At 40.9% G+C, this 72,089-nt stretch overlaps 1 protein-coding gene across 1 annotated transcript; it reads left to right on the forward strand.

Moving 5' to 3' along the window:
* Positions 1 to 12,532: 12,532 nt before the first annotated feature.
* FOXO6 (forkhead box O6) lies at positions 12,533 to 54,720 on the forward strand. Its single transcript, XM_063444453.1, has 2 exons — positions 12,533 to 12,993; positions 52,142 to 54,720. The coding sequence occupies exons 1-2, from the start codon at positions 12,682 to 12,684 to the stop codon at positions 53,507 to 53,509; spliced, it is 1,680 nt and encodes a 559-aa protein (XP_063300523.1). The 5' UTR covers positions 12,533 to 12,681; the 3' UTR covers positions 53,510 to 54,720.
* The last annotated feature ends 17,369 nt before the right edge of the window (positions 54,721 to 72,089 follow it).

Raw genomic sequence — 72,089 nt, forward strand, 5'->3', positions numbered from 1 at the left:
ACACACACTCACTAACACACACACTCTAACACTAACACACACACTCACTAACACACACACTCACTAACACACACACTCACTAACACACACACTCACTAACACACACACACTCACTAACACACACACACTCACTAACACACACACTCACTAACACACACACACACACTCACTAACACACACACTCACTAACACACACACTAACACTAACACACTCACTAACACTAACACACTCACTAACACTAACACACTCACTAACACTAACACACTCACTAACACTAACACACTCACTAACACACACACTCACTAACACTAACACACACACTCACTAACACACACTCACTAACACTAACACACTCCCTAACACACACACTCCCTAACACACACACTCACACTAACACACACACTCACACTAACACACTCACTAACACACTCACTAACACACTCACTAACACACACACTCACTAACACACTCACTAACACTAACACACACACTCACTAACACACACACTCACTAACACACACACTCACTAACACTAACACACACACTCACTAACACACACTAACACTAACACACTCACTAACACTAACACACTCACTAACACACACACTCACTAACACTAACACACACTCACTAACACTAACACACTCCCTAACACACACACTCCCTAACACACACACTAACACACACACTCACACTAACGCACTCACTAACACACACACTCACTAACACTAACACACACACTCACTAACACTAACACACACACTAACATACTCAAACGTTTTTTTTTTTATTTAATCCCCCCAGCCTCCTTACCTGTGGGAGAGCTGAGGGGATTCCCTTGGGTCCAGTGGTGTTGCTGGCCAGGCTGTCACCCGGCTGGCTGGCGGGCGCGCGAGGGAGCACTGTCCCCTGGGTGCTCCCTCTTCAGCTCCCTCGCGCGCTGCGTACTGATGCCGGAGCCGGAAGATGACGTCATCTTCCGGCTCCGGTTTCAGTGCGGTGCGCGAGGGAGCTGAAGAGGGAGCACCCAGGGGACAGTGCTCCCTCGCGCGCCCGCCAGCTAGCCGGGTGACAGCAGGGCCAGCCTCGGGGGGCCCGGAGGTGGCCGGCTCCTGGGCCCCCCAGCAGAAGAGGCTGGCCCTGTGGGTACATACCTGGGTCGCAGGGCGGCCGGGCCCCCTGGTGGGCCGTGCCCGGTCGCAGCCGCGACCCCTGCGACCCTGGTATGTACGCCACTGAGGAGGGTGTACGCACGTGGGGGGTGGGTGGTTGGAGCAGTACCTGGTAAAGCCAACTCCCTGAAATGCATTTTTGCAAGTTGGGATGTCTGCATTTAATATCACTTGCATCATTTTTCACAGTCACCCTTGTGTTTTCTGACATCACAAAATGTAACCAAAGTATGCACCTTTTTATACTGTAAATGTTTATTTTTTTGATTCTGACTAGTTTCTCATAACTAGCTGTTTTATGTTGTTTCAGACGTATTGCTTTCTTGTATTAAGGTATCCTGTATTGACACATCTCTTTGTCACAAAACCCAAAAAGGTTACCTGCACACTATACAAAATCCATATGCATAATTAACAGAAGGTTTTTTAGTTAGTATCACTTCAATGGCCATTAATGTGTAAACTCACTTGCCCCATCTATTGATCCAAAATGCGGAAAAATAGTGTATATCAGGCTGCATGTCTGTAGGGGTCTGAAGAAGGGACGATCAAGATCAGGAAATGTGTGTTTAACTTGCTGAAATGAGCAGACAGATGTATTATGGTCATTCAAGAAATCGTGTGTATGAATGTATGTTGGCACGACCTGCGGCTTCCCAGGAACAGTATGGATATTGGGCTTCCCTGTCCTGAAAGTGTTGGTTATGAATAGTAGCGGGATAAATAGTAGAAGGTGTAGAAGCAGAAGGGGATAAATCTAGTGTGTTACCACCTGGAGCTCTAGGAGCTGTCTCACCAACTTCCACGCTTTAATGATGGATGCCAATATAATATTTTGACAGGCTTCCTCTGGAAGTAATTGACAAAGCGTTACCCAGGGCAAAACTGTGTCTCTATGGCTACTACTGGCTATTGTCTTGATCCTCTAATCCAGTGGTTCTCAACCTTCCTAATGCCGCGACCCTTTAATGCAGTTCCTCATATTGTGGTGACCCCCAACCATAATTTTTTCGTTGCTACTTCATAACTGTAATTTTGCTACTGTTATGAATCGTAATGTAAATATCTGATATGCAGGATGTATTTTCATTGTTTTGAACATAAAGTATAGTGATTAATCACAAAAACAATATGTATTTATACTATACTATACCACCATTTTACTGTGGTACTGCTCTCTTTCCCTTTTTTCTCTGCTCTCCTTCCTCTTTTTTTTTTCTCTCCTTACCATTTTTTTTGCTCTCTTTCCCCTTTTCTCTGCTATCCTTCCCTTTTCTCTGCTATCCTTCCCTTTTCTCTGCTATCCTTCCCCCTTTCTCTGCTATCCTTCCCCTTTTCTCTGCTATCCTTCCCCTTTTCTCTGCTATCCTTCCCCTTTCTCTGCTCTCCTTCCCTTTTCTCTGCTCTCCTTCCCATTTATTTGCTCTCCTTCCCTTTTCTTTGCTCTCCTTCCCTTCTCTTTGTTCTCCTTCCCCTTTTCTCTGCTTCTTTTCCCCTTTTTATTGCTCTCCTTCCCTTTTTCTTCCTCTTTTTTTGCTCTCCTTACCATTTTCTTTGCTTTCCTTCCCATTTTATCTGCTACCCTTCCCCTTTTCTTTGCTCTCCTTCCTCTTTTCTTTGCTATCCTTCCATTTTCTCTGCTCTCCTTCCCTTTTCTTTGCTCTTCTTCCCATTTTATCTGCTACTCTTCCCCTTTTTTTTGCTCTCCTTCCCCTTTTCCCTGCTATCCTTCCCCTTTTCCCTGCTATCCTTCCCCTTTTCCCTGCTATCCTTCCCATTTTCTTTGCTCTCCTTCCCATTTTATCTGCTACTCTTCCCCTTTTTTTGCTCGCCTTCCCCTTTTCTCTGCTATCCTTCCCTTTTCTTTGCTCTCCTTCCCTTTTCTTTGCTCTCCTTCACTTTTCTTTGCTCTCCTTCACTTTTCTTTGCTCTCCTTCACTTTTCTTTGCTCTCCTTCCCCTTTTCTCTGCTTCTTTTCCCCTTTTTATTGCTCTCCTTCCCTTTTTCTTCCTCTTTTTTGTTGCTCTCCTTCCCATTTTATCTGCTACTCTTCCCCTTTTTTTGCTCGCCTTCCCCTTTTCTTTGCTCTCCTTCACTTTTCTTTGCTCTCCTTCACTTTTCTTTGCTCTCCTTTACCTTTTCTCTGCTTCTTTTCCCCTTTTTATTGCTCTCCTTCACTTTTTCTTCCTCTTTTTTGTTGCTCTCCTTACCATTTTCTTTTGCTCTCCTTCCCATTTTCTTTGCTTTCCTTCCCTTTTTTTGCTCTCCTTCCCATTTTCTTTGCTTTCCTTCCCATTTTATCTGCTACTCTTCCCCTTTTTTTGCTCTCCTTCCCCTTTTCCCTGCTATCCTTCCCATTTTCTTTGCTGTCCTTCCCTTTTCTTTGCTGTCCTTCCCTTTTCTTTGCTCTCCTTCCCTTTTCTTTGCTCTCCTTCCATTTTATTTGCTCTCCTTCCCTTTTCTTTGCTCTCCTTCCTCTTTTCTCTGCTTCTTTTCCCCTTTTTATTGCTCTCCTTCCCTTTTTCTTCCTTGTTTTTTGCTCTCCTTCCCCTTTTCTCTGCTATCCTTACCTTTTCTTTGCTCTCCTTCCCATTTTATCTGCTACTCTTCCCCTTTTTTTTGCTATCCTTCCCTTTTCTTTGCTATCCTTCCTTTTTTTTGCTCTCCTTCCCCTTTTCTTTGCTCTCTTTCCCTTTTCTTTGCTCTCCTTCCCCTTTTCTCTGCTTCTTTTCCCCTTTTTATTGCTCTCCTTCCCTTTTCTTCCTCTTTTTTTTGCTCTCCTTACCATTTTCTTTGCTTTCCTTCCCTTTTTTTGCTCTCCTTCCCTTTTCTTTGCTCTCCTTCCCATTTTCTTTGCTTTCCTTCCCATTTTATCTGCTACTCTTTCCCTTTTCTTTGCTCTCCTTCCCATTTTATTTGCTCTCCTGCTGCTCTCTTTCCTCTTATCTGCTGCTCTAATATCCCTTTTCTATGCTCAACCTTCCCGTTTTTTGCTCTCCTTCCCCTTTTCTCTGCTATCCTTACCTTTTCTTTGCTCTCCTTCCCATTTTATCTGCTACTCTTCCCCTTTTTTTTGCTATCCTTCCCTTTTCTTTGCTATCCTTCCTTTTTTTTGCTCTCCTTCCCCTTTTCTTTGCTCTCTTTCCCTTTTCTTTGCTCTCCTTCCCCTTTTCTCTGCTTCTTTTCCCCTTTTTATTGCTCTCCTTCCCTTTTCTTCCTCTTTTTTTTGCTCTCCTTACCATTTTCTTTGCTTTCCTTCCCTTTTTTTGCTCTCCTTCCCTTTTCTTTGCTCTCCTTCCCATTTTCTTTGCTTTCCTTCCCATTTTATCTGCTACTCTTTCCCTTTTCTTTGCTCTCCTTCCCATTTTATTTGCTCTCCTGCTGCTCTCTTTCCTCTTATCTGCTGCTCTAATATCCCTTTTCTATGCTCAACCTTCCCGTTTCCTCTGCTCTTCTCCCCTTATCTCTGTTCTGCTTACCTTTTTCTCTCTTGTGCTCTGCTCGCTTTCCTGCAGCAGCAGCTAGTCTTCTTTCTTCCTCTTCTCTTCTTCTTCTTGGTACCGCGGGCGGGGGAATGCAGGGGGTTACGTTGCATCATGACGTAATCGGCATTGCGGAATGCGGATTGGTGTATTGCCAGGTCAGAAGGCGGAGCGGAGGGGACTCACTCCAGCATCATCATGAAACATCATGAAACATGATGAAACGAACAGTATACCGCGGATGCGATCGGGTGGCGAGAAAGGGGCTAAACAATTAAAAATGTTGACCGGGAAAGGCTGCTGACATATTTTTAATCACAGCAGCCTGCAGCTCTCTAATGATACGATTTAAGGCAGCCGCGAGGCCCCTTTTAGCGCGAGGACTTAGGCGGCCGCCTAAATCGCCTAATTAGAGAGCTGCCTCTGTCAAGCCCTGTTAGGCGACCCCTGTGAAAGGGTAATTCGACCCCCAAAAGGGTTGCGACCCCTAGGTTGAGAACCACTGCTCTAATCCAATCTGGAGTACGAAGATATTGTGCTGTAGAGTATAGCACTTTAGATTCTGGATATTTACACCCAGATTACATCTGGGTTGAGATAATTGGAGTCATGTTAATAGAATATAAGGTAGACATTTTTGTGGAAAAAAAGTACTATCAGATACAGTTGTGGGAAAAAGAAAGTAAACCCTCTTTGAATTCTATTGTTCTACATATCAGGACATAATAACAATTACCTGTTTCTTAGCAGGTCTTAAAATTAGGTAAATACAACCTCAGATAAACAACAACACTTGACATATTACACTGTGTCATAATTTATTTAACAAAAATAAAGCTAAAATGGAGAAGCCATGTGTGAAAAATGAATTACACCCAAACTGCTTCCATAGGATTTAAGAGGCTAAGTAGCAGACAAGTGCTGCTAATCAAATGCCCAGCAAGTGACCACCTCTGTAAAAGCCAAAGTTTTAGCAGTTTGCTGGTCTGGAGCATTCAGGTATGTGTTAACACAGTGCCAAGGAGGACATACATCAGCAATGATCAATGAGAAGCACTGTTGTTATACAGTGAGAAAGATTATTCAAAAGTGCAAAACGTTCAAGACAGTTGACGTCCCAGCAAATTCACCTCAGGGTTAGACCATACAATGCACAGTGGAATTGCAAAAAGCCCAATAGTTACATCTCAGACTCTACAGGCCTCAGTTAGCATGTTAAATGTTAAAGTTCATGACAGTACAATTAGAAAAAGACTGAACAAGTGTGGTTAATTTGTAAGGGTTGCCAGGAGAAAGCCTCTTTTCGCTAAAAAGAACATGGCAGCATGGCTTAATTTTTCAAAGTTGCATCAGAATAAACCACAAGACTTCTGGGGAAATGTCCTTTGGACAGACAATACTTAAAGTGAAAGTATTGTGAAAACACGGCATATCAGCACAAACATCTCATACCAACTGTCAAGCTGCACGTTGGTGGAGAGTTGATAGTTTGGGATTGTTTTGTAGACATAGGACCTGGGTACCGTGCAGTTATTGAGTCGACCATGAACTCCTATGTGTACCAAAGCATTGTAGATTCAAATGTGAGACCATCTGTCAGATATCTAAAGCCTTGTCTTAATTTAGTCCGGCACTGGTACAATGATCTTAAGCACACCAGCAAATCTATCATAGAATGGCTGAAAAAGAAAGTAATCAAGGTGTTGCAGTGGCCCAATCAAAGTCCAAACCTCAACCTGACTGAAATGCTCTAGAGGACTTTAAGAGAGCTTTGCATGAACAAAGGCCAGCAAACCTCAATGAACTGAAGCAATATTGTAAAGAAGAGTGAACCCAAAATTCTTCCACAACAATGTGAGAGACTGATAGTCATTAAACGATTACGTCACGTTATTGCTGCTAAAGATGGTTCTACAAACTTTTAAATCATAAGATGTACTTAGATTTTCACACAAACTTTCTCCATTTTGGCTTTATTTTAGTTAAATAAATGACATGGTGTAATATGTCATGTGTTGCTGTTTATCTGAGGTTGTATTTACCTAATTTTAAAGGGACAATATAGGCACCCAGACAGTGGCGGGATTCAAACGGTTCACGCAAACCTGTTGCTAAAATTTCACAAGTTCGCCGACATGGCACATGCCGAAACTGTACCACTTTAAATGCAGCATTCCGGAGTGCTCGCAGGACTGCGCCTCATCCTGCACAGACCTGCTGCCGCTCCTGCACGCTGTTCCTGTGCGAGTGGGAATATCTCCAGCTCTGCGTATTTGTTGGTGAGGAGGCAGAGGACATGCCACCCCAGTAAGCCTATATAACTAATCTGATCTGGAGTGGTGTGTTGATCTAATGGGTGCTGTGAGCTTTGGTGTTAAAAGGGTGAGGGGAGGGTGCGAGTTGGGGCTTCCCATGTGTGTAAATTTTGGAGTCTCAGTCTCATTACTCTCAGGCAGGGCATTAATCTGCCTGAGAGTAATGAGACTGAGACTCCAGAAATTTACAGGTGTATCTCTGTGCCCCAGCAGTTTACCCTGCTGCTGCCCTTGGTCTCTGCCATCAGACTTTCCCCTCCCTCAGTGGCCCTTGGCATTACTGTGTTGGCAGCAGGATGCAGACTCCAGCGATATTGGAAAAATAAAAAATATCAAACACTGCCACAGATCAGGGTATGTCTACCCCCCACATCCTGTGTGTCTAGGGATTCCAAATCCCCTAGCCACCTCCCCATAAAAAAATAAATTATCCTACCTACCCTAATAATAATGAGGGAGGGGCAATAAATCCAATACCTGTAAAAATACAAATATTTAACCATCTGAATTGTTCTTGCTTTTAATTCTTTTGTTTTACAGCCGCAAAAAAGGCCAAATAAAAACACATAATTCCTTGACATTAGTATTGAAAATGTAAAAAAAAAAAAAAAGTTTTGTAAAACAAACAAACAAAAAAATTAAAACCCTAAACACACAATAACATTAATCCATCTTTACCCATTGAGGGCTCTGCAAAGACTGAGCTTTGATAGGGGGAAGGCCTTTATAAAGACTTTCCCACTCTTTGTCAGCTATTGCATCACGTGGGAACATTTCTCACACTATGCAATATAAGTACGAGCGCTCAGATTGATTGGCTAGTAAGCCAACTCATCAGAGCTCTCTGACTGCCAAGTCTTGAGAGAAGTGATTTTTTCCTACTTTGCCGGTGGGAACATAAGGAGGTGAAATAACTACATTACAGTAGTATAGGCTTTTTATTTATGAATTATTTTTTTAAACTTTTTTAATGTGGTGCTTGGCTAGCAGAGTTTTTAACTATTTGCCCGCTGGCTGCTTGTGCTGCCTATAGGCAAATAGTTTTAATTTTTTTTTTTTTTTAAATCCAGACTGGGATTTGTAGCATTCCGTCCAGATTTCATTCATTAAGTGAATAACCCTCAACAGCCTCTATAGTCCTCCATGCTTCTGTGCAGTGAGTGAAGCAGAAAAAAATCATAAAGAGTTATTCACCAGATTTTGTCTGGTAAAAATGACCAAATTCCAAGCACAAGTCTCAGATTTACTAGCCAAATATGGTCAGGATTCGGTCATTCCGACCTATTCTATAACATTTCAGATATTAGTGATTTTCCAAACTCATCCGAACCAATCTACAGCACCGGTATCGGAAATCTATCAACGACTGCATGGTGCCGAAAGATAAACTGAATGCATCTAGTAGGATGGACATTCACAAATTATCATAAATTGATTTTTGCAAGTGAATTGATCATTTGAAGAACTATTCGCCCACTGACTGCTAGCAGCCAGCTGGGAAATAGTTAAAAACCTTTAATACTTCCAGGGTTGCGTGGTGCCTGGCCAGTTCTTGCTAACCAGCTGCCACATTAAAAAAAAGTAAAACATAAAATAAATGGAAATCCTATGGTGGTCAGTAAGTATTGCTATAATGGAGGTCTTGTACCCACCTGCCGGGGGCATGTTTATTAAACATTTAAGACTCTCTCCCTCCCTCCCCCATAGTTTTAATAATTAACCCTGGCTGTGAGGGCTGCCAGTGTACAAACAGTTCTAGTCTTTTTAAATCGAGCCTTGATTTGTCGCATTTATCCTGGATTCGGTTCGGGGCCATTCTGACAGTGAATAACACTAATAGAGATATATTAAAATATGGGAGTTGAAACATTTATTTTAACCCCAGAAAAGTAAACCTAATAACAGCACCCAGAATACAGGACCATTGTTTGGGTTTCACATCTGATAAAGATGGCATAATGAAGTTGAGGAATTGGTGTGATTATGTAGGTCCCTAAATATTACTCCGTGAAATGGGTTTATGTTGTACAAAACGCTGCTGCATGTGCCTTCCAGCCAGGTTTAGGATGCCCAGTCACAGACTCCCTCCTATGCAAATGCCAGGCCTCGGAGAAGCACGCAAGGCCTCCGTCTCTCTCCGTTGCTCTTAGCAACCATTTACAACAGTCTGGTGACGTCACACCAAGGGATTTTCCTGGGTCCGCCCACTCTCAAACCGGTTCCTAACCAATATACCAATCCAAGCAGGTGGAATGCTTCGACGTCACGCCCAATCAGCAGGCGGCTGGGCGTGGCTCCCAACCGGAGCCCATCAATTGCATTCTACATAAGACGCGGTCGAATCGGTGTGGGGGTAAGGGGCGTGGCCGAGAGGCAATTTCTTCACACCCACGTGGCTGTTGGGGAGGATGGTGGGGGGTAAAGGTGCGCGGCTTAGGGTAACTGGGAGACAGGCTCCTCCCACTGACACGCCCTAAACACGGGCTGCTGTGACAGCGGGGTTATAGCGTTGTGAACCATCCAACTATTCTATATATACCGTATATATATATAATATGGGAGCATGCTCTATACAGTCACTATATATGGTATATACTATGGGAGCATGCTCTATACAGTCACTATATATGGTATAATATGGGAGCATGCTCTATACAGTCACTATATATGGTATATACTATGGGAGCATGCTCTACTCTATACAGTCACTATATATGGTATATAGTATAGGAGCATGCTCTATACAGTCACTATATATGGTATATACTATGGGAGCATGCTCTACTCTATACAGTCACTATATATGGTATATAGTATAGGAGCATGCTCTATACAGTCACTATATATGGTATATAGTATAGGAGCATGCTCTATACAGTCACTATATATGGTATATACTATGGGAGCATGCTCTAGTCTATACAGTCACTCTATATATGGTATATAGTATAGGAGCATGCTCTATACAGTCAATCTTCATATGGTATATACTATGGGAACATGCTCTATATTCACATATATGGTATATAGTATGGGAACATGATCTATATATAACATTTTGTCATTTGTATCATTCAATAGTAAATTCCCCCTTTCATAATTTTGTAAAGCGCTGCAAAATAATACCAATAATAATAATGTAGAATGCATGCAAACTATATTCCAGAAATATTCTGTCTGTCTCAGAATACATGCATGGAACATGTTTATGGGGACATCAAATATGCAATTTACTATTGCCGTATATGTATATGGGAAGCACACTCTGACAAATTTTCATATTTCACCAGGTTGAAATACCTGTGTATAAAGCAATGTATATTAGCTGTACATAATGTTTCCATGGTTACAGTGCCAATTTAAATATGTGGATCATGTTAGACTGCATATGCCAATTGACATTATTTTATTTGTAAGTATAAGACATCTTGCAGCTGTGACTTATTCACTGAACTAATTATTATTATTATTATTATTTTATTATTTATATAGTGGCATCAGACTCCGTAGCGCTGTACAATGGGTTGACTAACAGACATGTAATTGTAACCAGACAACTGGATGTACAGGAACAGAGAGGTGGAGGGCCCTGATTATTCTTTTTATAATTTTATATGTACCGGTACATAGTGAACATTGTGCCATGTAACGTTGTTAAAATTTGACATTAAGAGGACTAGATATATATATATGCCAGTGAATATTTCATTATAGTGAATGTGTGGAATATATATTTTACAAGCTTCCGGGAGATTCTTTTATATCATGTCTAAATGTTTTAGACCCCAGAAAGGGATGATCTCCCCAAAAAAGGTTTTTATTTTGTTCCAAAATTGTGTTAGTCCAATGAAAAAGGTATTACAAGATAGTAATTGAATTTGTTATTTTACATCAGCATCATTGGATGAATACAGCTACAATTTATATACATATATATTAGACACATTCACTCTAACACACACATATAATATCTCACAGTGATCACACTCCTCAGCCTAGTACAAAATCCCAGTCAGTCTCTCATGTAAGTGGAGGGGGGTGGAGGAGGAGACGAGCGAGGAGGAGCAAAAGCTGCATCTTATTTATTTATTTCTCTCTGTCTCGCTTGCTCTCTCTCTCTCTCTCTAAATGCTTAAGGTGAAGAGTGCAGAGCTAGCCGATCTCAACACATGGTTCAACCCATCTCTGTCCCAGGAGGAGAAAGACACAGAGAGCGAGTAAGCAAGAGAGAGACTCCCAGACAGAGATAGAAGAAGCAGAGAGGAGCATCTTGATACTAAACCGTCCAAAGCAGGTGTGAAACACATCTCACACCCAGCCTACCACTCTACTATTGAGGGTTCCTGACTGATCCCTTCTCTGTGCTTTCTGTCCAGACCTTTGGATTTGGGGGGGGAGGACGCACCCCGTTATTACAAACTGTTCACCACCAAAATGACAATGAGCTTATCAGCATCTCACTTTGTACCTGCAGCATCTCCCCACGTGTGGCTCCTGGTTGTAGTAGGGGAGCACGCATGAGGAATTAGAGAAGGGGGTTGCGCATTCTGAACTGACCAAGGCAAATAAAAACCCAATATTATAAAGGTGTAATCTGGAACCATCAAGAATTCCCAAGACAAGGAGAGAGGAGCAATGAATTTATTTCTTATTAAAGACTGATCTGTAAATTAAAAGGGGGGCTGGAATTTTTACATCCTCCCCCCTACACACACACACACACACAGCTTACAGCCTGCAAAATTTGGGGTTGGAAGAATGATTTGCCTCTGAATTTTAATAGGATTCCCCTTCATATATCTAACATCTGTTGCTGCAAACGACTGAGAATAGACACCTTTTTGGACAGATTTCAAACACACCTCCCTTTCTTTTAAACGTACAGAAATCTCTTTATAGATCGTATCTGGAATTTACATTTTTGGCAAATGTACCGGCTTCTATTTAACTGTTGCTGTCCTCAACAGAAGAAAAAATGTCAGAAATATTTCAAGATTTGTGCTCTTAAGACAACATTCTCAAAGCTATACAACAGCATCCTACTGCAATGAATTGACATAAATATAGTGATTATTTTTTAAATCATTAAATATTTTATTGAAAAGACACACATATATATACATATAAATATATATATGTAACAGTCTGATAACTGCATATGCAGGCTGCAATTTCTTAGCAAATACATTTGCAATATTTATTACGATTAAGAAGGCAATTACAATTTGTCGTTCAAGTACTTACTGATATTTGAGTAGGATTTATCATTTGCCCTGCTATTATTTTTTGCCCTTTAAAACAAGCTAATTTATTAAATGTATTTGGAGAAATAGCCCACTTATGCAAAGTCTAAGTTATACATTTCAAATAAGTACTATTTTTTTTTTTTTTTTTTTTTTTAAAGATATCTTTTAAATTAAGTATATTCTGTAAACAGAATATTATTTCACTCCCAAAGGATTGCTTATATAAAGTGGGTCTTCTTATCCTTTACATGCAAATATATTTGCCATTTTCTTCCATATAGGTTATTTTATTCAACCACAGAAATCTTTATTTTTTTTTTTTAAATACATTAATTATTTCCCCCATCAAATTTTACATTCAGCCTCAAGTTTTGCCATTTTTATTTCTGGAACTGAAATGAGGATTTCATTTTGCACCATTTTTCATTGAATGAGAAGAGAAGGTTATTTTTGGGAGCCATTGCAATGGAGAAGTTGGAAGCCGAGTCAGATGTTGAGCCACAGGGTCGCCCTCGCTCCTGCACCTGGCCTCCTTTGCCGGACCCTTCCTCTGATATTCCTTTGCCCCCTCCTGGTCTTGATCCAGGGCAGATGCGTAAAGCGAAAAGTTCACGCAGGAATGCTTGGGGCAATTTGTCCTATGCAGATCTCATCACCAAGGCCATAGAGAGTTCCCCGGAGAGGCGCTTGACCCTATCTCAAATTTATGACTGGATGGTTCGTTTTGTCCCTTACTTCAAAGATAAGGGTGACAGCAACAGCTCTGCTGGGTGGAAGGTGAGAACCTAGCAGGACAGCATGAGGGAATGAGGGGTCCTGCCAATAAATAAGGGTGGGAAGTTATGGGTGTACATTAATGTTCATTACTGGCAAGGGCATGTGTTTATAAAATAGTTACTGTGTAAGGACACATGCATGTATGGCATGTACTGGCTAGGGCAGATGATGATAAGTAGGGGAATGCTGGTTCTTTTAATAGATGTTTTAGATGTAGATGTTTTAATAGATGTGTGAAAGTTGTTTGAGAATTGTGGGTAGGTTTTGGAGGCTTGTTTATTGACTGTATTGTCCAATGTAGGCAGTTGGTGGTCACTGCTGGGGAAACGGAAAGGTGTGTGTATTAGAATGTTCATTGGGGTTAGGGCACTTGTTGCTTTGGTATAAGATAAGGGACAATGAGAATGCAGGGTGCATTATGATTTGGATTTCCCTTTAGTGTAATTCATGGAAATGGGGAATAATGTGTATATGTATGTATGTGGGATACATAGAGTTGATAACTCTGTTTGAGAAAATATAATAAGAATGGAGGTATTGACTCTACTATTTTTTTTTGTCAGTATTTCAGAAAATAGTAAGATACATCAGTTATTGTTAGAAGGGAAAGCCTTGGAAGTAGCAGTATTATTGTCTGCCCTTACAGGTTGACAGATACTGGCAGTCCTAAATTCATGGTGGCTTCCTGAAATTCTTTGCATAGATTTCCATGTAACAGTATTTTTAGTGGGTTTGGCTACTCTCTAGACTAGATCTTTGTGGCAAACTGGAGGTAAATAATTATTCACATATTTTATAAGACATATTGCTCACTCTTACATTTGCACTATTCTAGCAACACGTAACTGGATAAAATTCAAACCCTCTACTTTTTCTTAGTTAAATATATCAATATAATATTATGCATGTTTGTGTGTAAAGGCTAGCCTTGTTATAACCATATTAGTAACTCATTCCTGGTCTTCATCAGCATAGAGGAGCCTATAAATACATCACTGTTCTATTGACATTTTCATATTCCAACACCCATTAACCCCTTTAGTACCAATGATATATAAAGATCGTTACAATTTGCTCTATCCTAATCTGAAAGGGATTAATTACCCTGTTACCAAGGCCTACTTTTATTAACTTGTTACCTTCCTCAAAGAAAGTAACTAAAAGCAACTAAACTATCATAGGTTTATGTCTCCATCCATTTCTTCAGCGTTTATTCACTAAATAGTGAAATGGTGAATTGAAAACAGAATTGCTAAATTTAGGCTAATATAGTTAAGCTGTTGGAGAATTTTTCTAAATCAGCTCTTTTTGCCTACATTTTGGAATTTCGTTTTTAGTTTGCTATTTTTATTATTATTATGGTTGGCATTTAAATAGCACCAACTTTTTCCACAGTGCTTTACAATAAAATAAAAGGGGGTATTTAATAACAAGTGAGAAAAACTATTAAAGAGTTTGACGGGAACAGTAGGTTGAGGACCCTGCTCAAACATGCTTACAATGCAGAGGATGTGGGTATAAAAAGACAAAAGGAATGGTAGCATGGGGGATAACAAGCAAGTGGGAAAGTGGAACCCCCTAATTAAATTGAGAGAGAGTTTGAGAAGTGACAGTTAGTCTGGGAGGTCATACACTTGATATGGGTTTTTAATAGACTTCTCATAGGATTAAAGGCTTGGGTAGAGTCTGATGGTAAGGCATGGCTGGTCCATAGGAATGGAAACATCAAAGAGAATATTTAGTGAATAAACCACTTGTCTACCTGCATTTTTCTAGAAATGTTAACGTGGGGTTGAAATATGACATGGGTCCATTTATATAGGTTAAAGTATTTATAAAGTCAGGTGCTATAACATGCTTCCTATCACCTTTTTTACCCCCACAAACTACTTTGTGCTTGGAAATTCTTCTAGACTTTACATAATATGTTTTATTTATAGATTTGTAGATTGCATGTTTAATAATGTACACATAATTAAATGAATTCTATCAGTTATGCTGAGGTTTTCCAGGATAATAAAGGTGAAAGGAAAAATAAAACAATGATTACTGCTCATGTTACAGGCAAGCCATTTTTACACGATACCCGTTCACACTTGCTACAATTTCTTTATCAGTTTGTAATAATTCAGGATTATGTTACATATTTAGATATACTGTCTGACCACTAAACTGTAGTTTCATACAGGCTGAAGATCTGTGTCTACTTTGTGTGTTCAAAGTGGTAAAGCATATAGTAGCTTTCCCCCAAATCTTTTAGTCACACATATCAATTAGCACCAACTTTTTCTTTGGAAAATGTAAATGTATTTGCATTATAAAAAAATACTCCGCTCTTTCTTTTTCATGATTTTTATCCCTATGTAATAGTCTTTACCTCTCTCTATCCTTTAGGCTTCACTTCTCTCTTCCTCTCCCCCTTCTCTCTCATTTATGCTGCATTACCTACTGAAGTGTCTTAGCTATTAAATGATGCAGTTTTATAGTGGCAAAAAAAAAAAAGGAGAGAGAAATACAGGCAGTATAACCCATGAGAATCTGTGATTTCACTACAGCTCGACATGGATGCTGTGCCTACCATGGCAGTGTGATATAGTAAAACATGGGCTATTGGATGTGGAGGCCATGCTACCTAGTTCAGTGTGACAAAGGGGCACGTGAAAATGCGCTTTAGAAGTAGATATTGTTTCATCCACTGCTGGCTGGCACAGAGACTAAGAAAGAAGGGAGCAATGAGACTTTCTGTTATTGCCATAAGTGTGTGATACTGACACAAATCATTTATAGAACACATTGATTCTGCATCTCCAACTTCATTGAAACCGTTATATCAGAGTTATTGAACATAAAGGTTCTATCCTCTTTTGCTGGTTTACAAAACATGTAGCTATGGTACGTGGATTCTGCCTTAGTATTTGCAAGGTCACAAAGCTGTCTTCATGGAGTCATGGATTGTGTAGTTTATTCATCTTAAACTGACACAGGCTGTCCCTCACACACAAGATGGAAGATACATAGAAAGATGCTACAATAATGTCTGCCACAGACATTATTGTAAAACAGTTACACGTGTAAGATGACAGTGTTGACAAAGGTGTCAGAGATACACAAGAAATAAAGGTAAAATCATTAAGCATGTCTTCTTTCCATCAAAAAGTGACATAGACTCTGATTATGTGGACATTGACTGGGGAAATCATAGGTCCCACTTTTACATGGCAGAATAACAGTTAGAGGGCAATCTTCACACTGCACAATGGGAAATATGTGAAACAAAGGTCACATATATGTAAAAGTGGATTACAGATCCATACCATTCGTTTGAGTCATATATATGTGGACTAGATGCATTGCATTCCTTCTAGCACAAGGCAGTACAGACACTAATTAAAAGGCGCTTGGTATTTGGGTAGTTTATCCATATGCACTGGAAGGTGACAGAGTTACATTTGTAGATTTAGATGTATTAGCAGATTGTCCCTTGTTTTTCAAAGTGACAGAGAAATATACAAGCAGTGTGTAAGCCTGTCCTCTGACTCACACTGCCAGGTGAGAGTGCACACCAGTCTCTCACTCCTAAGTAGATCAGTCTTGTAGGGATTAATGTTGGTACATTTTCTCTAACCAGTTTATTACAGATAGATTACAGCACAGAGAATTAGTGACAACCAGATAATTGTGTGTTAATATTTATAAAATGTTGTGTTTGTTAGTAACTATTCTCATCATCGTTATGCTAACTCTTGGATTTTAATATCAATATCTTCATTATCAGTTAACCAAAAGTCCTAAGTTATCCTACTAAGTTTCTTTTTTATTTTCTGCCTCTACTTTATTATTATATATAAAACAACAACACACTCCACGGTGCTGTACAATGGGTACGTCATGAAAACACATTTAGACTGTAAATATACCAAACTCAGAAAGAGAAAAAGTGCCTGAGAGCTCCTGCCTATTGCAAATCCCATTATTAACAAGCTGAGAGTGATAGGATTTGTAGAGCAACATTCTCTGGGTGCATATAAACAGCCTATACCTATTTTGTATCATGTAGTTAGCCATTTTTATTATCTAGTTACTTGGCATCACTCTGCACTTTTGCACATTCAGGGTCCATGGGTCCCTCAATGATAACTTATCACCACTTTTACCATTTCAAATAATGTTGCTTTTTAAAAGTGATACTTATTATACACTACTGCTTATCCTTTAACAGGCTATGCATCTAGCATACTTTTATAGTGCAGCATTCACTATAAGAGGTCACAGGAGGACAGTGTGAGGATATTTTTGGGTTTATATCGGGACATCTCTGTCTTTTATTATGTTCCCTGTTCAGAGCAGCTCTTGACTTTTAACACATTGTGAAATAAATAGTTTCACGTAATTGTGATGCGGGAATGATTTCCTATTGCATAGTTCCCATCTGTATTTCTTCTGATAGCAACTGCAACAGATTCATGCTATGTTGATCATATGTTTTACTATCACTTTCAAGGAAAAACAAAGTCATATAGTTCTATGTGTAACAAGAACAAAAAAGGATATATTTTATATACCCTTCAGTTTCACTCCAGGAGGAAGTTCTGTGCTTGCTCCTACTGATGATTTATACATTTTACATTTCCACATTTCCATTCGTTATATTTGATTAGGCAGGAATATTTTGTCTGCCATAGAATTATAATATTATACTGTCACCCCATTAAAAAACAAAAACGAGTATTTCGTAAAGATAAGGATAAAAACTATATGAAGTAGTCAGATTGAGTATGTTTGCACTGAAATTTCAGAGCAATACCAACACAGTAAAATAAATTTCATAAGAGAAAGTAGGGACTACTTTTCTTATGTATATTTACAATGCCTGACAAAACCTGACAAAAGGTAGAGCTAGTGACGGCTGAGAGAAGAAAGGCATTATCTTGCGCGATCTGCATAGACATCATTGTTGTTCTCTGATCCATGCGCAAGAGTACAACACTGACATGGGCTCCTGGCAGATGAATCGTCAGGAGCTAGTGAGGATCTACTGAAAAAAGATGGTGCCGTGAAGGACAATTCCAGGTAAGTAAAATTTACCTTTCTCTGCACCCCCAGGCCACTGTGCGCAAGCGGTGAAGTCAACATTGCGGGTTTTTGCATATTGACCCCACCATGTGACAGCTACTTTAACCAAAAAAGGTACATTTTATATTTCTGCTAGAGTCAAAGTACATCCTAAGGTCTATATGTAATTATTACATAACTTGATGGATGACCACAGAAGGATGAAAAGCCAAGCTGACCTTGCAGAGATTCAAACATGTGACTACTCTATACACTATATATTTTTATTCATTAGGTAGAAATATTCCATTCTCCTTCTTTGTCCTATGTATTATTTCATTAAACAGAAATAATTACACCTCCATATCTATATACATGAAATACAATGTACAAAAATACAAAAAAAGAACCACAAATAGTGTAATACTATTAAACACCATAAAAAAGGTTTGGAGATATATTGCACTCACAAACTGGAATTTGATAGCGTGCATATAGCAGATAAAATACTGCTGCACCTTCTTTCCTTTACTCCATCTCTGAATATATAAAGGGAAAGAAAGGAGAGACAAATACATAGTATACAACTGTATATGAATAAAATCAAAATGGATTACAGGTTGCGCTCACAAGATAAAATCAATAGATAAGCTCATCAGAATTAACACTTCACCCAGTCCTCGTTTCGTCCAACTAGGGGCATCATTAGGGACTCTACAGCATCTCTTGATTTTATCTTGTGAGTACAACCTGTAATAAATTTAGATTGTATTCATATACAGTTGTACACTATGTATTTGTCTCTCCTTTCTTTCCCTCTATATTCGGAGATGGAATCACAGTACACTGCACCTTGAAGGTAGGTATTCCCAACAGTCCCACTGAAACTTAAAGGACTGTTGCTGTAATAGTTATGATGCTTGACGATGTAATGTTTTCCAGGAGAGTCCTGCCCTCCCATTGTAAATAGTTAAACCATTTTGAAATGTTTTAACTTCTTACCTGTGGTCTGCTGGGTGCCCCTCTGTGCCTCCATTGCTAACGAGACAGAAGCTCTCTGAGCTATGCCTGGAATTTTACCTAATTGACTGGCAATATTTAGCTGATGCCCTCAGCCAATGAGCTAGCCCTGCTAACAGAAGTGCCAGCTTGGTAAACAAGATGTAGTAGTTATGGTGCATGGATCACTTAAAGGATCACTATATTCTTAAAGGATCACTATATTCACCATAACCACTACTGCTTAATGCGGTGGTATTGTGTCTATAGCCTGTCCCTGCAGACTTTTCAATGTAAAAAAAAATCTCCTTTTCAGAGAAAAGGCAGTGTTTACATTGCTGCCTAGTAACACCTCTAGAGGCTGTCACTCAGATGGCCACTAAAGTGTCGCCTATCTCAGTGCTGCACAATGTGCAGCACCTGCATTCAGCATCTCCATGCTCTGCATGGAGGCGCTGCACGTTCCTCATAGAGATGCTTTTAATTGATTTAATGCATCTCTGAGGAAATGCTGACTGACAATTGATGATCAGTTATGGAGGTGGGCCAGCTCTGGCGAGACCGGCACGGCGCTGGTAAAAAGAGGAGTAAAAGCATCATTCCCATGCGATCGTAGGGGGCTGGTGACCTAAAAACACACAGTCAGACACACACGCTGACAGACAGTCAGACACACACGCTGACAGACAGTCAGACACACACGCTGACAGACAGTCAGACACACACGCTGACAGACAGTCAGACACACACGCTGACAGACAGTCAGACACACGCTGACAGACAGTCAGACACACACGCTAACAGACAGTCAGACACACACACATACTGACAGAGACAATCAGACACACACTGACAGAGATAGTCAGACACACACACTGACATAGACAGTCAGACATACGCACATATTGACAGAGACAGTCAGACACACACTGACAGAGACATTCAGACACACTCGCAAAGTACTGTTAATACACTCAAATATATACACACACAAACATTCATACATACACACAGACAAATACACACGACAGATTCACAGATATAAAAGAACAAAAATACATGTTGTTTTAGTCACCCTCCTGTTTCCTAACTTTTGGGCTCAGGAGGGTGGCTTCCCTGGTGTCTAGTGGGATTAGGCAGCAGTAAGTGACAGGTTAGTGGGGCTGGCTGCAGCTGATGGGAGTAGGCAGCCGCTGTTTTTAGACTACCTCCTTTTTCCTCCCCCCTGTCTCAGCAGTTCTCTCTGTGCGCCAGGAGGAAGTGAAGGGAACTGTAATAACTTCCTCCCAGCGCTGAGGTGACGCGGGGGAAAGGACTGGTTACCGGTGTTCCATCGGCTTTGGGGCATGGGGGCGGGAGGTGGGCGGGGAGCAGGGGTGGGTATGCGGCATGTGGGCGGGGAGCAGAGCAGTGTTTATCTTGTATCCTGCAAGGTTAGCTTGCAATTCCCCTGCACGGGGATTGAGACAGAAGGAGGAGGGAGCGGGCTGACCAATCCCATATGCCAGGACAAAATATTTAGTCGCCATTGCGTCCTGGCGCCTAGTATTTGTCGAGCTCTGCACTATTGGACATTGTTCTTAACCTTCTCCCCCCCCCCAATTGCTACTAAATAGCAATATCATTAGTTTTTACTCGCTTACAATCCAATGCTGGGCAAAGTACACCCTTCCTAACGTCATGACTGCTATTACATGGTCCAATTGACTGACCATTTAGATCATTCAGAGGTGCATGCACACGCTCTGAACCGGCAGTGGCAGAAGGGAGCGGAATAGGGAAGGAGAGACTATGAGGCGGGAGGGCTTCTGTGAGGATGGGAGACATAAGACTCCCTTGGCAAGCAGATTACGTCCTTGTCAGCATTCAGCGCGTCCTGATGCAGACATTCTTTATGCACTGAATTGACATTAGGCAGCCTTTAGCTTCAGAGTTCTGGGCTGCCAAAAGTCACATAGAACAGGGGGTGCAACTAGCCCCTGGCACACAAGTGCAAATAACTATGGTTCTGCAGCTAAAACACAATCTGCACAGCCAGATTCCTAACACAATGACCACTTCAAAAAGGAGAGGTGGTCATGGACGTTGAAGTAACTTTTTAAGCCCTCTAATACAAATTCCACCTTTTGTTAGTCCATATAATGGCAACTTTTTTCACTTGTTCATGTGGACATGTTTAAAGTTAGTCAAGTATGCGCAGAAATCTTTTAGAAGTCAAAATTGACTACACTTTGCACCTCAAAAAGCAACACAATTTTACATAGTCCATTTCGTCTCATAGTGTCTTACTGAATCTCTAACTCTGTCTAGGCAGTGAGCGCTCTATGTTCCCCTGACTTTTGTATGGATGTTTAATATTGTGGCAATTGGGCAGGTTCTATGACTCTGACATTTTTTAATACTCAAGGATGAAGAAAAAAAAAAAGCCTCAATGTGCTGTAAGTCCCTCTTTTCTGTGATTCAACAAATGCTAGAAAACAATGGTCCATTATGGAACCCCTGCATTGTAAGCCCACTCTTAAGTTTTAGTAAATTATCGTCTTCCCTTCCCCCCAACACTCTACATTCGTCCTTTGCAGCATGATATAATAATTGGTGTCAGGACCTGGCAGCGAGGTGATGTGCCATTCTGAAGAGGCTAGCTGGGTAATTGAAGCAAAATTAGGCACCTGTGGTGAGATCCCAGAATGCTTTATGCCACTGCTAAAACAAAATATTCATAGAGAAGAAAAGATCAGAGGGAAAAGAAAGAAATTTGGTAGTGAGACAGAGTGAAAATGTATACACATTTACATAGTGCTTGGCCAATATACTCGGCCTGGAATCTTTTTTAATCTGCCCATTTTGGCATCCTACACTTCTTCCGTATTTGATCTTCAATACAGCAAACACAGCCAGCAATCATGTTTCTTTATCACCTTGGGCAAGATGCATGATACTGCTAACTCTTTAAAGAGTGGTGCATTTAAAATGTAGAAATCAAAATATTATTAAAGGCCTGATTAAGAAAGACTAGATGATGAGAAAAACACATATTAACGGCTGTGACAGACATGTGATGTCAATAGAGTGGAAATTATTAAACGTGTAAACATTTTATCTCTACCATGCATTTATATTATATTTATATTACTTCTTCTTGCTTGTGTAAATTTGATGTTCTCCTGTATGGTATCATTAATTGGTTTAATTTGGTTACTTATACGTATTCTTTGAAACACATAAGTGGTTATTCAAGTAAAAAGTTCTGGGAATTCAAAGTGAATACAATGTGAATTTCAAAATTTGGACCATTATAGCAGAATTAGCAAAAGTCTTCAACTTAGTCTTGTTTTTTGTTTGGCTATTTAGACCTTAAATGTGAAAGTCATTTTGAATTCACTTTGAACTTGAATTGCCGGCAATAATAACTTTAGTGAATAATCATGTAATTGGTTATCCACATTAAAAAGTTGGAAAATACTGTTCTAGTATCTAATGTTAATTTTTTTGACATTAAATTAATAGACAGAGGAAGTATATTACTCCTGGAACGGATCACTCCTGCAGAGGTCGTGCATATGTATTCTACATGCACTACTATTTAGTAGATATACCCCAATGAAAACACGTGTGCATTTAATTATGCATTTTTTCCATTGGGAATATATCTAAAAACAGCACAATCACATCACTGGCAGGCCCTCCTTTATCCATCTCGCACTGGCATCTGGCTTCTCGGGACACCAATGTGGGGGTTATGCATATTCAGATTCTATTTGTTTGCTCTGATGTTAGTAAGTATGGTGATCCAGAACTATATATTTTTTTTTTTATATTTGACAATGATTATTGGTTTTGGGATACAGAAAAAAAAAAGGGAGGTTAGGGGGGGAAATAATAATGGTGTCCTGCATGGGTATCACTCTTTTCTCTCAACGTGTGCTGTCTCTTTATTACTAGACCAATGAGTGGTGCCTAAGTTGCTCTACATGATAGGGCAGCATATCCTTGACATGGACTGTAGTTGTGTGTATGTTCCGCTACTTATTGTGTATCATTAGTTTTAATTGCGTGTTTTTGTGCAAAATCATCCCATTTGGCTTTTGCTTCCAGGGTACATGGTGCGACGGCAAGATGTTTATGCGCCATGGACTCATACACCCAGTTTGTAGTGGACCCAGTACTATTTAGAATTATTTAATTAAAGAGACACTCTTGGTACCAATAAATGTCTTGCACAATGCTGCACCATAAGCCTGCCTCCTTAGCTACACTCCCATATGCCAGAACAAACTTCCTTATCAAAACATATGCACATAGTCTCAGCCCCAACAGCAGTGAATGGCTTCAATGTGTGTGCTCTCCTCTCCTGATGCAGGTTGTTTTGTGGTTCAGATCATTCAATACTTTCAGTGGATGAGCTGCGTGCATACATTTTTGATAACAAAGTATATTTCTGGACCGAGGAGGTGTGACTAAAGAGGCAGGCTTATTGTGCATTTATTGGAGCCCATAGTGGCCCTTTAACCCCTTAAGGACACATGACATGTCATGATTCCCTTTTATTCCAGAAGTTTGGTCCTTAAGGGGTTAAAGTTCTTTGCTCTATTAAAATGTGTTATATTGCCTACATTTAATAAATACATTAAATGCAGAATAATCAAGTTAGAGGGCCACACCATCAGGTGAGCTTAAATTAAACTCTGCTTCCTAGTGTTCCCTTATTAATAATGCTTCCATACTGTGTGGGCACTTAATAAACATGCTTGCATAGATTTCTGTTCTAAGGCACCTGAATAAAGATTATGAATGATAAGAAACTATATTTTTTATATTGTACAATATTAATGTCTATACAGTATCTCGTAAGCATGCTCATTGATGTAGAGGTAAAATCCCTAATTAAGAATGAATGCTGAATGAATGAAGAATGCTGCAATAGTTCACAGCTCTGCAGAGGCACTTACTCCTGCTAGTTTTGGTGTTAGAGCCAGACTTGGAAATCTGCATTCCGAAAGGTATATTCACATTCTTTTAAAAAACAATGAAGACATTTGAAATTTTTTATTGATTTCACTGTCATATTTTTTATGTCTCAAAAATAATTTCATTTGGCCCATAAATATTCAGTCTTTCCAAAGAGTTACGAGACAAGATATATTTTATCTCTATTTTTATTATTATTATTCTAATTATTATTATCATTATTAACATTCATATAGCAACATTTAATGCAGCGCTTTACAATCACACAATAGGGTTGTTTAACCAGTAATTTACAGACAAATATAATGTTACAAGACAAGAGGTAAAGAAGACAATGCTCAACCAAGTGTACAATCTAGGTATCTATATATACCTCTGTTTTTTTTATAAAATCATTTAAAATACATTTGTCTGTTCATGTACCTCTTTTTAATTTGTTAGATGTCCTGGAACAGTAGATTATATTACCATTTGCAGTTTTGTCCTTACTTTATGTGTGCTACTGCTTACTATGGTGTTGTTTTGTATTTTTTGTTTAGTACGGAATAGGGCATGGGGGCTTAAAAACACATCATTTGGCAAGTGTAAGAGAAATAGCCGCTCAAAATAACCCCACAAAATGCATTAGTTTTACCCTCTAAGTGGTTATGAGCAGAAGCAAGATTTATTGTCTGTCATTAAAATTGGCCACTGGTAATTGCTTTTTTAAAATATATATTTATTTATCTGAGTATTTGCGGATATTGGGCCTGCAAATGCGTAGTAGAAATAATTGCGGTGCAATAGCAAGAATTTTCTAAATGTACCTGCTGCATGCTAATTAGCATAAAGCATACCAATACCAGGGAAATAAGCTTTGGATGATACAATTTCTTTTTGACGTACTTCAGGACCTCTATATTAAGAAGTGAATCTGTGGATAGTCTCTTAAAAATAAAAATGAATTTAAGTCCCCAGGACCTGTTAATAAGTGGGGAGTTTAACAAGGCGAATAACAATAATTATCAGTATTGTCCACCACACAATAGTAAGCATGAATGAGTTGACCTTCCCGATGCTGGCAAAGAGGTTGATAAGAGAACAATGAATACTCTAGCCTCATCCCTTGTGGTGCTATGGGATGAAGAGTCAATAATAACACTGTAATTTTACAATCAGATAGTCAGAGTTTGGGGATAGTGGATTATGTGACTGTGGGAAAATTAGGACAGAGGTACTAAATATCCCTTGATACATCTTGTAAATGGTTGGGAGGGGGAAACAATATTTGTTCTAGATTGTTTGGACAACTACCTTTCCCTAGAATGCATGAGAGCTTATTCTGACATAGGATCAGGAGGCTTGACATCCCTTTGCATTTTAATATAAGGAGTTGGACTTAAAAAGCCAGTGGCTCACCACTGCATTACTATATACACTGATCAGCCACAACATTAAAACCACCTGCTTAATATCATATAGGTGCCTCTCATGCTGCCAGAACAGTTTGAGACCTCTGAACTGTCCTGTGGTATCAGGCACCAAGCCATTCGCAACAGATGCTTTAAGTCCTGCAATTTACAAGGTGGGACCTCCAAGGATTACATTTGCTGTTCCAGCTCATCCGCCAAATGGTTCTTGGCATTGAGATCTTGGGAATCTGGAGGTCAAGGCAACACCTTGAACTCTTTGTCATGTTCCTCAAACAATAACTTTATAATTTATGCAGTGTGGCAGGGTGTGTTATCCCACTGAATGAGTCCACTGTCATCAGGGAACACTATTGCCATGAAGGGGTGTATGTAGTCTACAGCTATCTCTAGTTAGGTGGTACATGTCAAAGTAACATCGACATGAATGCCAGGACCAAAGGTTTCCCAGCAGAAAATTGCCAAGAGTATAACATTGCCTCTGCGACCTGCATGTAAAGTGAGGATTTGTGTTCTCTTAAATTGCAAGGAAAGGTGTAGAGAAGGGTAGCATGGACATTAGGTAATTTTTAAGAATATATACATACAATGGGTGGAATGGTTCTGTTCAGGGTAAAAGATGATGGTATGGAGGCAAATGGAATAACTGTGAAGATAAAATGGTATGCAAGCACCTAGTGCAATATCATACAGTATAATAATGTACAAACATAAGATGTATGATTCAGTACTCACAAGGAGGGAGCCAATAGATAATTGCCAAGAGTATAACATTGCCTCTGCGACCTGCATGTAAAGTGAGGATTTGTGGTCTCTTAAATTGCAAGGAAAGGTGTAGAGAAGGGTAGCATGGACATTAGGTAATTTTTAAGAATAATTTGTATGCATTTTCATCCTTTACTATGGTCAATGCAGAGGATGTTTTTCACTATGTTTCTCTATTGGGGTAGAACTTGCAGGTGGACATGTTTTTATTGCATACTTTCCCTGGTAGCTATGCTATCTCTGTGGATGGTGCTGACCAAAATTCCCATGGATGTCATTGTTGCTAGTGTATTATCCTGATAACAGCAAAGTCCTTTAAATGTCTGTAATAATATATGGGGATTACAATATTTGTATGACTTTGTATCCATTAGTCTCTATATATTTTATTTTTTATTTTTTTCCCATTATAGGACCTAAAGTTACTTTTAGGGTATACTTGAAATTTGAGGCAACGGTCTTTCTTTAGTTGCATACGATGATGACATTTCCTTTCCTAGTACAGCTACAGAATCCATATATTATTTACACCACAAGAGAGATTCTAGATTTGTTACTTACTTCTCCTGTAGTGGGAAAACTATGTTTCAGCCTAGCAGTGTAAATCTGCCACAAACTGTGAGTGGAATTTAACCTATATTTGCATGATGAGCAGGTTGTCACTGTATTCTATGTCTGCCATTAGTGCATACTTCTTTCCCAAGTTTTAAAGAAAAGTTGATTTTTTTTTGTTTAAAGTTTATTTGATTTTAATCAAACTAAATTAGAAGTAACGGATACAGTGTTATACATGAACTGAAAGCAACAATGCATCTTCTCCAATAGCAGAGTAAAACAACAAAATAAATCATACAAAAGGAAAAAAAAATAGTTTTTTAGAAACTGCAGTGTTTACATTGTAGGGTTAACTGCACCTGAAGTGGCTGTCTTCCTGCCACTAGACGCACTTGCCGGTCCCTAACCGTTTTACTCGATGAAACAATGTTGGACATCCTTGCACTTTGCTTGGTTCAATTTCCAATGGGGTCGTTTTAATGCTTGCATGGTGAGTGCTGTGCATTCACATTATGTTCTACCGTTGCCATGCTGTAGCAGGAGGAGGAGACCTAGCTAGTGCTGAGTAAAAACTCATTCATCACCAAATAGTGGAGGGGGAACTATTCAGTTACAAACAGGGATATTATAGTTAGGAATACAGATTTGAATCTTTAACCGATTGGAAAACAAGAACTATTCCAAAGTGTCTAACACATTTTTCAGTCATCTTATGACCATACTTCCCAACATTTCAAATGGACAAAGTGGGACACTTACATTTGAGGGGTGTGAGTAAGGTTGTGGCAAGGGAGACATTTTAGGTATCTCGCTGTAAACAATTTATACAATTAAAATGTATAAATGTATCGTATTCATAAAGACTTATTTCTAAACACATTTATTGTAGTTTAACCCCTTAAGGACCAAGCTTCTGGAATAAAAGGGAATCATGACGTGTCACACACGTCATGTGTCCTTAAGGGGTTAAAGACACATTACTGTGAGTAGTATTGCTCTGTTATAGACTCAGAAAAACTAACAATATAGAACTCCTAGAAAAGAGTGACATTAAGATAGAAAAGATGGACAGAGGGATTTGGTCCCAAAGCATGGACTGTCCCTCCTAAATCGGGACACTTGCGAGGCAAGTCTTATGTGTATAATTCCATATATGCATTGGGACGGGATGTCTTTGTGTGAGTTAATTTAAAAAAAAATAAAAATTGGTGTGTGTACTTTTATGTAATTTCTGTTTGCAAACACTCCTGTTAATACTTGATTTACATTTCTAATGTAACACTCTTGGCTAGGGTTCATAATCAATTATACAAGTTCAGTAACAAATCTAATATGGAACTGAATCATGTGGAATATTGGTATATAAATGCTAATGAACCACCACTATGACTGTTGTAATATATGTTCAAGAGCAACTGCCAGATGTGTCTTTTACACATTAGTACAATGCGTGAAAAATATAGGAGGGGGCCGAGGGACAGTGAGTAACCTAATACTTCGACATGGCCCTGAGTGTAAAGAGGGACTGACAGACAGTGCCTTGTCCACCATATATTTGTGGCAACTGCTGACTTTTGCATTTGCAATGAGTTGTATCACACCCTCAAAGCAAGATTCTGTGTAAGATTACGCAATATGGCTGACATGAACATTATCCTTAAGGCTCTCTGAGGCAATCAGTTGGGTTATGTGAGGGAAGAGCCAAGCTTTATCATTCCTCATGTTTTTCACAGTGATAAAAAATCCCTGCTTTGTATTGCATATTTTTTTATCAAAACACAAAGCTACAGGGCTACTGGATTTCAAGCTTTATTAAGTGTGTCTGCAATACGTGGTAGGAGTAAGTGAAGGCAAATTTGAGGGGCAAAACCCTTAGACAAGGCCTTCAATGGAGGACAGTCCTTGGTCCACCATATTATTTTGGTAACTGCTGGCATCCTTACTAAAATCCAGTGGCCAAGTAAAATAAATACTTAGCAAAACCCTAGTTTCTGCTGCATTTTAAACTTGACTAAGCATGTTCAACAATTAAAGGGACACTCCGTACCATAACAAAAATGTCCCTCTCCTCCTTTACTCAGTCAACGATAGTCACAGAGATTTACACAAGTTGCAGCTATAAGCCATTCTCAGCTCACTGTAAAATTAGAGAGATTCACATGTAAGCATCTCTTTTGCTTTATTATTCTGCATATTTTCCTACGTAATGCTTTAAAAATGAGAAAAGGTTAATGCCAGTATCGCATATCCATTTAATACCATATTTATTGGCGTATAACACGCACCTCGTTTTAAGAAGGAAATGTCCCACTCTCCCATAGTATTCCCCCCCTCATCCCATAGTGTAACCCCCCCTTTCCATAGTATTCTCCCCCCCTCCCATAGTATTCTCCACCCCCTCCCATAGTATTCTCCACCCCCTCCCATAGTGTTCCCCCCCTCCCATAGTGCCCCCCCCTCATCACATAGTGTTCCCCCCCTTCCATAGTATTCTCCCCCCCTCCCATAGTATTCTCCCCCCTCCCATAGTGTTCTCCCCCCTCCCATAGTATTCTCCACCCCCTCCCATAGTGTTCCCCCCTCCCATAGTGTCCCCCCCATATCACATAGTGTCCCCCCCTTTCCATAGTATTCTCCCCCCCTCCCATAGTGTTCTCCCCCCCTCCCATAGTGTCCCCCCCTTTCCATAGTATTCTCCCCCCTCCCATAGTGCCCCCCCCCTCATCCCATAGTGTTCTCCCCCCCTCCCATAGTGTCCCCCCCCCCCTTGTCCCATATTTACTTACCTGTCTTGAAGCGTGGGCCGGCTTCACAGCGCGCACCGCAGTACAGGAACTTCAATTTCAGGTTCCGGTTTCCGGCGGGACTGAAAGGAAGTGTGCACACTTCCTTTCAGTCCCGCCGGAAACCGGAACCTGAAATTGAAGTTCCAGTACTTTTCAGGGAGAAAAAGTGCGTGTTATACGCTGATAAATACGGTATATAACAAAGGGCTATGTTAGTACAAAAAAAGCACTTACAAGCATTATAATTCTTCTGGCTAGTTGAGTAAACCGAAGAAGAGGCTTAAGAAGAATTAGTCTGTTAAGTATGTGTTAGAATTTAAGTGCAACTCTATGTTTCACATAACTAATTGAATTCTTCCTGTTTTGGTGTATATGATACCTCCTCTATGTTCTCTACTTCCATGTGTTCACAGTACCTCTGCCCTTTTCTGCCTACAACTTTCCTTCTGTTTCCTCCGTATCACTCCTCTCTCCCAATCTTTGTTGGGGTAGTCACAGGGTTTGGTTTTGGCTTGAGACTTGATAATTGAAATCCTGTTTCTCTGGTTACACCTGTAAAACTGGCATGTCGCGGTATCTCTCTCAGAAAGATACGGGATAATGAGCAGGGTTAGAGTCAACCAACTAATGCAATTCTGGGGCACAACCTATTTCTAGAACTACCCACTTGATCTATGAAAATGTACAACTGTTGCAACCAACCCCTGCTACATATGCCACCAATGTCGTTTTGTGATACCTATCCTTTACACTTCTTACGTTATTGGACTGCAAATCCCATAAACCCCAAAATGCATGCTCTGTTTTTGTCTGTCAATGTTTTGTGTGATTTGTCTGCTGCAAACGTGAATGTGTAGGTTGATTTCCCTATGTCGTTATAGACAGTTTATTACGGTACTTCTTTTGGAAGTGTAACTTCTTGACTAGAAAGGTGATTCTAAAACCTTATTACTTTTTTGTTTCTGGGCAGTAATATATATTGATCTGTTGAGATGTCTGTTCACAAACACAGCTAAAAGTTAACTCACTACCTACAAGATATACTTTGGATAATATGCAGAGTATCCACAAGCATTATTTTATTGCAAAGTTAGTTAAGCATTTCAACTTGGGAGTATCTCAGTGCACACACCTTCTCTTCGCCAAGGTTCAAGTTTATGGAAGGAGATAGCAATTTTTTTTATGACCGCAGATAGACACCATCCCAGGCCCTATGCGAATATACTGTACATTTTTGATCGTTACATTAAGCAGTATTGTCTGGGCTTTCACCGGGGTAGTTTACATCAGGGTGATGATTCTAAATCTTTCTGATGACCAGATGTCTAGGCTACAAATTAGATGTAGATTTACAAGCATTCACTAGTTAAACTTTTGTGTCACCATAAAACATATTTCAAACCTTTAAAGTGTTAGATATGCCAAAATAGGATGTTAAAGGAACACTATAAGCACCATAACCACTAACCACTACAATCTGCTGTAGTGGTTAGGGTGCCAGCAATGCCTCCTAAAGTATGTAGTCAAAACATTGAGAACGGTTTGTACCTGGGGTCCTCGTTGCACCCGCCGTCAACTCAGTGCACAGCTTCCTGACTGCAGAGCAATGTCCGACTGTGCAGAGAGGCATCAAGATTGCTCACTTGATAGGATATTCTTCTGTTTTTGTAACTCAACATTTTTATTGTATTTTAGAAGTTTAGTAGTTTTGCATTCTGAAAATATCATAGTAGCATCTGTAAATTTAAAGTGGGCATAACACACAAAAACAAATATCCTGACAGGGCTTGATTACAAAGCATCGAACTGTTGCACACACCCAGCCTTAGACCGTGTCTCAAGAGTTTGGAAGTTAGTAGAGACATGAGCCTGTCAGATGTTGAATTCTTCTGAAAGGGAAAATACTACTGGAAAAGATGAAATTGGTGTATAGACCTGATTGGATCTGATAGTGGGTATTAAACTTGTGGGAAAATGTGTTCCACACTGGTTTGCTCAAATCACATTCCACTTAATCCAGAACGAATCTAATCACCAAGGATTTACCTGTGGAGCATTATTAATTAAATAAGACATCAGAGGGAGTTAATCTTCAATTGTCGATTAGGAGTAATAGAAGGATTTTTTTTCTTGTTTGTGACGCAATAGGAAATTGGTTCAAATTATATTCAACATTAAAAAAAGATAAGTGTAAAAGACTGATTTGATGGAAAATTTTCAAACGATATTACCCTGTAACAATGTATGTGACATTCCTAAGAATGCTGGGGTCCAGAATCATTGCTTGTTACAGGTATGTCATCTGTCTATGGCATTTGCACTTGTAACTCAATAATAATCTATGAGAGACTGCCAGATAGCCAGTCTGCCAGCAGACAGCTTCATACCTTTTGGCTTTTTCCTGTTCCTCATCCTTGTATACACCCCAAATGACCTACGTACGTGCTGAAATAAAGGGATAGTTCCAGGATCTGCAACATTATCCATGCATTAGCACATATATGCTCTAGGTCACAAGAATCCAACTTGTTTTTTTAAAACAGGGATCCTGTAAATATTTGGCATCAGTATGTGTAAGACGTGTAATGCGTATGGACACAAGTAGTAACGTTAACAGTGGCGTACATACCAGGGTCGCAGGGGTCGCGGCTGCGACCGGGCCCGGCCCACCAGGGGGCCCGGCCGCCCCTGCGACCCGGTATGTAGCCACTGGGCCAGCCTCTTCTCCTGGGGGGCCCAGGAGCCGGCCACCTCCGGGCCCCCCGAGCCTGGCCCTGCTTACACCCGGCGGCCGGTCAGGCTGGCCGGTGCGCGAGGGAGAACTCTCCCCTGAGTGCTTCCTCTTCAGCTCCCTCGCGCACCGCACTGATACCGGACCGGAAGATGACGTCATCTTCCGGCGCCGGCATCCCTACGCGGCGTGCGAGGGAGCTGAAGAGGAAGCACTCAGGGGAGAGTGCTCCCTCGCGCACCGGCCAGCCTGACCGGCCGCCTAGGAGCCCAGCAGCACCACTGGACCCCAGGGAATCCCTTCAGCACTCCAAAAGGTAGGGAGGCTGGGGGGATTAAATAAAAAAAAAACTTGTGTGAGTGTTAGTGTGTGTGAGTGAGAGTGTTAGTGTAAGTGTGTGTGCGTGTGAGTGTAAGTGTTTGTGAGTGTAAGTGTTTGTGAGTGTAAGTGTTTGTGAGTGTAAGTGTTTGTGAGTGTAAGTGTTTGTGAGTGTGTTTGTGAGTGTGTTTGTGAGTGTGTTTGTGAGTGTGTTTGTGAGTGTAAGTGTTTGTGAGTGTGTGTTTGTGAGTGTTTGTGAGTGTGTGTGTGAGTGTGTGTGTGAGTGTGTGTGTTAGTGTGTGTGAGTGTGTGTGTGTGTGAGTGTTAGTGTGTGTGTTGGTGTTTGTGTTAGAGTGTGTGTGTCTGCTAGTGAGTGACGGTGAGTGTGTTACTGTGTGTCTCTGTTACTGAGTGTGTTTGTGTGTCTTAGTGAGTCTGTTTGATGTCTGTTAGTGAGTGTGTGTTTGTCAGTGAGAGTGTATGTTTTGTAAGTGAGTGTATATGTATGTCTGCCGCTGAGTGTGTCTCTGTCAGTAAATGTGTGTGTCTGTTAGCTAGTGTGTATGCATATGTTCGTGAGAGTGTGTCTGTGTGTCTTCAGCACTTACCTTTCTCCAGCGCCGGACTCCCATGGCGCTGGGGATCCCTCCGCCTCTCAGCTCCGAATGAGCATGCACGGCAAGAGCCGCGCACGCATTCAAACCGCCCATAGGAAAGCATTACTCAATGCTTTCCTATGGACGTTCAGTGTCTTAAAATGGCGGAAGCGCCTCTAGCGGCTGTCAGTGAGCCAGCCACTAGAGGCTGGATTAACCCTCAGTGAAACATAACAGTTTCTCTGAAACTGCTATGCTTTCAGCTGCAGGGTTAAAACTAGAGGGACCTGACACCCAGACCACTTCATTGAGCTGATGTGATCTGGGTGTCTGTAGTGGTCCTTTAAGTGTGTGTGCATCTGCATGCACTGGCGTACATACCGCGGTCGCAGCCCTGCAACCCCTGCGACCAGGTGCCCGCCATGTGTTGCTGCCCCGGCCCGCGCAGAGTAAGCGCGAGGGGGGGGAGGGGCCCACGGATCAATTTTTGCACCGGGGCCCCATGGGTCATGTGTACGCCACTGAACGTTAACAATGGAACTTTGGCTTTCTAGCTAAACAAAAGCTGAAAGGCTGCACTGGAACTGCTGTTCTTCAAAACAAGTCATGGTTTATTAGTGTTAGATATCCCATAGTGTTCCTCTGGTGGCAGTCAGCCTTAAAGTGTCTCTCTCACCTCAAACTCCTTCGCTTGCTCTTTACTTCATTTCAGATCTATTTGTCTTTAAAACAGAACACAAAGTCTTATGTATTTTTCTTACGCCTGACAATTGTGTAGATAAGGTGGAGCTTAAAGGACCACTCTAGGCACCCAGACCACTTCAGCTTAATTAAGTGGTCTGGGTGCCAGGTCCAGCTAGGGTTAACCCATTTTTTTTTTTATAAACATAGCAGTTTCAGAGAAACTATGTTTGTTAATGGGTTAAGCCTTCCCCCAAATCCTCTAGTGGCTGTCTCATTGACAGCTGCTAGAGGCGCTTGCGTGATTCTCACTGTGAAAATCACAGTGAGAGCACGCAGGCGTCCATAGGAAAGCATTGTAAATGCTTTCCTATGTGACCGGCTGAATGCGCGCGCAGCTCTTGCCGCGCGTGCGCATTCAGCCGACGGGGCGGAACGGAGGAGGATCGGAGGCAGAGATCTCCCCGCCCAGCGCTGGAAAAAGGTAAGTTTTACCCCTTTTCCCCTTTCCAGAGCCGGGCGGGAGGGGGACCCTGAGGGTGGGGGCGCACCCTCAGGGCACTATAGTGCCAGGAAAACGAGTATGTTTTCCTGGCACTAGAGTGGTCCTTTAACTAAGTTCCACTTCCTCTGTTAAGGAAAATTCTCCCACAATACTCACTTCTCTGTTATATACTTTCTCAGTTGCCTCACAAGATCATCTTGCATCATTTTAGAATGCTGGGCAAAGAGCATGCGTGGGATTTAGATCCCATTGCATACTCGAGGCTGAAGAAGGTAGTGAGTGAGGTTATGTGACTGCCAGGACTTACAAGATGGTGGCACCGTGAAAAACTATCCAACAGAACAGAGACTATACAAGTGTGAGGAACTGACTCTGCTGGGTCTTGAACCCTGGTTTACATGCTGCTAATCATCTTCCTTACCAGTACACCAGCCTGCCTTTTGCAAATTTACCTGGAATCTGATAACCTTGACTCTACTAGCAATGGTATCAGTGACAACTCTCTTCAGCTGTGTCTGGTTCTTGGCCTATATAAGCCACTTCCTGTCTCTGTACCTTTGCCAGCTTATTGTGGTTCCTATACTCTCTAATCAAGCTTGTTCCTGTATCTCCTACCTGTTGCTGAATTTGGACCGTTTTGACTTTGCTGCTTCTCCTTCCCACTGACCTCGGCTTGCCTCACTACGATTATCATCTTTCTGTTCCAGTCTCTCATCTCTGCTTAAGATAAGACGGCCACTCAAGGCTCAGGGGCTCAACCACCTGGGTAACGAGTGGCTACCTCTGGCAGAAAACATTGCTGATCTGGCTACTGGACTCCAAAACTTTGTAACATCAATATCATTACAACAAGCTTGGAGAAAAGAATGACAATAAGGGGGAAGTTAGGGGCTAAAGAATAAGGAAGAAAAGTAGAAAAGAAAAAGCATTTCTGTGAGAGAGCCGCTTTAACATGGCTACTTTTGTACAGGCCCAGACTATATGAAAGGCAGATTCTTTGTGCTGTATTTCATCATTATTTAACCCCTTAAGGACACATGACATGTGTGACTTGTCATGTTTCCCTTTTATTCCAGAAGTTTGGTCCTTAAGGGGTTTTAATAGCACCCCTGGCCATGCTTTATAATAATATATGCCCCTGAACATTAAATTGTGGACAATTCACATTAGCATGTCGTTAGGTTCTTTTAACAGAAGGCTGGTAAATCATGAAACCCCCTATAGTTACCCACTGGGACCAAGTGTCCCTGCAGAGTTGAGGTGTGGATGCCGGTCTCTCTCATGATAGCTATGCTGTAACATTGCATCAGTAGTAGAGGAGGGGTGTGTCCATGGAAACCGGTCTCTGAATAGCAGACTCTCTGATTAACCCTGTATATACTGTGACAGCACACGTCGGTCATATTTATTTTTATAACCTGTTCACTTGTCTTTGACAACAGTAACAATCTAATGTCCATTATCTTTTTAAAGCACTTTAAGGGTCAGTCCCTGGTAGGTGTGAAATGATCTTGTAATAGCGATTTCTAATAGATAAAATAAGTGCATGTACTGACCTACATTAAATTAGTGTTACATGAATTCTTGGGCATTTCGGAACTTATCAATTGTTAAAAATAAAGTCATGCAAGTAACCAGAATCCAACACACATGGTTAACCTTTTTGAATTCTTTACTGTCTGTAATGCTACACAAAATATTGGGATAAGAAAATTGTTGGATGCAGTTAGATTTGTTTGCAAATGTAATTTGTTTGGGTTGGAGGAATCAAGTAAAGATTTGTTTCATATTATCGGTATGGTTTTAAGATATTGTAGATGTACACATTCTAATGTGTTTGAATTAAATGAAAGACAAGTTTACTCTTTTGTCTAGGGAGAAATGCAGGGATATTCTGGAGTCCAAAAAATATTTTACCCCTTACTGATGCAAAACTAGCACTGCCTGAAGAAGGGCTTGTGTTCCAGTTTTACATTTGTGAATTCTCTGAATGGACTTCTGAAAGATAAAATATATTATATATATTTGTTCTTTTTTTCCAATTGACTAGCATGACGATATTAATTTGTACAGTTTAATACTGCTAAAATAGATATCTAGGAAAGTAATCAGAACTAACTGCAGGAGGAAGGAAAGGGTAGAAGAAGAGAGGTCAGAGAGACTCTGAAAGGGTTGTTATTGTAATTGGTCCCTTAGTGTAGATGCTGTAATACACAGGCAGAGTTACACACTGTATCACTCTCCTATCCCCACCTTCCCTTTACCTCTCACTCCCACACCATCCTGCCTCTTGTACACTCTCCAACTATCTTGTGCTTAATATCTCTCCTTTTTTAATCCTTCCTTTCATTCCAGTAACACATCCCATTCCTCATTCTCCTATTCTTTCATCAGCCAAATTCTTTTCCTGTCCCCCGGTTACTTTTATTTATTTCCTTCTCGGGTCATCCAAATGCTTTCTTTTCGAAATGTGACTTTCTATCATAACTCCTTATGCCTTGCTCTGTTCTATGTTTAGTCCCAGTCTGACCCCTAGTTCCTTTAAAGTTGTAATAGAACTACAGGGAGTTCACTACCCCTCACTACACACCCCCTGCATCAGGAAGTCAGGTTCTGTCCTCAGATGAACCTATGAAAACACTCCTACTCATCCCGAAACAATAACGTAACTCTGACTGCTTGAGAAACTATACAAATAGGATATACAGATCAGTTTTACAGAGATGAATGACTGCCATGCAGAAAAATAGGTATAAGAATAGGGACATAAATACACTGAGGACTCAGAGTATAGCGAGAAATAGGAGAGGTTATATGAGGCAATATTAGTAGTTATATGGAGAGATTACATAGACAGATATGAGGGTTAAAGACAGATGGATAGCACTCAATATGAGGAGTTTTAGAGGGAGTTATATAAAGAAATAAGACTCAATATAGGGAACTGTTATAAAGATGTGGGTGGGTGAAAGGATATTTCTCTGCAGATATAGAAGTGTTATATATAGGAGTTATAGTGAGATGTTCTATAGAGAGATAGGAAAAGTTATATAGAGAGATAGGAGGAGTTATAAAGAGGTTATATAGAGAGATGGGAGGAGTTATAGAGAGCGTTTATATAGAGTGATAGGTGGCGGTTTAGAGAGAGATAGGAGGAAGTATAGGGAGAGGTTATATGGAGTAATAGGATGAGTTATAGTCGGAGGTTATATGGAGAGATAGGAGGAGTTAAAGGGAGAGGTTATATGGAGAGATAGGAGGAGTTGTAGGGAGAGGTTATATGGAGAGATAGGAGGAGTTATAGGGAGAGGTTAAATGGAGAGATAGGAGGAGTTATAGGGAGAGGTTATATGGAGAGATAGGAGGAGTTATTGGGATTAGGTTATATGGAGAGATAGGAGGAGTTATAGGGAGAGGTTATATGAAGAGATAGTAGGGGTTATAGGGATAGGTTATATGGAGAGATAGGAGGAGTTATAGGGAGAGGGTATATAGAGAGATAGGAGGAGTTATAGGGAGAGGGCATATAGAGAGATAGGAGGAGTTACAGGGAGAGGTTATATGGAGAGATAGGAGCAGTTATAGGGAGAGGTTATATGTAGAGATAGGAGCAGTTATAGGGAGAGGTTATGTGGAGAGATAGGAGGAGTTATAGGGAGAGGTTATGTGGAGAGATAGGAGGAGTTATAGGGAGAGGTTATGTGGAGAGATAGGAGGAGTTATAGGGAGAGGTTATGTGCAGAGATAGGAGGAGTTATAGGGAGAGGTTATATGGAGTGAAAGGAGGAGTTCTAGGGAGAGGTTATATGGAGAGATAGGAGGAGTTATAGGGAGATGTTATATAAAGAGACAGGAGGAGTTATAGGGAGAGGTATATGGAGTAATAGGATGAGTTATAGTGAGAGGTTATATGGAGAGATAGGAGGAGTTAAAGGGAGAGGTTATATGGAGAGATAGGAGGAGTTAAAGGGAGAGGTTATATGGAGAGATAGGAGGAGTTTTAGGGATAGGTTATATAGAGAGATAGGAGGAGTTGTAGGGAGAGGTTATATGGAGAGATAGGAGGAGTTATAGGGAGAGGTTAAATGGAGAGATAGGAGGAGTTATAGGGAGAGGTTATATGGAGACATAGGAGGAGTTATAGGGAGAGGTTATATGGAGAGATCGGAGGAGTTATAGGGAGATGTTATATAAAGAGATAGGAGGAGTTATAGGGAGAGGTATATGGAGTAATATGAGGAGTTATAGTGAGAGGTTATATAGAAAGATAGGTGTTATAGAGAGTTTATATGGAGAAATAGGATGAGTTATCAAAAGAAGTTATATAGAGTTAGAAGTTATACAGAGAGTTTATGTGGAGAGATAGGAGGAGTTACCATATTTGTGCTATTTAAGAGATATGTGTATAAAGATGTGCACTCTCATTCTGTCTGCTTTGTATTGATCCAGTCTCCAGTGACTTCAAGAACTTGAGGTCACATGAGGAGAGCAGACGCTCCCAGCACATATTTGTCTTTGCTGCCGACATAATTTTTACTGCCACACCATAAAAGGATTGTGAACTTGAGATCTCAGTGATAGTATAGTTATACATAATGAGCTGCATAATATTGCTCAGTATTAATGTACACAGCATAAATACACAGTTTTCTATGAAAGATATTGGTAATCTATAAACTAGAAATTAACACGTTGCACTCTATAACAGTGCTGAGTCTCTAGTGACTGATTATTAGAACATTAAGCAGGTCAGTGAGACTCAGGCTTTAAGATTTGTCAGTAACACACTATATAGTCGTAGATAGTATCTAGAACAGGAGGACACAATAGGTGAATCAATGGCAGGGTTATTATAGTGAACTGAAACTGCAATGACAAAATTCAGGTGAAAGTAGCCAAGCCTTGTCTAAAGCTGCTTTGAAAAGTTTTACCTAAATCTTGTCATTCAGATTTCAATTCACTGCATGAGTTTATTGAATAAATCCATAGATAATATTGAACTATAACTCCTATAATCCATATTCAGCAATTTGTTAGGCAGATCTCGACTGCAGATCAACCATAGCAGGAGAATTGCTTATTACACTGCAATGAAAATGAACACTCAGTGCTTAAAATTACTGGGGTTTATTTGTCAAACACTGAATTATAGGTACCGGTAATAGAAAACCAATCTGCAAAAAGACTAGAATAGACAAAGCGTGATTTTCGTAGATTTGGAGGATTTCAATTCTTTTTTTTGTTTTAAATTCACTACCATTTGTTGTTTTTAGTGAGTTAATTCTACTGAGTGTCAATTCACTTATAATCAACCTGCTGGCCTGTGGATTGCAGATAGTCTGATGAATTCTTGCAATGCCAGCTGAGAGTGTTTTACATGCTGTACATTTTTCATTAGAAGCTCTCACTCAGCTATGTACTATTGCAAGGCTGTCCAAGAGCAGCCCTTAAGACTTATGAATAAAGCGTACATTTTTCATAGTGACGCGCAAAATTCCTTCACTAACAATTAGCTAATTCTAGAATGCAGTCAGAAAATGTCCTTCAAGTACTGAATTTGGCAGCCATGTCCCTTTGATTAATGTATGGTTCAACAGATCTTTAGTGAACATTTTCTATGCAGAGGTCTGGTAATATAATTTGTGCCCAGACCTTCTAAATACCATTTTATTTTTGAAACAGTATACAGTTTTGAAAATACTATCTATTGTTCTTCTCAATTGGAACGAACACTAACACCTAACTAAAAGGCCATGGAAACCATTAAAACGTCTCAGAGAACATTTAGAACGTCGCAAAGAATTGCCTGTTTAGCTGCGATAAATCTGACCTGTTGAATTATTATCCAACAATCAGTGAGTTCTCTTGTCAACCAACAAGATGTGAACCAATATACCAGTGTTGGAAATATGTTTAGTGTACATTTTCCTTTTTAGTGAATATATCCTACAGCAAATATTTAGCACTTCATTTAATCTCTATACTTCACATGGGAGGGTGTATACTCATGGTGCCTAGCCTTACTTTGCTTGATCACCGTAATTAGCTGCCTCAGGCAATTAAAACTCTGAAGGGTCACATTCCCTTTTGGCTCTGAGGTTTCCATTTGTCCTCCCTGGTCTATAATTTATTACTCAAATTACAAACATATTCTGACAATTTTTCTAATTACTGTTGCTCAAACCCTCATTGAAGCAAGTTATTATCAGGGACTACAAAGGCATCATCATTATTCATATATTGCAAATTCAGTATTCATACTCAAAGTCCAGGGTACCGGTTACTACAGGAATAATCAGAAGGATACATTGCATCAAGTTTATCTTACCAGTATTTGGAATAATATTGTCATATACACCATACTTTCACATGGACATATCTAATTTGTATGTATTCACGAGTAGCACTTGAAAAACACTGCTCTGTGATATATAGAACTCTTATGCTGCAGGTAGGGCATATAGTCAACACTCATTATGGATTACTGAATCATATAAATCCTACATACTACAGGGCAGTGTTTTTTTTTACTACTACTACAGGGTTGCTGTTTGATGACCCCTAGATCTGGAGCAATTTAGTAATATATTGTATTGAGATGCAAGCTCCATTGCCGGGAATCCAAAGCGATTTCTAAAATTTAGGCTAGGATAGCTGAATCTTTTCAGTTCAGGTATTTTTGCCTGAAATATGAAATTCACTTTTCATTCAGCTAACACTTTAGTGAATAGCCCTACATGATGTTTAGTAATCATCTTAAACGGAACATTAGATGTTAATCTCCGTACTAATTAATCGATTAATTCTGATTTATCTGGCGAACCGATTTGTTAGTTTATAGGCTGACAAGCATTTGATTTGTTCAATGCAACTGAAAGGAATTTGTGCATAGGTTTATTGCACATATTATTAACAAATTGTGTGGATGGCAGGTTCACCTTTAGGTAGGTACAAAGTCAATCTATATATTGTGCTGGGGAAATTACCATTATATGTATGGGTTAGGGTATTTAATCACCTGAACATTAATCAATACATATTCTAGTGATTTGGCTCAATTTTCTGTAAAGTGACATCAAGTCCTCTTGGTCGTGACTGATGCACTTTAAGGATAAGGAGTGCCCGTGGCTTTCTTAGCATCACTGAACTTCTCGTTCCTCAATAGCTTCGGATCTATCTTTGGACATTCCCTGATCCATAGAACAGTCAATTAATCACGGCTTATAGCCCTAATATTTCTCATTCCCATGTGAAATCTATTCTATTTGTGGGCATTTAGCTTCTCGTACCAGCTTTACCAGTGAACAGATATTTATTATTCATATACATATTATACATACATCTTGCCCATCTGGAATAGCCAGCTGTTAATAAGCTGGAAGTGCCAAAAGCTGGCAGATGATTATGAGAATTATAGTTGTGAGCTAGCGGCAAATCTACCCCTTTGACGTTCTTCACGTATGGACACGCGACATATGATACCCAGTTCTGCATTTTTTAATTCAAGTGTAACATACATACACTTGCATGAGTTTTGTTAATTATGAATATACATAGTGTCATCATTCATCATCACTCAACACAAAGGGGCTATGTGAAAATTTTGGAGCAATTTCTAACCCGACAAATTATTTTATTTTTAGCATTTCACATTCATAGCATTCGTAAAAAATATCTAGAGAGACTATATGTATAACAAAAAAAAGTGGGCATATAATGTTAACTTAGTATTGCTGTGTGATACCAGGGTCTAAATAGTGCAATTTACACCTAGTTTTATATATTGTCTGCACACAAATTCCAATAATTAGATATTTTTTCCTGTTTTGACAAAGCTGGCTCATTGATATTTTATTCTGTCTGGAGTCATTTTTTCTCATAAGCACATATCATTGTATCACAATTTCAGCACTTTTCTTCTTGAAAATGTTTTTTCAATATCACTATATTACACACACACATATATATATGTATATATGTATATTCAGAATCATTATGCAGTGCAGGACATTTATTATCAGTAGGCAGATACTCAGTGTTATTTTGCAATGAAAGACCTCCATCTGAAATATACAGATACACAGCATTACTATACTGTGCAGCATGTACATTATCAGCACCGTTATACAGTGCGATGTGTTCATGATATTTCTGCGATATCAGGTGATACTCAGTATAAGTATGTATCCTGGTTTCAATCTCTCTGTCCCTACAAACACCCTGTCAGGTTTCCATAGTAACCCTCCCGTCGCCGGGCGTCATGGTAACCGTCTGGGGCTCCCGTAACCAGGACGACGCGTGCGCTTCCCCCCACACTTGCACACACACACATTTACAGAGGGAATTCCCTACTCCCCCTTTTCCTTAAAGGAGCAGTGCGTTAATTCCCTAGGTTAGCTCTTGGGGGTCTTTGCGCACTTATCATCTACAGTTTCTTTATTACAGTCTTGTATGTGTCTAACTACATTAGCTAAAATAAGAAATTGTATCTCATAACCATTACCTGTTAACATACACTGGTAGAATGCATGTATAAACCGTTTAGGTTTAGAGCCATTTATAATTTAAGTAGGCTTTTAATTCTCATTAGTCTTATTTATTTTATAGTGTTTTATTTTAAATCTTTTTAATCCAAACCACTCTTCCCATCTCATTATTCCCACTACAGTTTTCATCTCTTTCCCTTCACATCCGTCTTATATCTGTCTATTGCTTTTCTTTATTCAAGGGCAAATCTCCCCCTCCCTTCCCTTCCCTTCTAGTTAGTCCCCATTGACAGCTAGAGACATCACAGTGTTAAATTGTCATTGCTGCCATGGTGGTGTGGCCGAGTGCCTTCAGCAGTGCCCACAAGTGGGTGTGAAAATGTCTGGTCCTGCCAAAGTGGACATAGCTTGTCCCTGTCTAATATATGGATCTCTGCATCTCTTTACAGTGAGTTTTGGTGTCTAAGTAGCACTGCCCTTTCCATTTAATAAAGGTACATAGGACCTTAACATCCGTCATCAGCATGCAGCACAGCGTGCTCATGTCTTTTTACACAAGTAATATGCTAATAGCTTTTTTCCCTATGCTTCATAGTATTCTAAACCTAAATCGTTTAGCTTGAGGCAGCAGTATTGTCAAAATTTGTGCATTTCAGAGGAAGAGATTTAACCCCACATGATGCACCTCTCACACTCTAAATAAGGCTTTCCAGTGAATGACTTTCCACACTACTTGTAGGCTCTGATGGCAGCATGAAGTCTTTGGTGCTGTTACTAGCAGCCGTGTGTTTCAGTTTCAATGCACAGATTAATATCCATCATTACACAGTGTGGGCAGTTCAGTAGAAGAATAAGGATGATGCACATTTTGCACTGCAGCTGTGTGAGGATATCACCTTAAAAGATACAGATAGAGTAGGTAAAATAGATATATCCGTCCATTCCTTATTGTCTATTGAGAAAAAAAACAAACACTTTAATCTGCAGCTTTATATGCAGCAGTGGATTTGTGGGTTTGTAGTTATGGACATACTAAGAAATATTATTATATTCAGTTTATGCATTATATTACACTGTTTGTCAAAGGTCACTGCAGCTGATGCAGCTCATATTTGGAAAAGTATGCTTGCTTTGTGTGTTTTTTGTTATTTTTAATGTTTCCAGAATCGGGCAATTGTTTTATTTTTCCCTAATACACGCTTCATTGGTATATATATTTTTACAACTAAGCTTAGTGTTAGTGTTTGGGTTGCTTTATTTGTAGGATAGTACCTAGACACATATGCCCAAGATTAGTAAGAGTTACACTCCTGGGCGGAAATGCCTTCTCCAGACAGTAATATGTCAGCAGAGGACCTGGGGAGACAGAATTGCAATATTTCCATCTCCTCAGCTCCTTTACATAAATATTATCTGAAAAGCGCTGCATTAAAACTACAGCAGATGCATATAGCAGCTTCTGTCTGGGAGTGTAACTTGCACCAATCTTACCATGTGTCATGTCCTGGCCCTGCTCTGAGAAGATTAAGGGCCATGCTGTGCACGGTGACAGTCACATCATGCATATTACAGAGAGTGTATGTATTGTGTTTATATCTCTATACATGCCTCCCAACACTTTGATTTTTGGGTCCTGTCCTGACTTTGTTCCCTGGCATGCCATTTTTTGGGATACCAGAGAACTGTCCCCAAAAAGCATTGTGCAAGCGGATCATTATATGCATTATATGTGTTCGCGCTACGCTAAGTGCACTAGGACCCTGCAGAGAACACTGAAGCAGTGCTTCCTGCACGACCAGCGCTCAGTGAACTGGCCTGTGGGTTTGAAAGACAGCCTGGCATGCATTCACATCAGGCCAACTGTAAGTTTTTCAGGCAGAACCACTCCTTTTTGGGCACGTCTACCCCTTTGCGTCACTGGTTCAGTCACCTGTCCTCCCCCGTAATGCAGTATGAAGTCTAAAATACAATGAATGTCTGTGCGCATTTGCATGTCAAGCTGGGAACTCTGGGATAGTTATGGAAACATGATTTGTCAAGTTTTCATATACAAGAAGGATCTCTTAACGTCCTACCTGATATATGCAGGTTATATATATATATATATATATATACATATATATATATACACACACACATCAAAGTACTCATATTTTTTACTTACAGTTTTGGCCTGTAAGGGAATATTGGATTCTGGATTGGATTTGTAAAGTTGTAAAGCAGTCCCACTGTTGTTGAAGTGTATTGATACTAATCATTGTTATACAATGCAGTATTCATTAATTAAAAATATTGTTTATAGTAGAGCTATATATACACGCCATACTCACCTGCATAGTTGCATAACACAATCTATTTTCATATACCCACCTTGTCAGATATCCTTAGGTTATCCAAGTCACATACTATGTCACTAGATACACACATTACATACAGGCTCACAAACAAACTATATATATATATATATAGTATTTGCTGCCATATATACCCTTCCACATACATTACACATATAGACATTGCCATACACAAAACCAGTCACATGCAGTACACATATAAAGTCAAATGGCACACACTCAAGGGATATGAATGGGGACTAGGGGTAAAATGCTGTTTGTGGACTATTCTGCAATTATGCTCATCTAGGAATTTGGTTATTATGTTATGTTATTATTTATATAGCGCCAACAGATTCTGCAGCGCTTTACAGTGGATGGAAGAAAAACCATGTAGTTGTAACCAGACAAGTTGGACACACAGGAACAGAGGGGTTGAGGGCCCTGCTCAATGAGCTTACATGCTAGAAGGAGTGGGGTAAAGTGACACAAAAGGTAAGGATAGTATTAGACTAATGACAGTTGCAAGAGAGGAATCAGTCGGGAGCTAGTAACAGTTTAATTGAGACGCTTTTATGAAGAAGTCGGTTTTTAATTATTTTTTGAAGGATTGGAAACTGGGTAAGCATCTAACGGAGGAGGGAAGTGAGTTCCACAGGGGTGCAGCCCTCGAGAAGTCTTGAAGGCGAGCTTCAGAGGTGGGAGTATGGACAGAAGATAGACGTAAGTCTTCAGCAGAGCGTAAGGGCCTAGACGGGACATGCTTGTGTATTAGGGAGGATAGATAGGTGGGAGCATCATTATGTAGAGATTTGAAAGCAAGAATCAGAATTTTAAATTGAGCACTATATCTTACAAGAAGCCAATGTAGGAACTGACAGAAGGGTGAGGCGTGGGACGTGTGGGCGGACAGGAAGATGAGCCTCTCCGCCGCATTCATTATGGAATGTAACGGCGCAAGTTGGGAGCACGTTAGACCACTGAGAAGCGGATTACAGTAGTCAAATCAAGAAAGGACAGTGGAATGGACCAACACCTTAGTCGCATCTGGCGTTACGTAGGGTCGGATCCGCGCAGTGTTTTTCAGATGGAAGCGTCAGGATTTGGCAGATTAGAAACACAGGCGCCTGGATGCGGCTCAGAACTCCTAAACAGCCTAAGACACCACTGGACACTGGCGCCATAACGTCAGGCCCCACACCACCAAGAGATAGCCCCCACACACCACCACCGCTACATGGCACACTATGAAACCTCAAGACTCCAACAGAACCACATACAATCCTTCTCAGACTGAATACACAACACACTTCCCGAGCTCTCTACAACAGCAACTAACTAAGGATGGCTAGGGCAGAAACTACCTGATATACTGCCGAGCTATCTGGTACACTCCACAATGATACCCAGAGAACGAAAAAGGGAATGCTATACAGCTCAACAAGAGTTTTTATCTGTTAGCCTCAACAGACAAATGTTTTTGTTTCCCACATTACATGACTGTTTTGCATTTTATCCACTGCATGGGAATCATATTTGATGTTAAGACACTCATAAAGATGGATTTAACACAACATTTGTATCTTGTAATATGCATATATTAATATATACTAATACTAATATATTTTGTTGGCATCGGATAGCGCCATTTTATTTTGCAGCACTTTAACATTTAACAATAAATGAAACAATTATAAATTGTTACAGGAACAATAGTTTAATAAAGACCCTGCTCAAATGTGCTTACAATCTGAAGTAGGTATGTGTGTGTGTGTATATATATATATATATATATATATATATATATATATATATATATATATATATATATACATACACATATACAACTCCATAAAGCATTGCACTCTTACTATACCGTAGTCAATGTTTAAATTTTGATTTAAAACTTTTGTCAGGAAATATTGACAAATAAAAGTTACTTTTTATTGAAGAAGACCAGGAAAGGTACATTCAGATTACTCTGGTTTCCAAGTATGTCCTGGGGATGTTACCTTAGCCCAACATCCAGGGGTTGTAAATATATTATGCTGGATTTAAATACCAGGCACATAATATATCTCTTGGATTTGTGTGTGTATATATATATATATATATATATAGTTTTATATTTTTGGTTGGAAATGCTACTTATCATTATACACTGTATAGTATTCAGTAGTTAAATGCTGGTCCTTCAATCCATGAACTCTCATTTTCAAACCAAAGGTTTATTAAAAAGCTAGCCAACATCCCCTATGAATGTGAGATTAGAATATATGTGTTTAGCACAGATTTTCTTTTTTTTGTTCATGAAATGCTGTGCTTCATAAACCATTCAGTAGGCTCGGGTGGAAAGAGCAGCTGTTTATCTCCAAAAATCTGTACTTTGCAATGAAGGGAGAACTCGGGGGACTGACCAGGCAGGAGGGCGTGCTTGGAACGCCCACTCCACTGCAAGCCACAGCTTGCCCTCTTTGGGCCAGCATCATCATCCCATAGGGACATAGGCACATCAACCTAGCTATCTTTGGTACATGCAGTGTTTAATTATCCTGCAACTTTTTAGAATGCTGCTACACCAACTGTTAAATGACAATCAGTGTTTAATTCTAGTACTGGTAAATCTGTGACAGTACTGGGCAAAGGATAAAACTAGGGACAAATGTTATCTAACTCAATGTGTGTGTTTCTGTGTATAGCAAACACTCATATATTTTTTATAAACTTTACCAGATATCAACAAACAGTGTTTAACTTCAGGAAGGTATTACTTTATCTATACATTGTGATTTAAAAGTCCCCAGCAAATGGATGAATAAAATTGCACTTAAACAACATAACCACTACAGCTAGGCTGCCCTGGCACCATCCCTCTGTTTAATGTCAAGTTGTTTAGGGACAGTTTAATATAAACCGGGGCTCTTCCTATCACCCAGAGACTGTCCGTTGTGTTTTCAAGATTATGTGTGTATCTAAATAAATGTGCCTCCAAACACTCAATAATTCATTATCCGATATATGTACTTATAAAAGCATACAGTCAAAAGTCAGTTGAATTTGAATATTAACATATTATATGACACTGCAAAGCGATGTCAGTCTGCATTCTCATTTACAGTTGCAAGAAAAAGTATGTGAACCCTTTGGAATGATATGGATTTCTGCACAAATTGGTCATAAAATGTGATCTGATCATCATCTAAGTCACAACAATAGACAATCACAGTCTGCTTAAACTAATAACACACAAAGAATAAAATGTTGCCATGTTTTTATTGAGCACACCATGTAAACATTCACAGTGCAGGTGGAAAAAGTATGTGAACCCTTGGATTTAATAACTGGTTGAACCTCCTTTGGCAGCAATAACTTCAACCAAACGTTTCCTGTAGCTGCAGATCAGACGTGCACAACGGTCAGGAGTAATTCTTGACCATTCCTCTTTACAGAACTGTTTCAGTTCAGCAATATTCTTGGGATGTCTGGTGTGAATCGCTTGCTTGAGGTCATGCCACAGCATCTCAATCGGGTTGAGGTCAGGACTCTGACTGGGCCACTTCAGAAGGCGTATTTTCTTCTTTTTAAGCCATTCTGTTGTTGATTTACTTCTATGCTTTGGGTCATTGTCCTGTTGCAACACCCATCTTCTGTTGAGCTTCAGCTGGTAGACAGATGGCCTTAAGTTCTCCTGCAAAATGTCTTGATAAACTTAGGAATTTATTTTTCCTTCGATGATAGCAATCCATCCAGGCCCTGACGCAGCAAAGCAGCCCCAAACCATGATGCCCCCACCACCATACTTCACAGTTGGGATGAGGTTTTGATGTTGGTGTGCTGTGCCTCTTTTTCGCCACACATAGTGTTGTGTGTTTCTTCCAAACAACTCAACTTTGGTTTCATCTGTCCACAGAATATTTTTCCAGTACTGCTGTGGAACATCCAGGTGCTCTTGTGCAAACTGTAAACGTGCAGCAATGTTTTGTTTGGACAGCAGTGGCTTCCTCTGTGGTATCCTCCCATGAAATCCATTCTTGTTTAGTGTTTTACGTATTGTAGATTCGCTAACAGGGATGTCAGCATTTGCCAGTGACTTTTGTAAGTCTTTAGCTGACACTCTAGGATTCTTCTTCACCTCATTGATCAGTCTGCGCTGTGTTCTTGCAGTCATCTTTACAGGCGGCTACTCCTAGGGAGAGTAGCAGCAGTGTTGAACTTTCTCCATTTATAGACAATTTGTCTTACCGTGGACTGATGAACAGCAAGGCTTTTGGAGATACTTTTATAACCCTTTCCAGCTTTATGCAAGTCAACAATTCTTAATCGTAGGTCTTCTGAGAGCTCTTTTTTTGCAAGGCATCGTTTACATCAGGCAATGCTTCTTGTGAAAAGCAAACCCAGAACTGGTGTGTTGTTTTTTATAGGGCAGGGCAGCTGTAACAAACATCTCCAATCTCATCTCATTGATTGGACTCCAGTTGGCTGCCATCTCACTCCAATTAGCTCTTGGAGATGTCATTAGTCTAGGGGTCCACATACTTTTTCCACCTGCACTGTGAATGTTTACATGATGTGTTCAATAAAAACATGGCAACATTTCATTCTTTGTGTGTTATTAGTTTAAGCAGACTGTGATTGTCTATTGTTGTGACTTAGATGATGATCAGATCACATTTTATGACCAATATGTGCAGAAATCCATATCATTCCAAAGGGTTCACATACTTTTTCTTGCAACTGTAGTTATATATTTGAAATGTGTAACATGGTTATATGGTCTTAGAACATACAGTGATATAATTTCTAATTATAATTATAATAATAATAGCTGCTTGATCCAAGGATATCTGACTGCCATTTTGGGGTCAAGAAGGAATTTTCCCCTAGTTTGTTGCAAAATTGGAAGCACTTCAGACTGGGTTTTTTGTCTTCTCTTGGATCAACAGCAAAAACATATGCGAGGAAGGCTGAACTTGATGGACGCAAGTCTCTTTTCAGCTATTTAACTATGTAACTATGTAGAAGACATGTAGAAGTGTCCTTGCTAGATATTTTCTGATTGATGTTAAAGTAACACTATTTAGTCCCCCTTTCCCTCCTCAAAACTAGTAAAAACTCACCTCATGTCTGCCCACATTGGCTCCGCCCCTGATCTGCCTCCTTGGCTGACATCATCAGAATTGATCATCTCAGCCAATCACATGCTTTCCTCTAGTGAGGAGTGGCCACTAGAGGTTTAACTAGGCTGTAATGTAGGCAGTATTTACATGAAAATGCATGCAGGGACTGACTATGCTCACCAGAACAACTACAATATGCTGTAGTTCTTCTGGTGAATATAGTGTCCTTTTTAATGATCGTGCTACCTACTGCAATTAAATAGTCTGCAGTGGCTCACTTTGGCCCTGAGTGTGACTCCCACGCTCTGGCATAAAAGAAGCTTAGAAATCGGAAATTGGCATGCTTAACAGTGCCAGGGTTATTTACTAAAGCGAGAATTCAAAGTGAATTTAAAATTTAAGGCCAGAGACTGAAAGCGTAACTATGATTCAGATGAAAAAAGCTTGATTAGTACTTTACATGTGTATGTGTGTGTATAGTATACTTTACTATTCCTCTGTACACATGCACAGACAACCATACACCTATTTAAATAGTTTCAATAGGATTTTAGCTCTTTCCTGACTTTCATTAAAATGATGCTTCTTATCATGCCTCCTTTATAAATTCTACATACATTTGACAATGTCTAATGTCATACAACGTACCCTCCATCTGTTTAGTATTTATTTTTTCCTTTAGTGATCTCTTTGAATACATCATCTGCTCGTTTTGCCTTTCTTTCTGCCCTGTCTTTTGTAACGAACCTATAACCTACGGGTGTTGAAAATCGCATGCTGGCTCTGTGCGTGCACAGATATCGTGGGGTGATGTGACATTCAGTGACCCGAACAGACCTAACACGCAACAGTGTATTACTGAGGGGAGGGGGCATAAAACAGAGGAGAGGCCGCAGCGACCACCTTTTGTATATAGTTATATTTATAATGGATAAATGTAGCAAGTACCTTAGAACATGCTGCCTCATAAGCAAATTATTTAATTAATAACTCCATAAAATATTGACCTTTATCAAAATATTATAAAGCAACACAAGATTGCATGCTTTTCATCAGAAAACTAGTGTATTCTTGTGATTAATAGGACTTGCCCCTTACACTCAGTAAATCCTAGATTTGTTACTATTCTAATTAGATCTGCTACTGGAGCCTCAGATTTATATTGTCTAAACATGTATATGCCGGTATGGCTTCATTAAAAGACTAGTACACGTTTGTCATTAAAAAGACATGTCCTTCACTTCACTAAATCCTAGATTTGTACCTGATCTGGCTGTATTTCATTTTGGATTCTTGGATTTCATTGCCTATGCATGTATCTGTCTGTGTGACTTCCTTGATGCACTGTGAAGTTAAAATTATACAAAGCCATCAACATATGCAATCTGCATATTCTAGCAGTTATTTTGCGGATATCCTAAATATTTCTTCATGTCTATGTACACTCTAGCAAATCTCTCTAGTTGGACTCTATCAGGCACTTTCTAATTATGTGATAAATGAATCCTGTATTTCTTATTCTCGCCAATTTATCATGCCAAAACAGAACATTCTTTTGTGCTCACAGCAATCGTTCTGTGGTGCTCCTTGCAACCAATTTAACACGCCTTTGCTTTGTAACTAAACTACCCTGCTGATTCCATCCTTCACAATTTAACACATCTATGCAGACATTTACAACTATTGTGTTTTTAGGTATTATAATATTGCAATAACAGCTACTTTATGAATCCACTAATGTACTGTGATCTTCACACATATATAAATGTATGTATAAATATATTTGCAATAAGAGACATGTCAATTTTCTGTCTGTCTAATATCAATGTTTATTTTCTTTTTTCCAGAACTCCATCAGACACAACCTCTCCTTACATACCCGTTTTATTCGGGTCCAAAATGAAGGAACAGGAAAGAGTTCCTGGTGGATGCTCAATCCTGAAGGTGGAAAGACAGGAAAGACCCCAAGGAGGAGAGCAGCATCCATGGACAGTGCCAGTGGAAAGTTTCTTCGGATTAAGGGAAAAGCTGGTAAAAAGAAGCAGCAGCAGGTGCAGTCTGCTCCTGAACATACGAGTGAGGGCAGCCCCTCATCCCAGCATGCTAAGTGGTCTGAAAGCCCATCTTCTCACACCAGTGACGATTTTGAAGTGTGGGCAGAATTCCACACCAGAGCAAACCCCGCCACGGGTGCCATGAGTGGGAGGCTCTCACCCATTATGGCCAGTGATGAGCCAGATGATTTGGAGGATGATGAAGTTGCACCATCTTCCCCACTTATGTACCCAAGCCCATCTAGCGCCTTGTCACCTAGTGCCCGCTGCTCAGTAGAAATGCCACGTCTTGCAGAGCTCACTGGAACCATGGGACTAGGTGAGGCGCTGTCAGATCACTTGTTAGATGAAATGCAGGATAGCTACAATGTATCCTCTGGGGCTGCTTTACGCCAACGCAGTCCCGGTTTCTCTTTCACGTCAAAATGTCCAACTATGAGTCCCACTTCTGGTTCTTACTGTGGAGCTATATACAGCCAGCCAGCTATGGGTATGATGAGGAGGCTGCCCATGCAGACAATCCAGGAGAACAAGCAAGCTGCCTTCTCATCAAGCAGCACCTACCGGAATTCCTCCCTTCAGGACATCCTTTCAGCTATGTCCTATGGGCATAAAGATACTATAGGACAGGGTGATCCTGGACTGACAACAGTTGTGGGACTGCAGCGTAGCCACAGACAGAACACAAACATGATAGGTAGCTGTGACTCACCTACAGTGCCCTATGCTGCTAGCCTGATGAAAAGCCACAGCTTGTATCACCCACCCACTCTCAACCACCACTGCTCTGTTAACAACAGTGCCTTAGTAAGTGCAAGTGGACTGGTGAACTCCTCTGAGTCCTGTGGCTTGGCATCTGCCCCCCACCATGCATATTATGGCAGCCAAGGGGCACATGGGGGTCTGCTGGAAGGACCTTACCAAGGATCTTACCATCACCATCACCATCCTCAAATGTACAACCAGGACAGATTCCCTACAGATCTAGACTTAGACATGTTCAATGGGACCTTGGAGTGTGATGTGGAGTCCATAATTCTTAATGACTTTATGGACAATGATGAGATGGATTTCAACTTTGATTCAGCACTACCACCTCAAGGTGGCTTCAACATGGCTGCTGCAACACAGTCAGCCAATCAGAGCTGGGTACAAGGATAAACAAATACGTTTCCCACTGAACACTGGGTTAAAGTTATCTTCTTACAGACAGTCATTTAGCTGATGGATTACTGTATAAATGTAGGGTTAGTAAAATTACTTTATTATGGAAACAAGATGGTGTTTCATATTTTGAACTTTGTCAGTAATACAATTTTGGTCATCCTTCTCAATTGTCATATGAGTTGAGTAACGACTAACTTAGAATGGTGAAACAAAGTCTCCCAAGTGAAACACCTTCTTGTCCATATTAAAAACAGGATTCCAACATAAAGCTCTCGTGTAATAGAAAGAGCACAAAAAGTTAGTTATTGAGACCACTCACATGGAGGTAAAAGGTATTGGGATGAAGGGTTTTGCATATTTTTTTTAGTAAAACAATTATTCATAGATATTAGGGTACAGGTATGATCCTGATATGATTATATGGAACATTGTCTGGGTTTCTTTGTCATGCACATTTGTCCATATATTCAAACATTCTCTATCCTGATAATCACACAAAATGGTCAGTTAAACATTACCAAGGTCTCAATAACAATCTTTAATGTCTGAGAGCACCCTGTGGGCCCTACAAAGTGTTTACCCCAGTTTTCAAGTACCTCTTACAGGCAAGGTTAGAAAAACGTTGCTTACGTGCAGAATGAGATGCCTATCACTTAATCATTTATTTTAAAAAATGATCAACAATCAGGCAAGGTATTCTTTGAAAGTGCCCTTCTAACAGTACTTGGAAACAAAATTGATAAACACTGCTGTAACTAATGCATCCTAAAGAAAACTATTATTTAAGTAAAGAAATACTATATGGAAAATGCCATATTTCTTCCTTAGGTCCATCCATTGATTGTTGCCTTTTTATTGCCAGAAAAACCCAGACCCTTGAAACGAGCCTCCCACTACCTTTACCCACAGAAACTGCACTTACTAACACAAGTATAAATTAGGTCTGGATAGTCACACTATGAAATTCTGCTGCATTTTAATTTTATTTATTTTAATATTTATTGATACACATTAATTTGCTCAGTGCTTGCAAACTGAATATTCTAAAATGTCAGATTACTATCTATAGTTAATGTCTATACCTTTAATTCTATATTCAACCCATCACACATTATCAAAGCCAGACATCTGGCTAAGCAAGTTAAAAATAAAATTGTTCATAGCACTAAATATCCTTACATTTATTCATCATTTATTGACCAAAAGAAAAAAAAATAAGTTTTTTTTTTTTTGGTAAAAGAGAAAAAGGAAACTTGTTTGGAGCACAAACCTTTGTAATTGATCTCTCATGTTTAACCTGTTTTAAAATGTAAAAAATACAATATTTTAACCTTACATGCTCTTCTGTAAAATGGTGCTGAGTATCTCTGTTAGTGCAAAGCATTTTTCAATGTTAATAATTTCATTTTGGCCCCTAAGAGTTTTACCCCTGTAAAATCTGTGTTAAAACATTAATCAGATTGTAATCGAAATCTTGATATTTAAAATATATAACCTAAAATTCCATTTTTATCATTAGTGAACCTGGCATGGTAATTTGTTCAAAAGTTAAATTGATCCTTTTTGAAGTCATACATTTTACTCAGCACCAACCTATCCTGCAGGTTCAGCTGTGACATTCTGTGTGTTGGTATGTAACCTCACATTCAAGGAAATCCAATGTAGAATTTACAGAGATTCAGATTTGACAATCTAATGTATTGGATTCATTAATATGCACTATGGAGTTGGGGCGGCAGACAGACATGCTGGTTTCATTTTTTTCCCTTTCTCACTAGTTGAATTTAATTCTGGCTTTGTGAGTGGTTTATTACCCTAAAATGTTTAACACGTGTCTGTTTACATTGTGTGTGTTAAGTTTCTCCTTTTTTTTATTTCATAAACAGATTTTAATATATATAGAACTGTGTACATACAGAAAATATATTCAAAATTATTTTTATTTTATTTTATTTGTATCTTTTTGTTTTTCTACGCACTCCTAACATTTTATTCTCCATTTTAAAGGACTGTTAATTTCTTTATGGCCTCTGTAAAAGTTTGGAGGTTTTTACAATTACGGCAGTGGTGGTTGGGAATTTTTGAGAATACCCTCCAGGATGTGTCGGATGAATAGTGATTTGAAAGGAATAAATTGGCTTGTAATGCATTTCTTTTTTTTTTTTTTCTTTTTTTTTACATATTTTAATGTTTTACAATGTGGAATTAAAATGGTGGAAGGTCTGTTCTTCAGATGGTGGCTATTTTGGGGGAGGGGGACCTACAAGGCTAAATCCTAAAGTGCCTTACTGCACCTGGAAATGCCATGTAGTAACTCAAAGTTTCAATAATGCCTTCTGTAATTGAATACACCTCCATGTATAACTGTTCTGAGTATCTACAAACTGAAACATAAATATGCTGCTCTGTATAAGGATAATGAGTGTCCAGGCACTGATTATCAACCCACTGTGCTGCGAAATGATGCTCAGTATCACTATACACTGCTCCCCTTTGTCCAATTGGATCCCCCTTGCCCTTTTTACTGCGGTGTAAAGCGGTTGTAATGTTTTTGAGTGTGTTGTTGTAGTGTGTGAATCTTCAGATGTAACATAAACCTGTGTATACTTACTGTACAGAATATTTTCAGGAATAAAATTGTTTTAAATATTATTGCCCTTTTTAATGTTTATTTCTAACTCCGTCAATACAAAATATACTATGGTAGGTACACTACCATAAAATAAATGAAAAATAAACCATATAAAACACTTCCTCAGGTGAAATATACTTGATATGTTATAAAGATCCACTCAACACACTGGTAGCAATAAGATTTACCTTGATTATCAAATAATACAAATAAACTAAATGAAGTATATATAGATAGTGATGAGGCTTACAAAAGGTAACCAAAACACAAATAAGGATTGTGTGCAAAATCGTTTTATTGTATTATTTGATAATAAATTTAATTTTTGCTATTACTAGTGTGTGGAGAGCTTTTTATATGTATGTAGTTATCCTATCAGTAAATATTACTGGCTATAAAGCATTATTAGTCAGGCAGCTTCCCAGGGTTAATGAACAGATTCTTATGGTCTTGGGCAAACGGATAAATCAGGGCCACCCTTAGTCACAGGCAACTTGGGCATTTCTCTGGGCACCCCATCATCAGATGCTCTATGCCATGCACTGACAGCCACTAGAGGTGGGTTTAACGTTGCAATTTCTAAAAAAAAAAACCATTGCAACTTTAAAAGGAAAGGGCCACTGCCCCCAGACCATTTCATTGCGATAAAGGGTTCTATGTGACTTTACTGTGCTTTTAAGAATGTACTTGAGTCAAATTAAAAATTGCAGTTAAATAAGATACACAATATGTAAGGTAGAATAATGCAATTAGTAAAGCAAAATATTATTTTTTAATTCCAATTATTCCTTACCATGTGTGTGTGTATATATATATATATATATATATATATATATGTTCAGTATCTTTGAATAGTAAAGGTGCAGCATGAGCATGAGAGCAGATCACATTGACAGAGAAGTATGGTATGTTTGGTGTGCAAGATATTTTGTGTGTAATAAAATTGTGGAAAATAGTATTCTAAACAAAACTGGATGAAATTAAGTATAAGGCAGTCATAAATAGTGACGATGTATAAATAATAATAAAGTATTTAACCAGTATAGTATATTCAGATATTCTATGCTTTCCAAGTACATCCTAGGGAATGTGATGCATTAGCCTGCTGAGCTATCTCACTAGCCTAAATTAAAATAATATGAAGGGGAAAAGAGTGTATTGAAAGAAAACAGAACGAAAGCAACAACTGATATTAAGGGCTAGTGAAAGAAAAGTTACAGACAAATTACTGCAGAATCATGAAATCCGCAAATCAGAGAAACAGACAATGGAGTGAGATTCTGACCAATTTAATGGTCCTCTTTTAAATATATGGAGTAAGTCTTTTTCCCCAACTGTGCTTTGATAAGTGAGTAATCAATTAGAAAATAAGGAATGAGTAAACGTAGACGCTGGAGAAAGGGATAAAGCATTGCTAGGCAGCCTGCAGCTTCCATGGTACAATGAGTATAGGAGTGGGATATCTGTAGTTCATCTGACAGAAGACATAAGATGCTTGCACTTCAAAAGATGATACTGTGAAGAAAATATAGGGCACCACTGATAAAAGATTGTGCCGAACAACGGGGGAGTAGACTGACTGCTCCTATGCACATACTGTAACCTCTGTATTATACACTGTTTTTACACACTATTTACAGAAGGGCTCATGATGGGCCATGATGTGATACTACATGTTTTTATGCATTTTGCATTTGACTCATCTTCCTATGTATTATTGCTGCAATTTGTAAAATATAATGGTGTGTCAGCCCACCATATAAGACTCTTAGCACTTAAAGAATGTGAGTATACAGTCATGGGAAAAATAAAGTACGCCCTCTTTGAATTCTGTGGTTTTACACATCAGGACATAATGACAAACACCTGTTCCTTAGCAGGACTTGAAACTAGATAAATACAATCTCAGATGAACAACAACACATGACATATTACTCTGTGTTATGATTTATTTAACAAAAATAAAGTCAAAATGGTGAAGCCATGTGTGACATATAGTATTACACTCCGCTGGAGACAATCCATCAGAGCAGTGGTGGTGGGCCTTTGCTACTAAGGGGAACACCCAGAGCTCTTTTCATGGAGTGAAATGATGTTCTTTGCCATCTGCTAAAGCACCTTGATGCTCCTCTGGGCACAAATTCTTGGGACTTGGGTTCCATAGTGCCGTTTATGCCAAGAACTGACCTACCTTGAATGTTTTTTGGGACTCTGCCATTTGTCTTTGTACCAAAAAGCTCCAGAGATATCTGGCTTACATAATAGTGCATACATGTTCAGCATAATTTTTAGTTAGCCCTTTGTATGATTTTTCTCTTGGTAGTTACCTGTCTGTTTTTTAGATGTTTTTCAGGGTTAGTAGACCTCATCCCCTTCCCAAACATAGAAAGATTGGTCCTATTTTGCTTTTGTGATGAAGCTCCCATATTCTGACTAAATAGCTCTGCCAAAGTTTTCCTATCACTGGAGTAGAATCACAGAAGTTACTATAGCGGTTACTTATAGATAACATGATCCGTCCTGCAATGAATTCGTTGTCTGATTTTATAGATTTTACCAGTGTATGGGTGACTGAAGGTTTTGCAGGGAATGATGTGCCCACAAGTGACACATCCCAGGCACCTAACGCACCCAACATTCTTACTCTCTTTAGCTGCAGGATTATAGCAATGTTGCGGATCAGTTCTCACCAACAGATCGCGCAGGTTTTTGTTCCGTCTATAACAGAATAGCGGTTTTTGACGTAACTCATCTGGGAGAGTGGGATCAACTTCAATTATATTCCAATTTCGACGTATGGATGATGTCAATTCCTTAGATGCAGTGTTAAAATTCATAGGAAAATGGGTCTGGTGTTAACCATTTTCCTATTAGAGGATGTTGGTGAGGACAACGTCGTTTTAGCCTTCAATACAGCCTTATCAAGGATACTCCTAGGGTACCCGCGTGCCTGGAATTTCTTATACATGTCCCCCAATTGTAGGTCACCTTGGAAGCTTTGAGAATTGTTACGTAATACCCTTAGAAATTGTGTATAGGGCAAAGACTCTTTAAGATGCTTTGGATGAGCACTTTCAAATCGCAGCAAGGTGTTGAATATTACGCGTGGAAAGCAAAACCCTGTCCCCCACAACATAAGAAGGAGCCGCTCTGCGATGCTTGTCAGCCTGAGCCTTCTGGCGGGCAGCGGAATCCACCAAAGAACGCTGAACCTGCTCCCAAGCCAAATGCTCATCCAGAACTGGCATGCCCTGTGAGGAGAATGCAGCCGGAAGAACAACGGGATGCTAGCCATAGACAACGTAAAAAGGGCTTTTGCCGGAAGAATCGTGATTGGCGTTATTCCGAGCAAACTCAGCCCAAGGAAGAAGGTCAGACCAATTGTTATGATGGTGGGACACAACACAACGAAGGTACTGCTCCAGAGACTGGTTGGCACGTTCTGCAGCTCCATTAGACTGGGGATGGTAAGCGGAAGAAAATGAGAGAGAAATACCCATTTCTGAACAAAAGGCTTTCCAGAACCTGGAAATAAATTGGCTACCCCTATCGGACACAATAGATACGGGAATGCCATGTAACCGGAATACCTCTCTAGCGAAGATAAGAGCTAGTTCCCTGGATGTGGGCAACTTGTGAAGAGGCACAAAGTGAGCCATTTTGGAAAACCGATCTACTATCATCAGGATAACTGTGTAACCATTCGAAGGGGGTAATTCAACAATAAAATCCATGGATAGGTTAGACCAAGGTCTCTCGGGAATGGGTAACGGATGCAGAAGCCCACAAGGAACTCTACGAGAAGATTTCATACAGGCACAAGTAGTACAAGCACCTATATAGTCAGTGACATCCTTGCGTAAGGAATCCCACCAAAAATACCGAGAAACAGCTGACATCGTTTTGGAAATACCAGGATGTCCAGCAGTCTTAGTATCATGATATAACGACAGAATATCCCGTCTCTCGGGAACATCAACAAACAATTTATCAATAGGCCTCTCGCTAGGTGCCATGCTTTGTTTCGCCTGTATGGCCTACAAGAGGGATGAAGAAATACACAAAATAGTAGTAGCTATTATCCTGTCTGGGGGAATGACAGGAGTAACATCAATCTCCTGTTTGTCAGCAGTTTCGAACTGTCTGGACAGAGCGTCTGCTTTAATGTTACGATCACCTGGTCTACAGGTGATAATATAATTGAAACGGGACAAAAACAGTGACCACCTAGCCTGCCTAGAAGATAATCTTTTAGCTTCACCAAGGTAGGATAGGTTCTTGTGATCCGTAAAAATGAGGATAGGATCCTTAGTTCCTTCTAACAAGTGTCTCCATTCTTTAAGCGCTAAGATAATAGCAAGGAGTTTGCGATTACCCACATCATAATTCTTTTCAGCTTTGGACATTTGTCTAGAAAAGAAGCCACAAGGATGCAATGGCTTTTCAGGCGACTCTCTTTGGGACAAAACAGCACCTACCCCGATATCAGAAGCATCAACTTCAAGAATATAAAGCAGTGAGGGGATAGGATGCTGTAAAATAGGTGCAGAGGTGAATGTAGTTTTAAGAAATTCAAAAGCCTGAAGTGCTTCGGGAGACCAGACTCGAGTATTACCACCCTTTTTTGTCATACGGGTGATAGGCGCTACAATAGAAGAAAAACCCTTAATAAAGCGTCTATAATAGTTAGAGAAACCAAGAAAACGCTGAATGGCTTTCAAACCTTGTGGTAGAGGCCACTCTATGACAGCAGAAAGTTTCTGGGGATCCATACGCTCTTAGATTCAGACGGGACACGTGACTGCTTCTCGCGGTCACTGCCCGCCTTCCTGTTGCAGCCGTCGGATGAGCCGCGCGCGGCTCGTGCAGCAGCAGGACCGCGGCCGGCCCCTGGATAAGGTAAGTAACGCTACACCGGTGCCATCAACCACAGCATGCAAAGAGCTCCCCCTGCATACCTCATTTTCTGGCAGCGCATGGGCACATCGTACGATCGCTTTCGCCCCTTCCCCTGTACTCAGGGTCAAATGGGCAGAAAGATCACAGGAGCGGAGCTAAGAGAGCGTGAAGGCAGCCAGGCCTCGACTGGGACCCATGCAGATCATACATGAAATTAGGGCAAGTGGGGGACTTCATGGTGTGTGTGTGTCAGCCTGTTTCAGTCAGTATGTTTGTGTGTGCTTGGGTCAGTGTGTGTGTCTGTCTGGATCAGTGTGTGTGTGTGTGTCTGCTTGGGTCAGTGTGTGTGTGTGTCTGCGTGGGTCAGTGTGTGTGTGTGTGTGTGTGTTTGTCTGCGTGGGTCAGTGTGTGTGTGTATCTGCTTGGGTCTGTGTGTGTGTGTGTCTGGATCAGGTTTGTGTGTGTGCCATGTATATTTATGAAAACAGCATATGACGTGATCCTTCACCAATATACATAAACCTTGGGTCAGACAGTGTTTGATAATGGACAGTCTCTGTGGTCTTCACTGCTTCTGTGCAATGAGTGAAGACCTTAGTGTGAATGTGTGAAAGACTGTGGAATGCATTCAGCTGGGACAGGATCCAGAATTTAGGATGGTCTATCGTCCAAACCCTGGAATCTGGGAAATATGTTATTTATTTATACATCATGCGGCTAGCACATAGCATAACGGTAAAAGATACAAATGTGGCCGCTGATACTGATGCACATACATTTGTTCCTTCCAATAATTTTAAGTGTGGTATGCCACAATGCTACCACATCTCCCGCTCTCTACTGAGTCTTCATCAGGTATAAACTTTGTGTCAGTTTACAAATATTTAAATTCCAGGTTTGGTTAACAAAGGGCAAGAAATGTAAAAGAAATAATAGAAATAAATAAATAAATAATTTTTTGTGTCAGTTTCATAATTTTAAATACTTAGATCAAAGAACAACCCAGCAAGGATTTGCTAAACGCAAATATATATAGGATCAAAGTATTCAAACACACATAATAGTACAATTAAATTAGTTAACTCGATTTAATCAACCAGTTAGGAGTTAGAGCAGGGGTAGTCCACCTGGTCCCTACGGCGGCTTTGGATTTCAGGTTGGCGGTGGTGGGTTCTGCAGAAAAACGCCTGGTGGGCCTTGATGGCCGTGGGCCAAGGCCGGCAGAGTAATTCCTTTCATCTCCCTGCCGGCCCATGCAGTGCCAGCCTTGCTGTAAATCCCAGCAGGATGGTGACTGGTCCGTGTGGCGGAACAGACTTTGCCACGTGTTCTTGTAGGGGGCTGCTTGCCCACCTCCTACCTTCTGACTATGGCTCTGGGATATATGGCATTTGAAAACACTATTTGTGCCCTGTGACAAAACTGGAGATTGTGCACAAATATGACTATTGTCCATATTTTTTATGATTCCCTTCGTTTGTTGCACTGTTCCCCATTTGTTTCATCTGTTGGTTCGACTGGATAGACTACCAGACACACTGTGGAGTTACTGGGTGGCCACCATTTCATGTATCAGAGGCACATGATAAGAACAAATGGATGAAGCACATGGTGAGAACAATGGATGGTGGCCATTTTAACTCACAGACACTGTTTTGACTTTTCTACACGGTGCCATCTCGCCGGTATTTGGTGCACAAAGACATCGTTCAGTAGTTTTAAACTACAGAACACGGGACACATTTAACAGTAATTATTTTTCATATAGCCTGTATATGTTCTGCGGAATCTGCATTAAACCGTATCTTCCAAACTACTAAACGGATCTGGGTGAATTTTGGATATGTATATTTTTTTATGGGATTATTGCATGTTTTGGGGTCCCTGTGATATGTTTTATAATACCGTATTTTCCTGTCTGTGATAATTAAGGTTGTCTATTGTGTTGAGATAATTGTATCACAGGCAGAGGGGAGGATTTCTGATGTAATGAATGGGAGTGTTAGCTGTGCTGTAATTAGAGATGTCCCGAACAGTTCACCGGGAACTGTTCGCAGGCGAACATAGCTTGTTCGCGGTCGCCACGGCGGGCGAACATATGCGATGTTCGGTCCGCCCCCTATTCGTCATCATTGAGTAAACTTTGACCCTGTACCTCACAGTCAGCAGACACATTCCAGCCAATCAGCAGCAGACCCTCCCTCCCAGACCCTCCCACCTCCATGTCGAATAGGGGGCGGACCGAACATCGCATATGATCGCCCGCCGCGGCGACCGCAAATAAGCTATGTTCGCCGGCGAACAGTTCCCGGCGAACTGTTCGGGACATCTCTAGTTGTAATGTGTTGATTGGTTGTTCTTCAAAACCCTGTGGGCAGTACTATGTTTGGAGAATGTGAATAAAAGAGGCTGTATGTGCCAGTACAGTCAGTTCTACTTCACCCTCAATTTGGAGTGCCGTCTCCTTTTGGGGGAATCTGCTACAAGGGATTGCTATGCTCTGCATACTCTCTTGCTATATTCACAGCTAAGCTCTTGTAAGAGCTTGTTCCTGTCTTGCTCTCTGAAGGAGTCTACAGTGGTTATGGTGTCGGCTGGAGTGCTTGGAGCCCTCAGGAAGCGCTAGGAGCATCCTTCAACGGAGGTACCCAGTCGGGGTGCCAGGTGATCCGTTACAGTCCGCTGGCACTTAGTTAGAGGGAATGGCCTGGGAGGCTCTGTGTTCCTCTCGCAAGCAGGCTGGTCGGTGCTGTGCTTGCAGGAGGACCTGAGAGTCAGCCTGCAGCCGGAGGAGCTGCAGGCTAAAGTGAACATGCCACCACTGGACCACAAGGGCTTGCAGCATTATGTCCCCCCTCCCTGGTAAAAGGTCAGAAGAAGGGAGGAGGAGACATTAAGATAGATTTTCACATCTCACCCACCTACACACAGCATAGACTCTATGCACCCTTCACACACACTACACCCCTCACACATATACTGCCCCCTCACACACACTGCCGCCCACATGCATACTGCCCCCTCACACACACTGCACCCTTCACACACACACGGCATCCCTTACACAGCACCCTTCACACACACACACACAAACTACACACTTCACACACAAACTTACACCCTTTACACACAAACACACACACACACAGAAATAAAAGTAGAATAGAAAATAGATTTTTTTTTTTTTAAATTATAAATGTAAGTAAATTTTTTTATTACTTTTTAAACCCTATTTCTAAAAATGTTTTTGTTTTAAATTGCACTTGCGCTATAAAATTAGTTACTGCGGCATTGGTGGGCTGTAAGGATATTTTACCATCAACAAAGATACGTATTAAAAGGTTGACTACCCCGAGTTAGAGAATATATACATGTTATGGGGAAAAAAATCAATAAAAACAAGAGGCAAGAGTGTAAATCCTAAAAAAAAGAAATCTCATTAATTTAGAGATCTTTCCGATAACAGGTGTACATTGGGCATTAAGAAGACCATACTTGACTATCGCTGAATACTTATTTGAACAATAATTCATAAAAGACCACAAAGACACACTGTTGAACGTTTTAATTGCCTTATCTTAGAATTTATTTTTATAATTAGATTTTAGACTAGAGTTTCAGTAAAGTCCATTGTATGTGGTATGCTCCTTGCTGACTAAAATTCTATACAAACTTTTTTCCTTTAATGCACTCCTCAGAATGAACAGTTGTTAATAATCCTTTCTTGTCAGTGGAACACCTTTCGGACGGTATTTACCAGCACAAAGAAACCACAGCTCTTAGGAGACATTGATGGAGGAGGCAAATGTTTTGTGGCAACATTTTCTTGCAAGAGAGTATAAAAATAGCATCTGGAGAAAAGGCTTGCAATGAGCTCTACAAACAGAAGGCATGTGACCTTTATCATAATAATGTTTAAACTAATGCTATTCAAAAATATTACAGAATAATATATACAAGGCATACTTAAATGCCAAGTTAATGTTACTAAACTATAAGTCCATTAACCACTAAGTCCATTAAATTACACCCACAGAAGAAAGTGATACATAATGACTTCTCTATACCCAATGTCTGATAAATCTGACATAATAACAACAAAATATCTGCTGCACCCTACTAACTTTACACAGAAACCCACTTGTAGGATCTAAATCCCTGATTGAAATTATTAAATTTAACCCATCTACGTATGTGTAGTTTTAACTCAACCCTTGCAGTGTTGACAAACAGAGCATTGCAACTCTCTGCACTGATACATAGTTACATAGTTACATAGCTGAAAAGAGACTTGCATCCATCAAATTCAGCTTTCCTCACATTTGTTTTTTGCTGTTGAGCCAAAAGAAGGCAAAAAAAAAAAAAAAAAAAAACAGTTTAAAGCACTTCCAATTCTGCAACAAACTAGGAAGAAATTCCTTATTGACACCAGAATGGCAGTCAGATTTATCCTTGGATCAAGAAGCTATTACCCTACATTGAAAAATTATATATTTTAATATTCTGTTTTTGCAAGTATGCATCTAGTTGCTGTTTGAACATCTGTATGGCAGAGGCAGCTCTCTAATTAGGTGAATTAGGTGATTTAGGCTGCCGCCTAAAGCCTCGCACAGTCTGGGGCCTCGTGGCTGCCTAAATCGCCATAGGTCAGACTGACATGTCGTGTCTTCAGTCTGTGACCGAGGGCCTGACACTGGAGGGGGCCCGGCGCCTATTACCTATAATGCTGCCAGGTGCGAGGTCCCTCCAGTCAGTCTGCCCGGGAGAGAGCCAGCCTTCATTCTGCAGCTCTGTCGGGTGCAGAGCTGCAGACTGAGGTGTCTCGCGATCGCAGCCAATCAGAGCGTTGCCACGGCAGTGCTCTGACTGGAGGTCGCGAGATTTACCACGTGGTCTGCAACTCTGCACCTGGTGGAGCTGCAGACCACATAGGGAGGCCACCCAACCACCAGGGATACAGCCTGCCCACCTGACCACCAGGGAATCAATTTAATAAAAAGGTATTTATGACCCCCTGCCCTGTCACAGTCTCAGCTCCCCCACCACCCCCTTCCCTGTCACAGCCCCCCTACCACCCCCTGCCCTGTCAAAGCTGCCCCATAAACCCCTACCCTGTCACAGCCCCCCTACCACCCCCTGCTCTGTCACACCCCCTGCCCTTTCACACACCCCACCACCCCCTGCCCTGTCACAGCTTCCCCACCACCCCCACCCTGTCCCAGCCCCTCTACCACCCCCTGCCCTGTTACATCCCAAGATCAGCCCCTGCCCTGTCACACCTTCCCTACCACCCTCTGACCAGTCACAGCTCCTCATCACCCCCTGCCCTGTCCCAGCCCCCCACCATTCCCTGCCCTGTCACAGCCCCCCACCACCCCCTGCCCTGTAACATCCCCCACCACTCCCTGCCCTGTCACAGCCCCCACCATTCCCTGCCCTGTCACAGCTCCCCCACCACCCCCTGCCCTGTCAGAGACCCCCACCACTTCCTGTCCTGTCACACTACCACTACCACCCCCTGCCCTGTCACAAACTCCTACGACCCCCTGCTCTGTCACAACCCCCTACCACTAGTGATGTACCGAACTGTCCGCCGGCGAACAGTTCCCAGCGAAATTAGCGTGTTCGCGTTCTCCCCCTATTCGTCATCATTGGGCAAACTTTGACCCTGTGCCTCTCGGTCAGCAGACACATTACAGCCAATCAGCAGCACTCCCTCCCTTCCACACCCTCCAACCTCCCTCGCAGCATCCATTTTCGATTCATTCGGAAGATGCATGCTTAGTGAGAGGAGGGAAAGTTTAGCTGCTGCTGATTACATAGGGAAATTGATAGCTAGGCTAGGGTATTCAGTGTCCACTACAATCCTGAAGGACTCATCTGATCTCTGCTGTAAGGACAGCACCCCAAAAAGCCCTTTTTAGGGCTATAACATCAGGCTGCTTTTTTTTTTTTTTTTCCTGTGTAATGTAATTGCAGGTGCCTGCCTGCCACCTTCTGTGTGAGGTTCACATTGGATACTGTGCCTATTTGCCCAGTGCCACCACTCATATCTGTTTTAACAATAGGTTAAGCTTTACATTTAAAATAAATATTTTTTTTTTCACTGTAATAGAAGAGCAGTTGCCTGCCTGCCAGCTTCTGTGTGAGGTTCACATTGGATACTGTGCCTATTTGCCCAGTGCCACCACTCATATCTGTTTTAACAATAGGTTAAGCTTTACATTTAAAATAAATATTTTTTTTTCACTGTAATAAAAGAGCAGTTGCCTGCCTGCCAGCTTCTGTGTGAGGTTCACATTGGATACTGTGCCTATTTGCCCAGTGCCACCACTCATATCTGTTTTAACAATAGGTTAAGCTTTACATTTAAAATAAATATTTTTTTTTCACTGTAATAGAAGAGCAGTTGCCTGCCTGCCAGCTTCTGTGTGAGGTTCACATTGGATACTGTGCCTATTTGCCCAGTGCCACCACTCATATCTGTTTTAACAATAGGTTAAGCTTTACATTTAAAAGAAATAATTTTTTTTCACTGTAATAGAAGAGCAGTTGCCTGCCTGCCAGCTTCTGTGTGAGGTTCACATTGGATACTGTGCCTATTTGCCCAGTGCCACCACTCATATCTGTTTTAACAATTGGTTAAGCTTTAGATTTAAAAGAAATAATTTTTTTTCACTGTAATAGAAGAGCAGTTAGTTGTCTGCAAGCGTCTGTGTTTCAGGCCTACTTCAGCGTGTGCTCTGCAGACCTGTGCCAGCGTGCTTTGACAGTTGCCAATCATATCTTGTGTCTCTATAGCGTGCTTTTACAACCAAAATTTTGTTTCCACTGTAATAGAAGAGCAGTTGCCTGCCTGCCAGCTTCTGTGTGAGGTTCACATTGGATACTGTGCCTATTTGCCCAGTGCCACCACTCATATCTGTTTTAACAATTGGTTAAGCTTTAGATTTAAAAGAAATAATTTTTTTTCACTGTAATAGAAGAGCAGTTAGTTGTCTGCAAGCGTCTGTGTTTCAGGCCTACTTCAGCGTGTGCTCTGCAGACCTGTGCCAGCGTGCTTTGACAGTTGCCAATCATATCTGGTGTCTCTATAGCGTGCTTTTACAACCAAAATTTTGTTTCCACTGTAATAGAAGAGCAGTTGCCTGCCTGCCAGCTTCTGTGTGAGGTTCACATTGGATACTGTGCCTATTTGCCCAGTGCCACCACTCATATCTGTTTTAACAATAGGTTAAGCTTTACATTTTAAATAAATAATTTTTTTTCACTGTAATAGAAGAGCAGTTAGTTGTCTGCAAGCGTCTGTGTTTCAGGCCTACTTCAGCGTGTGCTCTGCAGACCTGTGCCAGCGTGCTTTGACAGTTGCCACTCATATCTTGTGTCTCTATAGCGTGCTTTTACAACCAAAATTTTGTTTCCACTGTAATAGAAGAGCAGTTGCCTGCCTGCCAGCTTCTGTGTGAGGTTCACATTAGATACTGTGCCTATTTGCCCAGTGCCACCAATCATATCTGTTTTAACAATTGGTTAAGCTTTAGATTTAAAAGAAATATTTTTTTTTCACTGTAATAGAAGAGCAGTTAGTTGTCTGCAAGCGTCTGTGTTTCAGGCCTACTTCAGCGTGTGCTCTGCAGACCTGTGCCAGCGTGCTTTGACAGTTGCCAATCATATCTGGTGTCTCTATAGCGTGCTTTTACAACCAAAATTTTGTTTCCACTGTAATAGAAGAGCAGTTGCCTGCCTGCCAGCTTCTGTGTGAGGTTCACATTGGATACTGTGCCTATTTGCCCAGTGCCACCACTCATATCTGTTTTAACAATTGGTTAAGCTTTACATTTAAAAGAAATAATTTTTTTTCACTGTAATAGAAGAGCAGTTAGTTATCTGCAAGCGTCTGTGTTTCAGGCCTACTTCAGCGTGTGCTCTGCAGACCTGTGCCAGCGTGCTTTGACAGTTGCCACTCATATCTTGTGTCTCTATAGCGTGCTTTTACAACCAAAATTTGTTTTTCACTGTTATAGATTGAATAGCAGTTACTTGTCTTCAAGCGGGTGTCTCAGGCCTACAGTGTGTGCTCTGCAGAACTGTTCCAGTGCACATTGCCAATCATATCTGGTCTCACAGTAGCTTGCACGCATAGTACCACTAATCCCCAAAAAAATGACAGGCAGAGGCAGGCCACCCCGCAGGGGCCGTCGTGGTCGTGGTGCTGTGATTCCCTTTTGCCCTAGAATAATGCCCAGTTTTCAGAAGCCACGTACCCTGAACTTGAAAAGTTCTGAGGACTTAGTTGACTGGCTAACACAGGACACCCAATCTTGTACAGCCTCCGCTCGGAACCTTGACGCACCATCCTCCTCCAGCTTAGCTTCAGGCACCTCTCAAGATAGCACTCACCCGCCTGCTGCCACCACCAAAACTAGCACCACAGCCGCTTTACTTGGTATGTCAGAGGAGTTATTCACACACCCGTTTGAAGAAATGAGTGATGCGCAACCATTATTGCTAGAGGATGTAGATAACAGGGATATGTCTCAGGCAGGCAGCATTAAACACATGGAGGTACGGTGTGATGATGATGATGTTGTACCCGCTGCTGCTTCCTTTTCTGAGTTGTCAGATACAAGCGAAGCGGTTGATGATGACGATGCGTCCATGGATGTCACGTGGGTACCCGCTAGAAGAGAAGAAGAACAGGGCGAAAGTTCAGATGGGGAGACAGAGAGGAGGAGGAGGAGACCAGTTGGAAGCGGGGGGGGTCGTCGCAAGGAGCTAGTGGCACAGTCAGACAGCATGCATCGGCACCCGGGGTCAGCCCGACAGCACGCCAATCAACGCATGCTGTGTCCACCACCAGAATGCCGTCATTGCAGAGCTCAGCAGTGTGGCATTTTTTTTGTGTGTCTGCCTCTGACAACAGCGATGCCATTTGCAACCTGTGCCAAAGGAAACTGAGTCGTGGGAGGTCCAACACCCACCTAGGTACAACTGCTTTGCGTAGGCACATGATCTCACATCACAAACGCCTATGGGATCAACACATGAGTACAAGCAGCACGCCTACTCTAAGCCGCCATCCTCCTCCTGGTCCAGCATCTTCAGCCACATCAACCACTGCTGTCCTTCTTGCCCCCTCTCAACCATCCGCCACTCCGTCTCCCGCCTTGAGCAGTTCCCGCTCATCTGCCCACAGTCATGTGTTTCTGTCAAGGACATGTTTGAGCGTAAGAAGCCAATGTCACCAAGTCACCCCCTTGCCCAGCGTCTGACAGCTGGCTTGTCCGAACTATTAGCCCGCCAGCTTTTACCATACAATCTGGTTGAGTCTGAGGCGTTCAAAAAATTTGTAGCTATTGGGACACCGCAGTGGAAGGTACCCGGCCGGAATTTCTTTTCACAAAAGGCAATCCCCAACTTGTACTCGATTGTGCAAAAGGAAGTCATGACATGTCTGGCACACAGTGTTGGGGCAAGGGTCCATCTGACCACTGATACCTGGTCTGCAAAGCATGGTCAGGGCAGGTATATCACCTACACTGCGCATTGGGTAAACCTGCTGACGGCTGACAAGCAAGGAATGCGTGGCATTGCAGAGGAGTTGGTGACACCGCCACGAATTGCAGGCAGTCCTGCTGCCACCTCCTCTACTCCTCCTACTCCATCCTCTTCCATAACCTCCTCGGCTGAGTCCTCTTGTGCCGCTGCTTCTTGCTCCACATCAACGGCACCCCCCCAGCTCCCCAGGTACTATTCCACATCCCGGATACGGCAGTGTCACGCCGTCTTGGGTTTGACTTGCTTGAAAGCAGAGAGTCACACCGGACAATCACTCCTGTCCGCCCTGAACGCACAGGTGGAAAAGTGGCTGACTCCGCAGCAACTGGATATCGGCAAAGTGGTGTGTGACAACGGAAAAAATTTGATAGCGGCATTGAAGTTGGGCAAGTTGACACATGTGCCGTGCATGGCACATGTGTGTAATCTGATCATACAACGCTTTGTGCATAAGTACACAGGCTTACAGGACGTCCTGAAGCAGGCCAGGAAGGTGTGTGGCCATTTCAGGCATTCCTACACGGCCATGGCTCACTTTGCCGATATCCAGCGGCGAAACAACATGCCAGTGAGGCGCTTGATTTGCGACAGCCCTACACGTTGGAATTCAACACTCCTAATGTTCGACCGCCTGCTCCAACAAGAAAAATCTGTTAATGATAATGAATATTTGTATGACCGGGGTGCTAGGACAGCCTCTGGGGAGCTGGGAATTTTTTTGCCACGTTACTGGACGCTCATGCGCAATGCCTGTAGGCTCATGCGTCCTTTTGAGGAGGTGACAAACCTAGTCAGTCGCAGTTGTGTGTGTGCGTGTGTATGGCTGTCTGCCTGTGTGTGTGTGACAGGGTGAAGATTTCTTGCACATGGGTGTGACAGGGTGAAGATTTCTTGCACAGGGCGCCCAAAGGCCTAAGGCTGGCCCTGCGCATGGGTCAGTGGCTCTGCACCAGACTTCCCTCCAATTGATCAAAGTTAAAGGATTTCAAGTGGACTGATTATAATTACAGGGCCTCTAAAGAGTCCTGTATTGTTATTTGTCGTCACTACCTTCCCGCGTCGGGAAGATTTCTTGCACAGGGCGCCCAAAGGCCTAAGGCTGGCCCTGCGCATGGGTCAGTGGCTCTGCACCAGACTTCCCTCCAATTGATCAAAGTTAAAGGATTTCAAGTGGACTGATTACAATTACAGGGCCTCTAAAGAGTCCTGTATTGTTATTTGTCATCACTACCTTCCCGCGTCGGGAAGATTTCTTGCACAGGGCGCCCAAAGGCCTAAGGCTGGCCCTGCGCATGGGTCAGTGGCTCTGCACCAGACTTCCCTCCAATTGATCAAAGTTAAAGGATTTCAAGTGGACTGATTACAATTACAGGGCCTCTAAAGAGTCCTGTATTGTTATTTGTCGTCACTACCTTCCCGCGTCGGGAGTGGGTCATTTGCGCCCCTGCTGCCTTCCTTGCATGTGGTAGCTGTTTGTCAGGGATT

The sequence above is a fragment of the Pelobates fuscus genome, chromosome 1 (genome assembly GCF_036172605.1).
Source record: "Pelobates fuscus isolate aPelFus1 chromosome 1, aPelFus1.pri, whole genome shotgun sequence".
Lineage (NCBI taxonomy): Eukaryota > Metazoa > Chordata > Amphibia > Anura > Pelobatidae > Pelobates > Pelobates fuscus.

Coding starts and splice junctions, on each gene's coding strand:
- FOXO6 (XM_063444453.1), top strand. CDS start 12,682: ATGGAGAAGTTGGAAGCCGAGTCAGATGTTGAGCCACAGGGTCGCCCT. Junction 12,994..52,141: donor ACAGCTCTGCTGGGTGGAAG/GTGAGAACCTAG, acceptor TCTTTTTTCCAG/AACTCCATCAGACACAACCT.